Source organism: Helianthus annuus, chromosome 9 (genome assembly GCF_002127325.2).
Source record: "Helianthus annuus cultivar XRQ/B chromosome 9, HanXRQr2.0-SUNRISE, whole genome shotgun sequence".
NCBI lineage: Eukaryota > Viridiplantae > Streptophyta > Magnoliopsida > Asterales > Asteraceae > Helianthus > Helianthus annuus.
In genome coordinates this window covers 23,362,060-23,434,148 of record NC_035441.2, presented here as the reverse complement: position 1 = coordinate 23,434,148, position 72,089 = coordinate 23,362,060, and the positions used below count along the sequence as shown (strand labels likewise).

General features: G+C 39.4%; 1 protein-coding gene and 1 non-coding gene across 2 annotated transcripts; one reads left to right on the top strand and one right to left on the bottom strand.

Annotated features, from left to right (window-relative positions):
- Positions 1-46,510: 46,510 nt before the first annotated feature.
- LOC118482512 lies at positions 46,511-46,616 on the top strand. The gene has a single exon (XR_004868546.1). It is a non-coding gene; the product is annotated as a small nucleolar RNA R71 (small nucleolar RNA).
- Positions 46,617-63,191: 16,575 nt separating this feature from the next.
- LOC110875466 lies at positions 63,192-64,586 on the bottom strand. The gene has a single exon (XM_022123664.1). The coding sequence runs from the start codon at positions 64,584-64,586 to the stop codon at positions 63,192-63,194; it is 1,395 nt and encodes a 464-aa protein (XP_021979356.1).
- Between the last annotated feature and the right edge of the window lie 7,503 nt (positions 64,587-72,089).

The following is a 72,089-nucleotide window of genomic DNA, read 5'->3' as shown; positions in this document are numbered from 1 at the left end:
GGCAGATAGGGGGCAGGGGTTGTGACAAAAGGTGGTATCAGAGCTAAGCCACTGATTCAGCCACAAAAGTGTTCTGCTGACACCAAAATTCAATCTTTTAGGAAATAAATTACGGAACTACGTGCATAATTGGATTTTATTGTTATGTGTTATTTGACTATTTGTTAGTTTACAGTATGAGCGACCAAGGACCATCTGACGCGTACCGTCAATTGTCTGGTTCGCCTAGAAGCGAAGGCGCCTCTTCTCAGCCTGCCCTCTCGGGGTACTCTGCTGATAATGAAGAAGGAATATTCGTGTTTAAGGCTCAGTCTGAAGAGCCATTCCCTCAGAAAAAGAGAGGATGGTCCAGGAGGGGAGCACATGAGCGTAGGAAGTGAATAAAAAAGTTACAAGAGCAGCGAGTGCTAGCAGCAGCTAAAAGAGAGAGTGTTGCCCATGCCCAGGACATGATTAATAGGGGTTTAGCTAATTTCCATATCTTAGCAACCACTGCAGCCGACCCTAACCTGGAACAAATGATAGCACCCCAACCATAACCACCATTTCCCGACCAACCAATGGAAATAGAAAACCCTGAAAATCAAGTAGAAATGCATGATTTTAACCCGGAAGAGATACCTAGGGTACCAGCACCTAATCCCTTAGACCCAAATTACGACCCATGGTGGGATGACAATAGGGACTATATGCAACGTTACCACATGCCAGAAGACGTGCCTATGCCAAATCTAGGAGCATACCCAGGTTTGGACACTCTAGATCCCTATTACGATAACGATGTATACATTAGGGAGATTTTAGAGAATCCTTACCCATTTCAGGCACCTACACCCCCATACCAGGAACCCGCACCCCAGATTCCGAACCCAGTCCTAGAACCTTCACCCCCAACTGTAACACCCACCCCGTAACCCGGGTGATTGTGCACAATTGATACACTTACAGCGGAAACAAACTAAACTTTCATTAAAACTTATAATAGTCTGAGTAAAACACTTTATTTATTTATAATCTTTTGGCAACTAAGAACTCCTTAATCTTCTAAAACTCCACAACTATCAAGTAGTTCCTATAGCTTTCCTTATGACTCACCTGAGATAAGTATACTCAAAACGACGTCAGATATATACTGGTGAGCTCATACTATACAATTTTTATAAAGACAGACCACAGTTTACATTATATGCATACACAATATGGGCATGTGACCACATTGAAATTTATAGGTCACATTTGACTTGTCACAAACCACCGTACATGAGACATACTAGTCCTCCAGCTGTGTCCCCCTACGGCCGTCACATAGGTATGAGTGTGTGTCGCTGGACCTTATAAGCACGAAGTTCCTGTGGGTACAATACCTTATTACCCTTCCCAGTGTGACACACCTCATTAAGCATAATAGGATCCCATATACCCCTACTGACACATGCATACTGAAGCATTCTCATTATTACAAGTTATGGACGAGTATACTATCACAATTTAAAAGACAAGTATGATGACTCACCTGATTAGCAATTGCTTAACTGCCGCTAGTACGACTGGGTTATGTCTCAAGGTCCTGACACAATTGCATAATCCTAGGTTAGGTAATGGTACACCTAACTAGTCATTATCATAGTTGGATATTGGTTAGCGCTGCCTTGTTTAAGCATGGTTGATTAGTCTATGCCTAACTAAGGCTAGGCTACCCAATACCCGCCCCTGACAATAACCCTAGTACCTAAAAATAATACTAACATTACTACTACTAATAATAATATTACTACTACTAATAATAATAATACTCCTATTAACTACTAAAATTAAATAATAAATAACTAAACATAAACGTAAACAAGAGCATACCTTAAAACTATCTACGGTACGTTGATGTAGAGTTTCCCTACTCCTGCTCCTACTCGCTCTCAAAAAACGACTATTAACAACACCCAACGGGGTATCGTATACTCGGGATTCTCTATACTCTAAGAATGAGGCAGGACATGAACAACACCTGAGAGCAGTCCTTGAATTGCTCAAGAAAGAAAAACTCTATGCAACGTTCTCTAAGTGTGAATTTTGGATACGTGAGGTGCAATTCCTAGGCCACGTGATAAATGAACATGGAATACAAGTTGACCCTGCAGAGATCGAGGCATCAAGAAATGGGAAATACCAAAGAATCCCACTAAAATCAGAAGATTTATAGGGTTAGCAGGATACTATTGAAGGTTTATTCAAGAGTTCTCCAAGATTGCAACACCATTAACCACGCTAACCCAGAAAGCCTCTAAGTTTAATTGGGGACCTAAACAAGAAGAAGCCTTTAACACGTTAAAGCATAATTTATGTAGCGCCCCAATACTGTCACTTCCTGAAGGAACGAAAGATTTTGCCGTCCACTGTGATGCATCTCACTATGGTATGGGATGTGTACTCATGCAAAGAGGCAAAGTGATTGCCTACGCCTCTCGACAGTTGAAGATTCATGAGCGGAACTACATAACCCATGATTTGGAACTTGGTGCCATAGTGTTCGCATTGAAAATTTGGAGGCACTATCTTTACGGTACAAAGTGCACTATCTATAGTGACCATAAAAGTTTAAAACATATATTTGAGTAGAAGGAGCTCAATATGCGCCCGAGACGATGGATGGAGTTATTAAGTGATTACGACTATGAGATCCAATACCATCCAGGTAAGGCAAACATAGTAGCAGATGCTCTAAGTAGAAAAGAGAAACCTCAACCAATAAGAATTCGTGCAACCAGAATAGAGGTTAAAACTAGTCTCTTAGATCAACTTAAGAATATACAACAAGAATCCTTAAAAAAGAATCATATTGTAAAAGAAAGAATGATTGGGAGACTTAAGCTACTGACAATGGGAAATGATAATATCCTTAGGTTCAACAATAGGATATGGGTTCCTAATTTTGAAGGACTGCATGATACAATCTTAGAGGAAGCTCATAAGTCTAAGTATTCCATTCACCCTGGCAGTGACAAGATGTATATGGATTTAAGGAGAGATTATTGGTGGCCAGGAATGAAGCGATCTGTTGCCCATTATGTGGAAAAGTGCCTTACATGCCTTAAGGTGAAGGCAGAACATCAAAAACCCTCTGAATACTTGCAACAACCAGAGATTCCAAAATGGAAATGGGAGAAAATCACCATGGATTTTATCACGAAGCTCCCAAGGTCAAGTCACGGTTATGATACTATTTGGGTAATAGTGGACAGACTGACCAAGTCTGCATACTTCATGCCAATTCGTGAGGACTATAAGATGAGCAAGCTAGCTCAAATTTACATCAAAGAAATACTCTCACGACATGGGGTACCTGTATCAATCGTATCAGACAGAGATAGTCGTTTCACATCTAAATTCTGGCAAAGTTTCCAACAAGAGTTGAGAACCAAGCTTAATCTAAGCACTGCATATCATCCTCAGACGGATGGGCAGAGTGAACGGACTATTCAGACATTAGAAGATATGCTTCGGGCTTGTGTAATTGATTTTGGTGGAAGTTGGGACATTCATCTACCACTCATCCAAATCGCCTACAATAATAGCTATCACGCCAGCATCAAAGATGCACCTTATGAAGCTTTATACGGACGAAAGTGCCGAACTCCTATATGTTGGACGGAAGTAGGGGAGAGTCAACTAGCTGGACCAGAAATCATTGTGGAGACCACAGAAAAGATCCAACAAATAAAAGAAAGGATGAAAAGTGCTCAAGATCGACAAAAGAGTTATGCAGATCAGAGGCGTAAACCCCTAGAGTTCCAACTAGGGGATAAAGTAATAGGATCCCATATACCCCTACTGACACATGCATAATGAAGCATTCTCATTATTATGAGTTATGGACGAGTATACTATCACAGTTTAAAAGGCAAGTATGATGACTCACCTGATTAGCAATTGCTAGCCGCTAGTACGACTGGGTTATGTCTCAAGTTCCTGACACAACTGCATAATCCTATGTTAGGTAATGGTACACCTAACTAGTCATTATCATAGTTGGATATTGGTTAGCGCTGCCTTGTTTAAGCATGGTAGATCAGTCTATGCCTAACTAAGGCTAGGCTACCCAATACCCGCCCCTGATAATAACCCTAGTACCTAAAAATAATACTAACATTATTACTACTAATAATAATATTACTACTAATAATAATACTTCTATTAACTACTAAAATTAAATAATAAATAACTAAACATAAAAGTAAACAAGAGCATACCTTAAAACTATCTACGGTACGTTGATGTAGAGTTTCCCTACTCCTGCTCCTACTCGCTCTCAAAAAACGACTATTAACAACACCCAACGGGGTATCGTATACTCGGGATTCTCTATACTAGAGCGTTTCTGTTAAAGAAACTGGTACCTAAACTAACTACTGAGACTCTTGTTTAAATGAAGCAAGCAGGCACCTCAAATTATTTCTAAGACGATGTGGGATCAAGTGACGTGCCTACCTGCCTGCTTGACCTGCTAGCTTGCTTGCTTATATATATTAATTCAGCTGCTTCATTCGCTTTTCTCGTATAACCTTTAAAATATGACGTTTTATAAAACGACGAATATGTCATTTGAATGAGCATATTTTTATCTATGTTTTAACCTAAGTTTCATTAAAAACGGAGTAAGGTCAAAAATAATATATTTAATTATTAATATTAAACGGTCTCCTATTTTAGCCAAGGTTTGTCAAGATATTTCACCTTTCACACACTCATCTTACTCGTTTAACAATATATGAAATATAAATCACATAATTCATACGTTTATAACCAGTACATTAAGGTTCGGGGTATTACACCAATGAGTGCAGAAAATGTACAAGAACTCAGGACATTTAGTGAGGAAATCTTAGAGAGTAGTGAAAGGACGAGACAGGTGGGAGAGCGACTCGTCTAGAAGTACGACGAGTGCAATATGGATTTCTGGATGAATCCATATCCATGAATGTGATGGTAGAGATGGTGATAATAATAGTAATAATAATAATAATAATAATAATAATAATAATAATAATAATAATAATATAAAAATAATAATAAATTATGTGTGTATATGTATGAAAAAAACTATGGATGCCTACTATTAGTGGTGTAATTTTTATTTCGGTTGTATTGTAATTTTAATTGTCAGTTCTGGCTTGTACTAGATGCTTACTATATAAAAACAGAGTAAGTCGCAATGATAGACGCTTTTGACCAAAATGCGTGTCATGTGATTGGCTATATTAAATATTATTTTGTGATATTAATATGTGGTAAATGTTTAAAAAATTCAGATGGACAACGAAGTGAATCAGGAAAACCAGAATGAAAACAGCCAGAATGACAACAATCCGAATAATGAGAATCCGAACAACAATAACAATGGAAACCAAGTGGATAATAGTGCCATCCAACACATAGTGGCACAAGGAATAATAGATGTGATGCCTTTTATTATCCAAACTTTTAAGGAAGCTGATAATAAAAGTAAACATAGCAGTAAGCGACCAACTGAACCTGGACATAGCGTGAACAATGGACCTGTACTTCAAGCGCTCATCCCCAAAAGAAGAAGAACCATGCCTTATGGTTGTTCTTATAAAGAATTCTGGTCTTGTAAACCAATAGAATTCTCGGGCAATGAAGGACCCATTGCAACTCTACGCTGGATAGAAAAGACTGAGGCTGTTTTAAAAATAAGCAAATGTGTGGAAGAGGATAAGATAATGCTTGCTTCTAATCTATTTAAGAACTCAGCCTTAGAATGGTGGAACACTATCCTCCAGTCTAGAGGAAGTGATAGGATTTACAACATGGAATGGGAGGAATTTAAGAATATGGTAGAAAGGAAATTACGCCCTCCCAATGAAAATGAACAGATAGCGAATAAGTTTCTGAACCTTAGGATGACTGGGGTAGATAGTAAAGGTTATACTACCACATTCTTTAAATATGCTAGAATAGTACCAACCCTTGCATCACCTGAACCAGTATTAATCTCCTGTTACATCTGTGGATTAATCGGGGAAATTAGGCACGAAGTCAAGGCAGCTAGACCTCAAACCATAGAAGAAGCTGTAGAACTAGTAAATACCTTGACAGATGAGTTAGTGCGTACACGGGAAGAAGATCAAAGGAGGAACCTAGCTCAAAGGCTTACCCAGGAATTCCATTATGGAAACACCAACCGTGGGAAAAATGTAGGTTCTACCTCTGCACCTTATTGCAAGTATTGCAAAAGGAAGCATTCTGGAAGATGCTCCATATATTGCAATTTTTGCAAAATATCCGGACACAAAGAAGAAGACTACAGGAAGAAAGCTAACAAAAGAATATGCTACAACTGTGGAGAACAAGGTCATATCAAGCCAAACTGTCCAAAATTAGCTCCAGCTACGAACAACAAGAACACCAAAAATGCTAGAGCATTTGTTCTGACAGCAGATGAAGCCAAAATGATTCCGGACGTGATAGCCGGTACGTTTTTGGTTAATGACGTTTTTGCTAAAGTATTATTTGACTCTGTTGCAAACCAAAGTTTTATTAATACTTCATTTTGCAAATTTCTAAATCAACCATTAACTAAATTCTCACAAGAATGTCTAGTAGAGACAGCCAATGGGGAAACCGTTAGGATTTCTGAAATCTTGCAGGGAGCAAGAATAGAAATTTTAAATCAGAAGTTTATGGTAATCCTATACCCAATGAACCTGGCTGGATTTGATGTTGTATTAGGAATGGACTGGTTAATAGCCAATAAAGCCAATATTTTATGTGATCAAAAGTCAATCCAAGTGAATTCACCAAGAGGTGAAAAGATCACAATTAAAGAAGATAAGCCATCTAGATCCACTAAATTCATCTCTGTGATGAAAACAACAAGTTATATAAGAAAAGGATCTATAGTGTATTTGATTTCTATAATCACTAACACTAAAGGAAAAGAACTAAAGGATATTCTAGTAGTATCTCAATTTTCAGACGTATTCGCAGAAGAATTACCAGTACTACCGCCGGACAGGGAAGTCGAATTTAGAATCCATCTACTACCAGGAATGGCACCGATTGCCAAAGCACTTTACCGTTTGGCACCCGCAGAAATGCAAGAACTGAAGAAACAATTAGACGAATTGTTGGAGAAAGGATTCATACAGCCAAGCTCATCGCCATGGGGAGCACCGATTTTATTCGTTAAAAAGAAAGACGGATCGATGCGTATGTGCATTGATTACCGTGAACTGAACAAGGTCACGATTAAGAATCGGTATCCATTACCAAGAATCGATGATCTGTTCGATCAATTGCAAGGAGCTCGATTTTTCTCCAAAATCGATTTAAGGTCAGGATATCATCAATTAAAGGTACATGTTGAGGACATTCCTAAGACTGCATTTAGAACAAGGTATGGACATTATGAATTTACTTTCATGCCATTTGGTTTAACCAATGCCCCAGCCGCATTTATGGACATGATGATCCGAATATGTAAGCCATATTTGGATAAATTCATAATTGTTTTTATTGATGATATTTTCATTTACTCTAAGTGTAAAGAGGATCATGCAAAGCATTTGCACGCACTTTTAAGTCTATTAAGGAAAGAAAAACTTTATGCAAAGTTTTCAAAGTGCGAGTTTTGGTTAGAACAGGTACAATTTCTTGTACACTTAGTCAATCATGAAGGAATTCATGTGGATCCCACAAAGATCGAGGCGATTACCAAATGGAAAACCCTTGAGTCACCAACCGAGGTTAGAAGTTTCTTAGGATTGGCCGGTTATTATTGAAAATTTATTCGAGATTTTTCTAGAATAGCCATTCCCTTAACTAAGTTAACCTGTAAATCCATTAAGTTTGAATGGGGACCAAAACAGGAAGAATCCTTTAGAATTCTTAAATAAAGATTAACCAATGCACCCATATTAGCGTTACAAGAAGGATCTGAAGACTTTGTAGTCTATTGTGACGCTTCTAAATTAGGTTATGAATGTGTGTTAATGCAACGTCAAAAAGTTATAGCTTATGCATCTAGACAGCTTAAGAACCATGAAGAGAATTATTCAACTCATGATTTAGAATTAGGAGCCATAATTTTTGCCCTGAAAATTTGGAGACATTACCTTTATGGTAGTAAGTTTACCATTTTTACTGATCATAAGAGTTTAAGATATGTTTTCGGGCAAAAAGAGTTGAATATGAGGCAAAGACGCTGGATGGAAATTCTTAGTGACTATGATTGCAATATCCAGTATCATGCAGGAAAGGCAAATGTAGTGGCTGATGCTTTAAGTCGAAAGTATCACAAAAAGCCAAAAAGGGTACATTCTCTTAAATTAAATCTACAAGAAGATTTAAATGAACAGATTAGAAAAGCACAAGAATCAGTAATCAAGGAAGATAATGAAAAAAATAAAAGGAATGATTAAGGAATTAGAACAAGGAACATGTGGAATTTGGAGATTCCATAAGAAAAGAATGTCGATACCTAAATTAGGGAACTTACATCATCATATATTAGAAGAAGCAATAAGTCCAAGTATACGATGCATCCAGGAAGTGATAAAATGTACCAGGATTTAAGAAAGAATTTCTGGTGGATATAGCAACTTACGTTTCTAAGTGTTTAACTTGTTCACAAGTTAAAGCGGAACACCAGAAACCCTCAGGTTTGTTACAACAACTAGAGATGCCAATGTGGAAATGGGAATTGATAACAATGGATTTTGTTACCAAATTACGCAAAACCAAGAAAGGTAATGATACAATCTGGGTGATTGTAGATAGGCTAACCAAGTCAGCTCATTTCCTACCAATGAAGGAAACTTTCAGTATGGTACAGTTAGCTAAATTATATGTAAATGAAATAGTTTCATTATTAGGAATTCCTTTATCAATTGTTTCTGATAGGGATAGCCATTTTACCTCTCATTTTTGGACAAGTTTCCAAAAAGCAATGGGAACCAAGTTGAATCTAAGCACAAATTTTCATCCTCAAACGGACGGACAAAGCGAAAGGACAATTCAGACCATGGAAGATATGCTTAGAGCTTGTGTAATTGATTTCGGAGATAATTGGGACGATCACTTACCATTAATAGAATTTTCTTATAATAACAGTTATCACACAAGTATCAATGCTGCACCATTCGAAGCACTTTATGGACGAAAGTGCCGAACCCCATTCTGTTGGGCAGAAATTGGGGAAAAGCAACTATCTAGACCTGAAATAGTGTAGGAGACAACCGACAAGATCATTCAGGTCAAGGAACGGCTGAAAGCAACACGTGATCGACAGAAAAGCTATGCTGACAACAGGCAAAAACCGTTGGAATTTCAAGTAGGAGATAAGGTATTATTAAAAGTCTCTACTTGGAAAGGAATGGTAAGATTCATCAAAAGGGGAAAGCTAAGTCCCAGGTATGTTGGACATTTTGAGATTATTAGAAGAATAGAACCTGTAGCCTATCAGCTACAACTTCCATAAGAAATGGCAGGAATACATGATGTATTTCATGTATCTAATCTCAAAAAATGCTTAGCTGATAAATCACTTGTAGTACCTCTTAAGGATATAGAGGTAAATGAACAACTTAAGTTTGTAGAAAGACCACTATAAATTGAGGATAGGAAAGTCAAAAACCTCAAGCATAAGAGATTAATTCTGGTCAAAGTGAAATGGGACTCCAAAAGAGGACCAGAATATACATGGGAGTTTGAATCAGAAATGCAAAGGAAATACCCACGCCTATTCCAGTAGATCTCGAGGACGAGCTCTAAAACAAGGTGGGGAGGATATAACAACTCTCCTGAAAATTTTCCAACACCCTAAAAATATTAAAATATCCCAATATGTCCTAAAATATACCCCATACGCAAAAACAGGGCCCGAATACCTTTAATATTATAAAAATTAATTAAAAACTAGAAAAATAGGGTCCTCGCGGGGTGCGTAGCCTTTGGCTACTGCCTACGCAGGCCGCGACAGCATGGGATTAGGACGACACCCGGTGCTGCCACATGTCGGGTCACGTGTGGAGTCTACGGTCCGACTCAGCAACCCTAGGGCCTACCCTAGGGAGTGTCGCGTGCCGTGAAGGACTTGGCCTGAGTTTACGCGGGGTGCGACAAACACAAAGATTAGCCTTATAAATTGCACGTAACGGCCTTCAGTCCAGATCGTCCAAATTTCTTTTCTTTCTCTAAATTTCCGAAGTGTAGGCATAATCTCGGGTATAATACCCCCTAAATAACGAAGTTCTACTCTGTTGTAAGTATCATAACCTCTGGATACGTATTAGATACGCTGCCCGATTGATCTAGGGTTCCGTAACGGCTGTCGTGGTTCTCCCCGACGTAGTCGTTGGAATGCCATCCGGGGAGGATATTACTAATGTTAAAATGGGTTATTATACTAAGACAGCAATGTGAGTAATCTCCTTTTTGTAAACAGTTTTTACAAAACCTTAAACATTTTACAATGCAATTTTTGTGACAACTCGTATTTTGAACCTATCTTTGTGTAACATTATATGATTATGTGAACTATTATGATTAATTGAATGTTATGATTGTATGCTTTGTGGTATTAAATGTTTGTGTTAATCGAGCCCAACTCCCGCACAACTCCCACACGATCGCACAAGCCCATTCGGGCCTTATTCTTTGCACACGGATCAACGGGCAGCCCAAGAGAGGGTTCGGCCCACTTCTCTTTTACGCAAACAAGCACCCATGTTGTGGGGTTGCTTCTCATTTGTTACAAAACGCAAGTTACACCAAACCCTAAACTTCCCCTCTTTCTCTGTCGTTTTGTTTTGGAACCCGACGGCCATCACCTCGCATCTCTCGAAGATATTCCCTTGTTCGGATCACCTATCTCTACTTTCATCCAGTTAGTGTTTTATTATTAGTTGATTTATGTTATGTGATTACACATGTCCTAGATGATACATGATTGTTAATATGTTGGATTGCATGTTTTACATAATGATTTCATTGATGATGTGTGTTTAATCATAATGTAAATCAATGAGTTTAGTGTTCATAAAATCGGCTTGTATGTGTGTATTGGAATATGTTCTTGTTAATTGGATGTAATGCCATAGATCTAGATTCGGGTATTAGAACTGATCGGCTATGAGGTTGTTATGTTATAGGGTTTGATCCGATTGATTATTGATGAGTAAGTTGTTGTTCATGAATGGTTTGATTAGGGTTCATGAGAAATCGATTGAATTATGCTTGTTTGATCGATTTAGGGTTGTAGATGGAAACTGTTAAATGGAAACCTTGTGATAAAATTAATTGTTGATTAATTGGAAACAATGTAACTGATTTCGTGGATTAATGAATGTAACCGATTGCTTGACTTATGGAATGTTTAAACTGATCGCACATGTCCAGCTCGATCGCATAAGGTCAGGTCATGTAAGGCCTGATCCAATCGCACAAGCCGGACACACGAGATGTGTAGTTTTGCATGATCGCACAACATCTTGTGGATCGCACAAGATGGTGCCGATCGCACAAGATGTTGGGCCACACACTTACATTGAATCATGATACGCTATTGGGCCGAGCAGCCCAAATCACCATCGCACAACCCATCCGGGTCGTACAAGGTTACCCGGATCGCACAAGTCCTTTATATGTTAATTAATTGGGTCGATATGTTGTTGGACTGTTAGTTTTGGGCTGCAACAGGTTGGGTCGGTTTGCTAATGGGCCGGGCATAAGGCTGATCGCACAACCAATTATGGATCGCACAAGTTGTGCTGATCGCACAATCGGTTGGGCCGACTATATTTTGGGCGTAGACTTTTAAATCGCACAAGTTGAATGTATTGTTTGACTGTTAAAATGTTGCCATGATCTATACGTGCTCGTGACGTGTTAGTTATGTGTAAACCTATGTGCTATGCTTGAGTCAAAACCTGACTTGTATGGTAACCCTGTTAGGACGTGATTGACCCCTCTTAGTTCAAGAAAACCTTTTGTGTATCTGCCGAGCAAACCAAGGTGAGTTCACACAGCCAAGGCATGGGAATCCCGGGTGGGAATTGGGTTAGAAGATTTGAATTGGATAATTACTCGTACTTACGCTATTGCTAGACTATAGACCATCGTCCTCAGGTTAGTCAGGACACTTACGTAAAACCTACGTAAACTAGTATCTACCATTGTCTCCCGGGTCGGGAGGACACTTACGTAAAACCTACGTAAACTCATACCTACTACTGTCTTCCGGGTCGGAAGGACATTTACGTAAAACCTACGTAAACCCCACGCGTACCACTGTCCTCGGAGAAGGGCACTCACGTAAATCCTACGTGACCTTGTACGTATTCCTGTTCTCGGATTAAGAAGAACACATGGTTGCGAATAGTCTAGTAAGTACAAATATGGGAAGCCCCCATTAGTAAGGATAAACATGGGAATCCCCCACTAGTAATAAATATGATCATGGGAAACCCCCACTATTAGTACATACATACATGGGAAGCCCCCACTAAATGAACATACGATAGACATTAATGCACTAACAATCTCCCCCTTGGATATTGCCGCAGTCAATCTCGTAGCGTCTTGTCTTTCTCTTTTTCGAACAGAATCCCTGTGGATCTGTCTTCGAGCTTCCATTGCTCTTCCTATCGATCAGACTTCTTCTCTTCAGGCTCCCCCTTTCGTCAAGCTTCCGTTCTTTTAGGATTGACGCCTGGCTTTCCGTAGCAACAGAATCAGAAACCTACACATCTCAAACACTCTATGACCAATCAACAATGTTGTGATTCAACTTAATGAATCAACTAAACATTTGAGAATCTTTCACATTTAAAATTTAACAAAATTTGAAACATTCCAAATTCTGATTCAACATTTCAAACCAATTAACCAATCCAATTGTTCATCTTGTTTAGCCTTTGAGATTTTGAATATCAACTTTCCAACATCAGTTGTTGAAAATATTTTTGAATTTTTCAAATATGAAACATAAATGCAATAACAGAAATTAAATGCAGAAATGAAATATGTACAAACATATTTTTGTGAGTTTGTGCAAGAGGATCATATCAGTTTTTGAGACATATCACCAACACCGTTAAGCTTTTAAACATTTCAAGTTTTAAACAATTTACCTAGATTGTCAGTATATTGGTCCACTTTAAATTTTCACCCAAATTTCAATTGATCGAGATACGATATTAATGTTTTAGAAACTTGAACATAAATATGTATCACTCAACTTGAATATACTCCCGTATCCAGATCCCAATGTTCAGTCTTACAGGTGAGTATACCACAGATGATATGTGTTAAGGGGTAAATTGCGAGGGCCGTGAGAGCTCAGGTCGATACTTCCGTATACGCAGAGAGATGATGGCTTCGACTTTCGGTGGGTCCCCTTTAGTGGATCTTTTGTTACAACAGCAGTGACTATCAATTTTAATTTCAATTTTTCAAAATTCTTATTTTCATCATCCGATTTCTCATCACAATCTTCAACGTCAAAGTTTGTGACATTGTCACTTATTGGAACAGAATTGATCGGTTTTGGACATGGAATATTCAAATACTCTGAAGAAGTCACAAAACCTTTCAATTTCGTTTCAAGCTTGTTGATTTTCTTTCGAGCTTGCTCACCTTCTTTTTCAAGTTGAATAATCTTCTGAAGATGAGAATTTATCATTTTTTGCTTTTCGATGTTGTTTTTGCTAAGCACATCTCTCCCATCTTCAAGAATTTTTATTTAACTTTGAAATTCTTTTTCCATTTTTAATTTTTCATTTTCTAAATTTTGTTTTTGATTTTTCAAAACATTTTCTGTTTTTTTAAGATTTTCATTTTCTAATGACAAACTCTCTAAATCCCTCAAGAGTTTGGCTTTTTCAGATTTCAGATTTTCACAATTTAAGCACTTCTCAGTCATCTTTTCATCTTCAGCTTTCTTCTCAACCTTGATAGCTGAAATATCTTTAACCTGCTCCTCTACCTCATGAACAATTTCTTCAGATTTGAATTTTACTTCAACAGTTGCTACTTCATGATTCTTCTCTCCTGAATCAGACTTCAATTTTCTAATCTTTTGAAATTCAAGTTCTTGAGCTTGAATCTTCTCGACGAAATTGCTCAAATTGAAACTATAATATTCTCCGCTCTTCTTCCAGGCTAACAAATATGTTCCCCACACATCAATTTGTAAAGCATTCGCCAACTTATCAACCCACGTCTTATCCATTTTGCTAATGTTCAAATGCCTCATCTCTAAATACAACTTGACATACCTTTCGATCAACTCTTCAATTGATTCTCCCTTAATACCTGTAAAATTATCAAACTTGTTCAGTGTAGTATAAAACTCAGAATCCATATTTCGGTATCAAAAATACACAACAACAAATTTTCAAACAATTTCAAAATTTCACACAAACAAATGATTATCCGATTGAGTATCAAAGATTAGGCAACAGTGGATCGAGTGAAGATTTGCTTGGACGGGTATCCAATGCTTGACAAATCACCTGAAACACGGACAAATGAAACTGATTAGGATCGGGTGGCAACTTGTTTGGATTGCCACTCGATTTGATGCACTTTAAACTCGAACAACTTTCAATGAATAGGAACCACCACTTGATTAATAACACTACACAACAAAAATGATTTGATCAACTGTCAACAATTTAAATCAACAATTTTTGTGATTGGACCGATCTTTCTAATGCTTTGTGTAACAGGGCCCTTTTATTTCACATGCAATAACTGTGACAACTCGAATTTCCAAGATTCGATTTCATATGTATTACACGATCATGTATTGACTAGTTGTTTATTTGCACATTTGGTTGCCATGAAATTTTATACGTTTTGATTGTTTGACTGTACATAGTTGTTTGTTTGTTACATTGTGAAACTTGTAAATGTGTAAACTAGTTAGTGTGAAACACATTACATCACACAAACAACCTTCGAAGGATGTCCAACCTTCGAAGGATGTCCACGAAACATGGCTCAAGGATCGAAGGATCACGAAACATATCCTTCGATCCGAAAGATCAACTTTCGACTTGAAGGGTCTCGAAACATATCCTTCGACCAAGGATTTTATCCTTCGACATCTTTCGGCCCAGCCTTTCTAATGGGCTTGGCCCATTCCTGTGATACGTTTATAAACGTGAATTCATGCAAACCGGCAGTTACTTCCAAAAACCCTAGTTTCCATTGTGTGTGTGTGACGGCATATAGCAGACCTACTCTCTGTTCGAAGGATTTCATTCTGTAATCCAGATTTCCGGTTAGTGTGAGACGTTGTTTATGATGCTTTGATTTCATGTTTAATAAATTGTCTTGCAATATATTGTTAGCATGTTAATCGGATCTGTTTTTGATGATGTTCAATGATGATGTCTTGTGGATTGGCTATGATAACCGGATATGTAGGTTAGTATTGCAATATGCTGTTTGTATGTTAACCGGATATGTATGATAATCGGATATATGTTAATCGAATTGGTCACATTGTAATCGGACATGTTTATGTAATCGGCACCTATGTGTAAATCGGATAGTTTGAATGATTTTGTTATTCAGATTAAGGGTTCTTGATAAACATGGGAATCATGCTTGTTTGATCGTGTGGATGTTAACTGATTTGTGAAATTGGTGTTAATTGATAATCACGGTTAAACTTGGAAACTCTGTGTGAACGTAACTGATATTGACCGAAAGATATTAGTTGTTCGAAACGTAGTGGAGACCGAAAGATACATGTCCTTCGAACCATAGTAACATTGACCGAAGGATAGCATTGACCGAAGGATAGCTTTGACCGAAACATAATTAGGTTGACCGAAAGATAACAGTTAGATTCGAAAGATACTAGGGATTTATGAACCTACTTTGAAAGATGGAATTATATGCTTGATTTATTTGGCATGCCATGCTTGATGAACGTTAACATTCGTATACGTGCAATAATACGTGCCGACATGCAAACTGACTGCTATGTGAACATTAAATTGCATGCGTATCATTGTGAACATGAACTGATTTGTTATACGTGCATACAATAGGACGTGATTAAATTCTTGTGAGTGCATAACCTAGCATACCGAGCAAACCAAGGTGAGTTCACACTCTTACCAAGGCATGGGATTCCCGGGGTGTTGGGAATGGGATTGAAAGGTTGATTAGATACTCTATTGACACTATGACTAGACTACCACTTTACTATCCTCGGTTGTGAAGGATACCTATAGTTACGAGTAGTCTAGTGGTTATACAACGTGGAACACCACCACCAGTAACGTGGAACACCACCACCAGTAACGTGGAACACCACCACCAGTAACGTGGAACACCACCACCAGTAACGTGGAACACCACCACCAGTAACGTGGAATACCACCACCAATAGAACATACAATCGGCCCAGTAGAGCCACCTGTTACAAACGAACTTACTATTACGCATTTACTTTCTGTGAACTCGCTCAACTAGTTTGTTGATCATTCTGTTACATGCCTTGCAGATCGTTAGGTACTTGGAGCTTGCACACGGAGGAGCTGGTCGTTGTGGGGCTTGGATCTTGATCATCTTGTTAAACACTTTTGATATTTGATACTTATTTGCTATGGGTTTTACAATAATACGCTTCCGCTAAACAATGACAACTTACTTATGTTTTGGAAATACCTTTCATATGGAATTGGTTTGGTTTATAATGCATTTACTTTTACTTTTTACAATGTTCTGTATGATTGGTGGCTTGATCCTGGTCAGTCACGCTCCCAAGCGGTGATACTCCGCAGGTGGATTTGGGGGTGTGACAGATTGGTATCAGAGCCATTGGTTATAGAGAACTCGGTTTTAATATGGGAAAACGTTTTTATTAAAACCAGACTATAACCAGAACAGTGCTCTCAACGATCCACAACGACGCTTCGCTCCACGTGCAAGACTCAACTTCTTAGGTAATAAGGTTTATGTTTATTGCCTACATGCTAGAATTTGCATAGAACTTTGCTCGTAGTATGCTTACATTACCTTGCTCACAACTTGTCATTGCATGAGAATACTTATGTGCTTACACTCTTCTGTCATCGCACTATTCGCGAACCTTTCTCACTTATGTTGCCTTTGATGTGAAGATCAATGGCCGCACGAATTACCATGACTCAAGCCCAGCTAGAGGCTCTCGTTGCTGCGGCAGTTGCAGCCGCCCAAGCAGGTCAACCCGCTCAGCAACAACCTGGGTGCACATTCAAGAATTTCATGGACTGTCGTCCTAGCTCGTTCAGTGGCACGGAGGGGGCAGTTGGACTCCTCCACTGGTTTGAAAAGCTCGAGTCGGTTTTCGAAATGTGTGAATGCCCTGAGGCTCGCAGGGTGAAGTTCGCCACTGGCACACTTGAAGGGATTGCGCTCACTTGGTGGAACGCACAAGTGCAGATCTTAGGGTTGGCAGCTGCTAACGCCACACCCTGGAATGAATTCAAAGAACTGATCAAGAGGGAATACTGCACTAGAGAAGACATTCACAAGTTGGAGGACGAGTTGTATAACTTGAAAATGGTTGGTTCGGAAATCGAAGCTTACACCAAGAGATCGAATGAGTTGGCTGTGTTATGTCCAACTATGGTGGACCCTCCATACAAGCGTATTGAGTTGTATCTCAAAGGTTTGGCGCCAGAAATACAGAGCCATGTTACCTCGGCTAATCTCAACAACATCCAGGAAATCCAGCGTCTCGCTCATCGCATCACCGATCAGGCAGTGGATCAGAACAAACTGCCAAAGCGTATCAGTGCTACTGCTACCGCTACTGCTTCTACTACACTTGCTACTCCCAGTGAAAGTAAGAGAAAATGGGATGGGGATTCTAGCAAGGGGTCAGCTTCAGTACAGTCACAAGCTCAGCAGCGAAAGACAGACAGTTACCAGAGTCCCAGTCAGCACTCCTCAGGCAGCCACAGACAGGGAGGGTACCGAGGAAATCTCCCAAAGTGTAACACCTGCAACAAACATCACAGTGGCCAGTGTAATAAGGTTCGTTGTCAAAGATGCCTCAAGATGGGTCATGAGGCCAAAGATTGTAGAAGCGCTCGACCTGCAAACCAGAATCAGCAGCAACCTCAAGCACAGCAGAATCAACAGCAGGGTAACAAAGGGTGTTTTCATTGCGGTGCAGAGGGTCACTTCAAAAGGCAATGCCCTCAGTTGAACAGGAACCAGAACAACAACAATCACAACAACAATCAGGGCAACGGGAACAATAACAACAACAACGGGGGAAACAACAACAACAACGGCAATGAAGCTCGTGGTCGTGCTTTTGTGTTGGGTCGAGGAGATGCAGTGAATGATCCCAATGTGGTTATGGGTAAGTTTCTTCTCGATGATATTTATGTTACTGTCTTATTTGATTCGGGTGCTGATACAAGCTATATGTCATTGAAAATGAGTAAATTATTAAAACGTACACCAACACCTCTAGACACCAAACACGTCGTAGAACTAGCCAATGGTAAAAGTGTAGAAGCCGCACAGGTAGTCAAGGGTTGTAGTATTGTTCTAGCGGGTCAGACTTTCTCGATTGATCTCATACCCATAGTTTTGGGTAGTTTCGACGTCGTCATCGGTATGGATTGGCTATCCCAACATCATGCGGAGATCTTATGCAAAGAAAAAGTTATTCGTATTCCTCGCTCCAGTCAAGAACCTCTCGAAGTACAAGTTGACAAGAGTGGTGCTGTGGTTGGCATCATCTCTTGCCTAAAGGCGCAGAAATGTTTACGAAAGGGACATACTGCCATTTTGGCACTTGTCACTGACGCATCAGCAAAGGAAAAGAAGCTGGAGGATATACCAGTTGTGCGTGATTTTCCTCAAGTGTTTCCTGAAGATTTACCTGGTTTACCCCCTCATCGTCAAGTCGAGTTTCAGATTGAGTTAGCTCCTGGAGCAGCACCAATAGCCCGCGCACCGTATCGTTTAGCTCCAACCGAACTAGAGGAACTGTCGAAGCAGCTACAAGAGCTCTTGGAAAAGGGCTTTATTCGTCCAAGCTCTTCGCCTTGGGGAGCTCCAGTGTTATTTGTAAAGAAGAAAGACGGTACGTTCAGGATGTGCATCGACTACCGCGAACTCAATAAGGTGACGGTGAAGAACCGTTATCCTCTTCCGCGCATAGATGACTTATTCGATCAGTTGCAAGGGTCGTGTTACTATTCCAAGATTGATTTAAGGTCAGGGTATCATCAGCTGAGAGTCCGGGATGAGGACGTCTCCAAAACCGCTTTCAGAACTCGCTACGGTCATTACGAGTTTCTTGTCATGCCATTCGGGCTTACGAACGCGCCAGCAGTCTTCATGGATCTTATGAACAGGGTGTGTAAACCCTATCTAGACAAGTTCGTCATTGTCTTCATCGACGACATTTTGATTTACTCCAAGAGTCAGGAGGAGCACGAGCAGCACTTACGTCTTATCTTGGAACTTCTTCGAAAAGAGCAATTGTACGCAAAGTTTTCAAAATGCGACTTCTGGCTTCGTGAAGTCCACTTCTTAGGCCATGTGGTGAACGAGGATGGGATTCATGTCGATCCATCCAAGGTTGATTCGATCAGAAACTGGCCAGCACCACGTACACCGACAGAAATACGCCAATTCTTGGGTTTGGCGGGTTACTACCGGCGATTTATTAAAGACTTCTCAAAGATCGCGCAACCACTTACTATGCTAACACAGAAAGGTGTCGTTTACAGATGGGGTAATACGCAAGAGACCGCTTTTCAGTACTTAAAAGATAGGCTTTGCAGCGCACCTATTCTCTCATTGCCAGAGGGCACAGATGACTTCGTGGTATACTGTGATGCATCCATCCAGGGTCTTGGATGTGTGTTGATGCAACGTGATAAAGTGATAGCCTACGCGTCTCGGCAACTCAAGGTTCATGAACGAAACTACACGACGCACGATTTAGAGCTGGGAGCTGTTGTTTTCGCGCTTAAGATATGGCGACACTACCTGTACGGTACCAGGTGCACGATTTACACCGATCACAGGAGTCTCGAGCATATTCTTAAGCAAAAGGATTTGAATATGCGTCAACGGAGATGGGTTGAACTTCTGAACGACTACGAATGCGCCATCAAGTATCATCCAGGCAAGGCCAATGTTGTGGCTGATGCCCTCAGTCGGAAAGACACTCTACCTAAGCGCGTGCGAGCGCTACAGCTTACTATTCAGTCCAGTCTTCCTGCACAGATACGAGCTGCTCAGTTAGAAGCACTGAAACCCGAAAACGTCAAAGCTGAAGCCTTACGCGGCTCAAGGCAACGCATGGAACAAAGGGAAGACGGCGCCTACTACGTAACGGGGCGTATTTGGGTCCCACTTTATGGCGGTTTACGCGAACTTGTAATGGATGAAGCTCACAAGTCTCGCTATTCGGTACATCCAGGGTCGGATAAAATGTACCACGACATCAGTACTACTTATTGGTGGCCTAGTATGAAGGCCCACATCGCCACCTATGTTGGCAAATGCTTAACCTGTGCGAGAGTCAAGGTTGAATATCAGAAACCAGCTGGTCTACTTCAGCAGCCCAAGATACCGCAGTGGAAATGGGAAGAAATTTCCATGGATTTCGTTACGGGCTTACCAAGATCCCAGCGTGGGAATGACACTATTTGGGTAATCGTTGATCGACTCACAAAGTCTGCTCACTTCTTGGCTATCAAAGAAACGGATAAGTTTTCTACCCTAGCAGACGTCTATCTTAAAGAAGTTGTCTCGAGGCACGGGGTGCCCACTTCCATTATCTCGGATCGCGATGCACGATTCACGTCAGAGCTTTGGCAAGCGATGCACAAATCCTTCGGCTCACGATTAGACATGAGCACAGCCTATCACCCTCAGACGGATGGGCAGTCTGAGCGCACGATTCAAACTCTAGAAGACATGCTTCGGGCATGCGTTATAGACTTCGGCAACGGCTGGGAAAAACACCTCCCTTTGGTGGAGTTCTCGTACAATAACAGTTACCATACCAGCATTCAAGCCGCTCCATTCGAGGCATTGTACGGACGTAAATGCCGGTCACCTCTCTGTTGGGCAGAGGTGGGGGATAGTCAAATTACGGGTCCAGAGATTGTTGTGGACGCCACAGAAAAGATTGCACAGATACGACAACGCATGGCGGCAGCGCGCGACCGTCAGAAAGCCTACGCGGACAAGCGTAGAAAGCCATTGGAATTTGAGGTCGGGGACCGGGTTTTATTGAAAGTTTCACCCTGGAAGGGTGTGGTTCGATTTGGCAAACGAGGCAAACTGAATCCGCGGTACGTCGGACCATTCGAAATCTTAGAAAAGATTGGCAAAGTAGCCTACAGATTAAAACTACCAGCTGAACTCGGTGCAGTTCACAATGTATTTCACGTGTCGAATCTGAAGAAATGCCTATCAGATGAGACCCTTATAGTTCCTTTTAAGGAACTCACTATCGACGAGCGGTTGCAGTTCGTCGAGGAACCTGTTGAAATCACGGACCGGGATGTTAAGGTCCTCAAACACAAGAGAATCCCTCTTGTTCGAGTTCGTTGGAACTCCCAGCGTGGCCCAGAGTATACCTGGGAACGCGAAGACCAGATGAAAGAAAAGTACCCCCAGCTATTCGAAACCAATGCATCCACTTCTGAGACTGAAGCTACTTCTACTGAATTTCGGGACGAAATTCCAAATCAACGGGGGGATGATGTGACACCCCAGGAAAACCAGTGAATGATGTAACTTACCTAGCTTTCTCAGTGAGTGCGTACCAAATTTCGGGACGAAATTTCTTTCAAGTTGGGGATAATGTGACAACTCGAATTTCCAAGATTCGATTTCATATGTATTACACGATCATGTATTGACTAGTTGTTTATTTGCACATTTGGTTGCCATGAAATTTTATACGTTTTGATTGTTTGACTGTACATAGTTGTTTGTTTGTTACATTGTGAAACTTGTAAATGTGTAAACTAGTTAGTGTGAAACACATTACATCACACAAACAACCTTCGAAGGATGTCCAACCTTCGAAGGATGTCCACGAAACATGGCTCAAGGATCGAAGGATCACGAAACATATCCTTCGATCCGAAAGATCAACTTTCGACTTGAAGGGTCTCGAAACATATCCTTCGACCAAGGATTTTATCCTTCGACATCTTTCGGCCCAGCCTTTCTAATGGGCTTGGCCCATTCCTGTGATACGTTTATAAACGTGAATTCATGCAAACCGGCAGTTACTTCCAAAAACCCTAGTTTCCATTGTGTGTGTGTGACGGCATATAGCAGACCTACTCTCTGTTCGAAGGATTTCATTCTGTAATCCAGATTTCCGGTTAGTGTGAGACGTTGTTTATGATGCTTTGATTTCATGTTTAATAAATTGTCTTGCAATATATTGTTAGCATGTTAATCGGATCTGTTTTTGATGATGTTCAATGATGATGTCTTGTGGATTGGCTATGATAACCGGATATGTAGGTTAGTATTGCAATATGCTGTTTGTATGTTAACCGGATATGTATGATAATCGGATATATGTTAATCGAATTGGTCACATTGTAATCGGACATGTTTATGTAATCGGCACCTATGTGTAAATCGGATAGTTTGAATGATTTTGTTATTCAGATTAAGGGTTCTTGATAAACATGGGAATCATGCTTGTTTGATCGTGTGGATGTTAACTGATTTGTGAAATTGGTGTTAATTGATAATCACGGTTAAACTTGGAAACTCTGTGTGAACGTAACTGATATTGACCGAAAGATATTAGTTGTTCGAAACGTAGTGGAGACCGAAAGATACATGTCCTTCGAACCATAGTAACATTGACCGAAGGATAGCATTGACCGAAGGATAGCTTTGACCGAAACATAATTAGGTTGACCGAAAGATAACAGTTAGATTTGAAAGATACTAGGGATTTATGAACCTACTTTGAAAGATGGAATTATATGCTTGATTTATTTGGCATGCCATGCTTGATGAACGTTAACATTCGTATACGTGCAATAATACGTGCCGACATGCAAACTGACTGCTATGTGAACATTAAATTGCATGCGTATCATTGTGAACATGAACTGATTTGTTATACGTGCATACAATAGGACGTGATTAAATTCTTGTGAGTGCATAACCTAGCATACCGAGCAAACCAAGGTGAGTTCACACTCTTACCAAGGCATGGGATTCCCGGGGTGTTGGGAATGGGATTGAAAGGTTGATTAGATACTCTATTGACACTATGACTAGACTACCACTTTACTATCCTCGGTTGTGAAGGATACCTATAGTTACGAGTAGTCTAGTGGTTATACAACGTGGAACACCACCACCAGTAACGTGGAACACCACCACCAGTAACGTGGAACACCACCACCAGTAACGTGGAACACCACCACCAGTAACGTGGAACACCACCACCAGTAACGTGGAACACCACCACCAATAGAACATACAATCGGCCCAGTAGAGCCACCTGTTACAAACGAACTTACTATTACGCATTTACTTTCTGTGAACTCGCTCAACTAGTTTGTTGATCATTCTGTTACATGCCTTGCAGATCGTTAGGTACTTGGAGCTTGCACACGGAGGAGCTGGTCGTTGTGGGGCTTGGATCTTGATCATCTTGTTAAACACTTTTGATATTTGATACTTATTTGCTATGGGTTTTACAATAATACGCTTCCGCTAAACAATGACAACTTACTTATGTTTTGGAAATACCTTTCATATGGAATTGGTTTGGTTTATAATGCATTTACTTTTACTTTTTACAATGTTCTGTATGATTGGTGGCTTGATCCTGGTCAGTCACGCTCCCAAGCGGTGATACTCCGCAGGTGGATTTGGGGGTGTGACAATAACCATCAATGATTGGGCCTTTTGTTTAAAGTTTATGATTGGGCCAACCTCTAAAACAAATGATATTATGTAAACAATTGGCCTGCCAATCTCAATTAAGGAGCCGACAAATCTAGATGTTCACTTTGATTGGGCCGTTCAAATTAACTGTGAACAAAGTGATTGGGCCGAACAACCCATTAAAGCTGACAACTTCGATTAATGTATATCACATGCAATTCTTATCACACATTGATTGGATCAATTAGTACAAGTGGGCTGATGACTTATGCTTTTACTAATATCACCGACAATTGTAATGATAAAACAATGTGTACACTTAGACTGATAACAATGAACTGACTGCACCACAACCCTTTATCACGTGATCCTTATCAATTCACATGCAACACTTGAATTCTCAATTGATCTCGATTTGACCAACCACAATATGTCCGACAATTTACAATCACCAGAGACTTTAATTTGGCCACCCAATCCGCTTAACCAACAACATGAGTGTGCCGACAACTGTTACACAACCTGATTGGACCGTAACAATTTCTGAGTTTCTCACTTGTATCAAGATTCAAATTAATGTGTTGGTTCAAATGATATACTCAACATCTAATTGTGCCGCTATACCTAGTGAGTCGATTCTAATATTCTCATTGGACCTTATTAACCATTTAGCCGACAACTTCATTAAATGTATATCACACACTCAGTTAATCAAAAATTCACATGGCCGACAACTGTTTAATTGTTTAAACAATACGACGACAGTTCAAGCGTGATAAGCGAAACCATTATTGGTTCATATAAGTAGAACCAAGAATATGACGGATAAGTGAAACTAAGTATTGTAACCTACGAGCGGAACCTACGAGCGGAACCTACGAGCGGAACCACAAATATTGATCAACAAACCGGAACCTTAAGGTTCATACAAGCGAAATCTGAACGTGAAATCGGACCGAAAAACTACGATTACTCCTAAACGGCTAGGAGTTTTGATCTGAAACTTGGTAGGGTTATAGATCAGGTATTTTCGCACAATATATCAAAAATTCAGCCGATTCGGACCGTAAAAACCCCTTCAATTTGACGAATTTCAGTAAAAAATGTGATAAAAGTAAAAAAATGAAGAAATTGATGAAAATCGGATCTGAAATCGCTGAAATCTGGTACGAATCAATGCGTTTGATCAAAGAAATCGAGCTCCTAGCTCTGATACCACTTGTAGGACCGGTTTTGACGCCGTTCGATTGCGTAACGAACGTTCGACGTGCGGAATCCGTGAACGTGCGTGACCAAACACACAATAACGTACTAGAACCGTGATTTTATTGAAGATATGACGTGTACAAGCAACGAGAATCACGTGGAGAGACTTTCTCTCTCTAGACTTTCTCTCTCTAAACTTGAATCTCTAAAATCACCAAATGGAGCAAAAGTCTTTAAACTAACACTATTACTCCATATTTATAGGCTAGGGCTTTTAATGAAACTTTTCATTAATTACAAGATTGCCACCTTGCCTTTTGACTAGATATAGCACTATAAAAACTTGATTTCTTCGGTTTCTCGCTACGGCTCAGATTGACGAAGGCGATAGACATTAATGCACTAACATTTTCTAAATCTGGGTAGCCGGCGTGCATGTAAGTGTTAGACAATGACTACGGCGCGGCTATCAGGCCTGTTTCTTGAAAGGTCTTGTTTAGTTGCACTTGGTGTTTAATCCTGTTATTTGGCTTCTTGTTCATGAGAGCTGGCGCACATGATCATTGATTAATGATGCATGCGGTGCAACTCTTGCTGTCTTCATCATGAAGTTTCTTTTAAAATTCCGCGGGAAACTCCTCGAAATTTGAATCCTAACAAGTTGGTGCTAATGTCGTTGATAGCGACCCTTGAGTTGACTGCTGACACGACGATCATCATGTTGTCACTGTGGTGGTTCTTCTGCTGTCAGGCGAGTGAGGCCCACGCGCGCGTGATAACCGTCACCCTGGAAATCCCGCCTTACGTGGCGGTCTCTGAATGGGTACGCGCGCGATGCGTTCGACATGGTTAGCCATCGCATTAAATGTGATGGGTATATATATTCGAAGATAGAGTGAGAATTCACAACCGCTTCTTCGAACTCTCTTTCCTATCTCTCTGATCTTCTTTCAATCTTGAAATCTAATGCCTATTTATACTAATCGAAAGGTTGTGTCTGGAACCGTCGTGTCTCTTGATGAATCGACATGTCTGATGTTTGGCACCTCTTCTGAATTGATGTGCCTCCTCGATACGTCGTATGCTTTCAGATGTAGGATATAGACTTTCAATTTGCTACTTCCAGTCCTCGAACATATCTATCTAATCTAATTACAATACAAACTATGTATTAACTATTTACCGAACAACCCTTTAACTTAGGATGTGAAGGGATTAGTAACTTCATTCACCCTCTAATCTCAAACATCCTAGACTTATTGTAGATCTTGAACTTTGATCAATCACATCTTCCTGAAACTCCTCGGTATTCAACACGTCACATGGATCTTCTTATTCACAAACCTTGCTCCTCACGAACATGCTTCACACGAACATTTTGCTTCACACTTGTCTTGACCACACTTAATTTGTATCACACAAACCTCTTCTTATGTAGTTTTCTTCTTATGATGTAGTTGTCCACCATCATATCACATGAATTAAATACATCTCGCATAGATTTTTAGATAATCTGACTCACTCAAATCTCTCTTGCGGTTGTATCACACAACAATCCTTATTCTGACCCAGTCACTAGATTATTTGTATCATTCTCCTTGATCAATCACAGATTTAATATCCTCTCCTGATTGTTTCTCACTACGGGTTCTTCATCATTGCTTCTCTCATAGATTCTTCACTTTTACCTGAACACTCACTGGATTGTTTTATTGCACCTTTCACAGGAAATCTCCGCATCACACAGTTCTTCGTTCCTTCAACTCCTCACAAATTGACTACACTCTTCCACATGGGTCCAACACTGTTTCAATAACTTCAATTTTTTTTTTTTTTTGCATTCACTGCACTTTTTTTTCCTTTTATGCATTTGTTGCATCACCGTGTTCCTTTGCATTTTCTACCTCTTCTTTTTTTATTCTGCATAGCACTTTGTTTCTGATTGAAAAAACCTTCGTAATAGCCTTCACTTGGTAACTGGATTCCTACCGCTTTCATATGGGAAAAATTATCCAAAATAATTATCACCGACTTCGTGATTCTTCGCACAACACAATTCTTTATTCACTGGCGTCTTCTTTACGATTGACTCACTCAATCTTCTTCCTCCTAATTGACTCACTCAATTTTCTTTTTCTGTACTATGACTATCATTATGAATACAAAATTCGATTACCTTAAACACATCTTCCATGAAGTCACAGATCCGACAATAGGCCCACGGATCTTATGCCCCACCTGAGACCGACCTCTGGATTACACGTTCTTCAGAATCAATTCAGGTCACGTGTTGAATGATAATATTAAAAACCGACCATCTTTCACCAAGAAGGATAACGTAAACAAGTTCTCCAAAGATTGTGCAAATGAAATCTTGAAATCTACTTCATCAATAATCGAGAGAAACTTCTTCGATCTAACTGCCGATATCTCATCCTTCATATCTATTTCACAATCAAATCAAATCAAATCAAGTCATCCACCAATTTAAGTGGGGTGTTCCGATCAACGTTTATCGACATTGTTACAGGTGATGAAGAAACCCTAAAATTGTCTAGAGAAGCGCTTTCATGTGTCTTATGGTAACAACTACCAAGATGATATGAAAGTTATTGATACTGACTCTTGATAATATCACTATATTATTGATACAGACTCTTATAATATCACTATATCAACAAAAGTCAACACATTTTCATTCATTACAATCCAAATTTCAGTACATTATAGCTACAAAACATAGTCTACAAAAGCATGTTCATTGACTGAATAGAAATACATAGACAACAAACAATATCCAGCTGCAAATCAGGTAATACTTCTAAGTTCTTGTTTTTTCTTCAAGTGTTCTTCTTTGTTCTCGACTTATCTTTAACTTATCTTCATACTTGTTCTTGCACTTCAACAGAAACTTATCGCGATAGTTGTTTAGTGTTAGTATAATATTGTTTTTTATAAATTTAAAACTTGACTAATGCGTAAAATGGGCTTAAAATATTAATAAAATCATATCACGCTTAACGCACACCAAAGGTTACAAACACTCAGAAAATCACCAAAATGTTGAAATTTGTGAGCCTTCAAATTATTTTGGGAAACATGAAAGAAGACCACCTCATGAAACGAGGTTTCATAATCATGGGAATTGAAGAAATTTGATCTTGGGAGAGATCGAAGATTTGGGTACAACTTCAAGTTATGAAGATCACTATGCAGTAGTTGATCTTGATGTTAGTGCACTACATCTGTTGATTCCGTCTAGGTGTCTAGGATCAAGTCTTACATCATATTGTATAGCATAGGGCACGAAATATGAGAAAACAAGAGTCTGTATAGGGTTTATTGCCTAGGATCGCTCATAGGGTCATAGAGTTCTTGGACCGCTTTTATGGACATGTCTGGAACCGCTTTTATGGACATGTCTGGAACCGCTTTTATGGACATGTCTGGAACCGCTTTTATGGACATGTGTCACATGAGCGGACCAGAACGCCTATATATAGTTGTCATTAGGGCGATCCTCACAACGTGTATGTGAAATTCCACGCCGAAGCTCTACCGGTGTGACGATCGAGCTGTAAAACGTTTGATATCAATAAAACAAGCAGTTAGAAAGGAGAACAAGCTACTTCTACTTGTATTTCTTATTATTCCGCATCTAAAACGCAAGAGTTAACCTCTGAACGACTCGTTCGGGTCAGCAAACGATCCTACAAGTGGTATCAGAGCTTGGGAGGAGGTTTTCTGCAGATTGTAGCTGTTTTTCATCATTTCTTCTCACTTCTACACCTTCTTTTTCTGATTCGGGAAGATTTCACGGTCGGAATTCACTCAATTTTTCACAGATTGTGCGCAATAGTATCGAGATAAATCCTGGAAAGTTTGAAGCCAAAATTCAAAGTTTTTATGGGTCAAATCATGTTCGTAATGTGGACCGCTCGAAGTGACGTCATCGTGAACCGCTCTTAGATCACGTTTTGGACCGCTCATTCGAACAATCTTGGACCGCTCATTCGAACAATCTTGGACCGCTCATTCGAACAATCTTGGACCGCTCATTCGAACAATTTTGGACCGCTCATTCGAACAATCTTGGACCACTCAATCGAACAATCTTGGACCGCTCGAACGAACAATCTTGGACCGCTCGAACGAACAATCTTGGACCGCTCGAACGAACAATCTTGGACCACTCGTACGAACAATCTTGGACCGCTCGAAAGGACATTGTTGCTGGACCACTCCAAAAGATAATTCCGTTCGGTCATTTGATCAGTTGGTTTTTAGGTTCGCTCCAAAGTACTTTTTTGTCCTTGTGAACAACTGGTTCGCTTATTTGTTCAGTGTTGGATCGCTTTTCTGTCATCTTTTTGTACGCTTGTAAATCAGTATGGATTCCGAGTTTTACAACGCTTTTGCTACATCGACTACTCCAGCCGCAATTGCTCAAGCAATGAATTTAGAAAACGAGACGGGAACAACTCAAAAGCCCCCGAAATTGATGAGCATTGAGGAGTATTATGGGTGGAAGGATCGGTTTGAAAACTGGGTTCAGGCAAATCATCTCAGATCGTGGGAATGCATATTGGAAAAGTACACATTGCCTCGAACAGAATTGCAAGTTGTTAAACAAATTTCCGAATTCTCAGAACAAGAACGTGCGATGTACAGAGCAGAGAAAATGATGAGCAGTCTGTTACAGCAGGCAATTAAAGAAGATATATTCATTTTGCTACAACATGACAAAACTGCAAAATCAATTTGGGATGCTCTTAAGGTTAAATTCGAGGGTAGTGAAAGTATGATCAAAAGCAAGAAGGCATTGCTTAAGAAAGAATTTGACTTGTTCTGTAGTTTGCCGGGAGAGGACACTAAGAAGTTGATCGAGAGATACTGTCATTTAGTGCGATCATTGTCAATGTTGGGTGTTGATAAAGCTCGTGAAGAATATGTTGATAAGTTGGCTGATGCGTTACCTCAGAAAGAGTGGGGAACGTATTTGATGATACTGAAAAACACAGGTGTTTATGACAGATTGACAATCGGACAGTTTATTGAGAAGCTAGAGGGACAGGATCTGGAACAACAGAAGATAGCCAGGATGAATAACCCGAGTGGTCAACAGGATGTTAAAATGTACTATAAAGGTAGTATTCCAGTTTCCGAAGCTGAAAGAAGTCCAAAGATTCAAACCGCTTTCAGTGCTGGAGATTCATCGGAAAAAGTTGATCAGGGTTCAAACAAGAGCAGCAGCGGGTTTTCATCATTTCCGAGTGTGAATCCGAAAGAGACTAACACGAGCTTTCAGTCTCGGAGTACAAAGACTGGAAACGGATACGTGATTCAATGCAACATAGCTCTCAACCTTCCAGATGGTCAAAGCTTCTCTGAAGACACTGCAAAAGACCATATGGCACTTCTCGGTTCAGTTCTGTTATCTTATGAAGGTCTTGTTGCTGGTCGGATCGGAAATCCTATGCTTACCAAAGAGGATTACGATCAGATAGACGCCGAAGAGATGGAACTCATGGATATCAAATGGTGTCTTGCTAGTGTTCTTCGATGAGCTGAGAAATTCAAAACTATTACCGGGAGAAATGACTTTCTAGATGCTCATGTATCTACTTTAGGTTTTGATAAATCTAAAGTTACTTGTTTTCGATCCAGGGAAAAAGGCCATTTCAAGCGGGAGTGCAAAGGAAGAGAAGCTAGCGGAGCACAGAATCCATTCGGGAAAGATGATTACTACCACAAAGCTATCTATCAGCAAGTTGGTCAATCCCAAGAACCACAGACAGCTCACGGGAGAAAGATTGAAGACTCCAAAAGAGCATGTGTTGTGGATTTTAGCTGGAATGACTTTATATCATCTGAAGCCATAGCTGCACGCATTATCGATCAAGATGATGAGAGACTACCAGAGGGTTTCAGTTGGGATATGTTTGTGGATGAAAAGGGAGAATTTAAAGCGTTCATTGCCAAGATTGTCCGAGAGCCAGATTTGTTTACTACTTGGATGAAATCGATTGGAGTGAATATGTCTAGTGAGGATGAACAGTCTGTGTCATCTGATGAAATTTCAGACAGAACTGATAAACTTTCAGAACATTCTGGGGAAGTTTTGGAAAGTTCAGATGAAGATTTACAGAGTTCTGATAAGAGTGTACAGAATGAGATTGTTTCAGAAAAGACAGTTGTTTTTGATAAAACACCGACTATTTCTGATGTCTCTGATGCTGAGTCTGATAAATCAGTTCAGTTTGATCAGTCACCTGATCACAGCAGCAGTGATGATGAGGAAGAAAAACATATAAATATTGCTAAATCTCATCTTTCTCCTGAAAGTTTTCATTTCTATTTTGCAGAACGGATGGAGAAACTAAAAGAAAAAAGAGCTGCTAGAGAACAACAGAAAGAATCTGATGGTGATATTCAAAATGCTGAAAGTGATGCTGAGAAGATTACCGAAGTTGAGAAAGAGAAAGAAGAAGAAAAGGTGACCGAAGCTGAAAAGGTGATTGAAGTTGTAAAAACAATCGAAGTTGAGAAGATTGTTGAAGTTGTCAAGCCGTGTGAAAAGTGCTTGGAGGCTTGCAAAGAGTGTGCAGCAAAAGATGACATCATAGCTGAGTACAAGAAAAAGAAGGAGCAGTTACTGTTCAACCTCAATTATGTGAAGGAATCGTACGACGTGTTGAACAAAACAGTAACTGGTCTCCAAACAACAAACTCAGAAAGAGAACAGGCGCTGACAATGATGAATGCAACTTTAATGTCAAAGCAAAAAGCTATAAATTTCTACATTGAAGAGAGTGCCAACTGGAAGCAAGAGTTGGAAACGGAAAAAATTGAAAATGAGAGAATTAGGCGGTTATTGTTAAGCTATACTACTTCTGATTATCTCATTGACCGTATTTACCCAACTGTTGCAGGTATGGAAGCTTTCAAAGATGAGAAGCTGAAAGAGAAGAAAGACTGTGGTAAGAAATCGACTGTTAGTTACAACAAATGTCCGCCTCCGATTTGGGATGGTTATTCACCTAGGAGACCAAATGAGGAGCAATTGAAAAAAGCAGTCAATATAAAGCTAAAAACCGACACAACTGACGTTTTACCAGATAACATTGATGTCACGTTTACCTCGTCCGATACCGATCATGAGTCTGAGTTAATTAAAAAGGTGGTCGATCAGGTGTTGGATACTGATGAGGAGTCTGAGTCGAAATCTGGGTCTGGAAAGTCAAAGTCGTCAGTCAACAGCCAAAATTCATCGGTTAAACGGTCTTATAGTAAAGAATTTTTATTGTCAAAGGCAGATTTGAGTGATGAAACATTCGAAGTTGTGTATACTTTGAATGGTTCGGACAAATTATATTACAATAAAGAGTTTCCAATAAGAAGTGTTCGCTTTGACATGATCAAAAAGGTTTTCAAAATGACAGAAATTACTATTTCTGAGATAAAAGATTTGAATCTTACTGAAAAACCTAAAAAATACACTTCAAGAGTTCAACAACGTCTAAACAAGAAAAAGGGCAACAATCCTAGTTTTGGTTTTCAAAAGAAACCTAACCAAAATTGTAGCTACAAAAAGAAAGGTCTTGGTTTTGTTCCACCAGAAAATGGTAAAAATATGAAAAATTCTAAAACAAAATCTGAATTTGTGACAGGTGGAAGCGCTGAGGAGGAACAGAAGAAACCGTTCTGGAGACAGTCAAACCAGGAGTTTCTTGCTGAGAAAAAGAAGAATGGAGTTGATGTTTGTTATCCAAGAGAGACTCGAACCTGTTACAGATGCAATGAAGTCGGTCACATTGTATGGAACTGTACACAGAATGCCAAAACAAAACAGGGAGTTTCTCAGAAAATGAAAGAGAAAGTTGTTGATGTTGAATCACCGACTGAAAAACTTAGAATTTTTTAGATTTCAAAATTCGAGGTTGGTGAATGTTCACAAAAGAACAAGTATGAGAAGAAAGGAAAAGACAACCAGGTGTGGGTTGCGAAGAAAGGTGAAGTGAATGTCAGCGATGAATCTGGTTCCACAAAGCCAGAAGAGCCACAGGTTGAGAAGAAGATCTCAGTGAATGATGAGGAGTTTCCATCATTGAAGTTTGAGGAAGTAAAGAAGAAAGTGGAAAAAACTGAGATTTCTAATCAGTTTTATAAAGAAAAGGATGAATTTGATGTCGAGAAAACATTCAACGGGAATGTTAAGAAGATATTTGGGAAGATGTTGAGTGGGAGAGCTAAAGGGGTTAAAGATTTTTATGCTACTAAAAAGGCAACATACAACCCTACAGCTCAAGAACTGAAAGCCATCAAGTCTGAGAAGACTTGGATGGAAGTCTGTTTCCCATGATAGTCAAAGGACTATGCCGGAGATCCCAAGTTTATATCGTGGATCAGGAATCGACATCTTTCTAGTGTTTAAAAAGTTTGTTTGAAAGATTTTGAATAGTGTTTGAATGTTTACAGGTGAAAGGACTACGCCGGAGCTTCCAGGTGGTTAATTGTGAAGCAGGAATCGGCATTCTTGTTTGGTAAAATGGTGATGTAGACGTAACATTCCTACAATTGATAGTTTTTGGATATCTACAAGTGGTAATCTTGATCCCACAAGTGGTGATCTTGATCCCACAAGTGGTATTTGTGGTTAAATTTTGAGATGTTTGGATACTTTGAAGTAATTACATTTACAAGTGATACAGAAGGTTATTAAATGCAAATGGTAAATCAGGGACATTAAATTGTACTTGATTTACTATTCATGGCAAAAGATAGACAAGATGGTGAACCACATCCCCGGTCTTAAAATTGATAATCCTACAAGTGGTTGTTATCAACACAAATTCATTTTCCAGAAAAATCATTTTGATTAAAACAAACTTAAGTGTTTTGAAATCTAAATGAGAAAATGGTTTGTGATAGGGGGAGTTCAGATTGTTTATGCCTAGTGAATGGCGATTTGATGTGATTCAATGTCAGTTGTCAAGTTTTTTTTTACAGGTTGTTTTGCATTTTATGTTTCTAGTGGGTCAAGAGTCTAGAAGTTTTTAGATAAAAACATTTGAAAATTTGAAAAAGCCAAAAACATGATAAAATTCAAAAATGAGTTTTGTTGCGAAAAAGAGGAAATGATAGTACATCAGTGGACTATCACGGCACGCTAAAGAATTGAAAACTCTAAAAAGTGTTAAACAATCTTACTGCGGATATGTCAGTAGATTTTCGCACATTTAGTAAATTGAAACGAGATATAAACCTAATTCAAACTTGCTTGATTCGTGGGTAACTATTCTTGAATATATGGGTAACCCCCGAAATCTTGTTTGAAAGGTCCCATATTCTGAGATACTAGGTCTTTTGTGCTCAGTGATATCTGGGGTATTATCCCGGGACTTCTGTTGTATGGAAGTACTGACCTAGTCCCCGGATAATACTTTCTGCAAAAGCTTGAAAAAGCACAGCCCTCAGCATGCTGATGAAACAATAAAATTGATAGTCGCTGCTGTTGAAATGCAAAAGATCCTCTAAAGGGGACCCACCAAAAGTCGAGCCGTCATCTCTCTGCTGAACGGAAGTTCTGACCTGAGCTCTCACGGTTTCGCATCTAACCCCTTTACAGATATCAGCTGTGGTATACTCACCTGTAAGACTGAATATTTGGGATCTGGATACAGGAGTATATTCAAGTGGAGTGATACACAATTTAGTTTAAGTCTCTAAAACATTAATATCGTATCTCGAATCGATTGAAATTTGTGTTGAGAATTTAAGAGGACAAACATACTGACAATCTAGGTAAATTGTTTAAAGCTTAAAATGAAATCAAGTTTAACGGTGTTGGTGATTTGTCTCATAAACTGATATGATCCTCTTACACGAACTCACAAAAATATTGATTGTAAATATTACATTTCTGTATGTTTTTGTGTTTACTAGGAGTGTCAGGTAATATCTCTCAGGAAATCCAAAAAGATTTTGTGTGTGTTTTAGCATAATTTTTTGAAAAAGTCAAAAAGATTTTCGACAACTGATGTTGAAAAACTGATTTTCAAAATTCCGAGTGCTAAACATGATGAACAGCATTTGAGGGGGAGTGTTTGTGTAAATCTAACTGTTTTCGTTAATTCTAACCTTCTTCAAGTGGTTCATCATAGATTGGTGAGAGAGAGTCCTGTGTTGGTGCACAGGTTTTTGATATGTGATGAATCTAGAAAATTTATTTCTGGGTTAAGATTGTGCAGGTAACCAGGTTTCGATTTCTAAAGATTTCTGTTGAAGGAGAGTCTAGTTTCAATCCTAGAAATCAATTCAGAAGATCTCTGTTAGAGTCAGGCTGATTGATTCTGAAAGCCTGTGAAGATCAGACAACGATCCTGAAGATGTTACTGAAGAACAAAAGAATGCCAGTAAATCGAGAGGGGGAGTCTGAAGATAGAGAAAAAAGAGAAAGCCCAGAGACTGATCTAGATTGAAGATGTGAAGACACAGTTTTGCAGTCAGAGTGTATAAGCGACTCCATCAACATCTGAGGGGGAGTCTGTTAGTGCACTACATCTGTTGATTCCGTCTAGGTGTCTAGGATCAAGTCTTACATCATATTGTATAGCATAGGGCACGAAATATGAGAAAACAAGAGTCTGTATAGGGTTTATTGCCTAGGATCGCTCATAGGGTCATAGAGTTCTTGGACCGCTTTTATGGACATGTCTGGAACCGCTTTTATGGACATGTCTGGAACCGCTTTTATGGACATGTCTGGAACCGCTTTTATGGACATGTCTGGAACCGCTTTTATGGACATGTCTGGAACCGCTTTTATGGACATGTGTCACATGAGCGGACCAGAACGCCTATATATAGTTGTCATTAGGGCGATCCTCACAACGTGTATGTGAAATTCCACGCCGAAGCTCTGCCGGTGTGACGATCGAGCTGTAAAACGTTTGATATCAATAAAACAAGCAGTTAGAAAGGAGAACAAGCTACTTCTACTTGTATTTCTTATTATTCCGCATCTGAAACGCAAGAGTTAACCTCTGAACGACTCGTTCGGGTCAGCAAACGATCCTACACTTGACGACTTTAATAAAATGGAACATAATCCCAGATTATCTAGAGAAGTGCTTTTATCATGTGCATATGTTGGACGAAATATAGTTCAACTAGTGGAGTTCTGCCATGTGGATATCGCTGTGTTTACATGCAGTGTAGAGTGTTCTAATATCACCGTATTACTTCTATCATTTTAAGGATGCATTCCACGGTAAACGATTGGCCTGATATTCTATGGTAACAACTACCAAGGCAGCAATTATTCAACTATGGTAACAACTACCAAGGCGGCAATTATTCAACGGTCATTAGTTCTTAATGAACTTGGATTCAGGAAATGATGAGTAATGTTAGGAGAAGCATTAGAAAGATGACCGAATAGAGATCTGAACCAACCGAAATCCACAAATTCCATGGGTTTGTGTCCAATGCAAGGATTTGATCATTTCCCATTTTGGGAAAATGGTTTTGAAAGATGATAACCCAATAGTGGAGGATCTCATCTACAGCTCCGATCATCATTCTTTTCAGCAGAGTTTGAACAAGTGGCCAAAACACTGACAGAATGCAAAGAACACATTAAAGATGAGTATTTGAAGCTAAAAACGAAGGATGAAGAGGAAAAAGATGCAATCTTTAAGGAGAATCTGAAGCTTCATGATTAGTTGAAGAAGAAAGAAGAAGAGTCGATGCAATTAGGAAGTTGATTGATGAGTATGAGAGAAAAGTAAGGGTTTTTTAGAACAAATTTGATGATAAGGGTTTGGGATTAGAGAAAAAAGCTAAAGAATCAATGGGTTCTTCTTTGAATCAATGGCGTCTCCCAAACTTGCAACATCTGTTGTTATCAGATTGTAAATATTTATTTTCTCAAAATTGTGCTCAAACATCATCAAATTCTCTACTAAAAGAAGCATCAACAAATTCAGATGAAAAGTGTGCTGAGTTGGACAGCGTTATCTCAACGAAATGAATTCTAAAAAGGAAAAGAGACACAACTCATGTAGCTGCAAAAACATAATCACAATCCTTTTCCTTCAAAAATGAAATTTGTGAACCTTCAAATTATTTTGGGAAACATGAAAGAAGACCACCTCACGAAACGAGGTTTCATAATCATGGGAAACGAAGAAATTTGATCTTGGAACGAAGATTTTGGTACAATACGTCACCTTACGACAGTTCTAGGTGCGTTTTTGAATTAAAGTGGCTAAATATGTCACCTTACGACAGTTGTAGGTGCGTGAATATCAAGGTCCTATTTGCAATCGTTCAAAAGTTATACAGTATTCTCCACAGTGATAATGCACACAAACAATTGGTCTTTTCCCCTACAAAACCCACAAAATTCCCCCATTTTAATCGAAAACATGCAGTCATCGGAACCAGATATTTCAACAACCCTAACAAACCCTTTGAAGAGAAACATTGAAACCATGATAAATAACCCCCAACAATCCACACAGTAAGTGTCTCAAGTTTGTTGAATTTATAAAGAAAAATGTGGGTGATGTTTGATCTTATTGTGTGTTTAAATTTAATTATGTTTTTGGTTGATTAAATGTAATTGTAAATTAATATCTGATATGAGTAAAACGCAATATATAAATTGTATCAAATAAGGTATAAAAACAACCCTTTTTGGGTACTAATGTTGGAAAAAGTATGTTTCTTTGTTTCTTTTTAATTTACAGGGTCAAAAGAGCTTAAATGCACAAAAAAGCAAACTAACGGAAAAAACGAACATTAGTACAAAAGAAGAGAAGTTGACACTTCATACTGACCCTCCAACCTTCACCCCAAGACTAAAAACAACAATTCAGAAGGCTGACATGGGGTTGTGTCAGTTCATCATGGAGCTGTGCCAGCTCAGCACGGGGCGGTGCCTGTCACACCCCCAAAAACCACATGCGGAAACCCTGCAGGAAGTGCGACGTACCAGGATCCAACCACCAATCACATTGAACTATAACAAAATATTAAATAAAAGTTTCCATTTACTACTTAAAGTATTCCCAAAACATAACATAAAACCAATACGTTCAGCGGAAGCATAAAGTAAATTGTTTTCAAGACCAATGTAAGAAACCAATAAACATGTCGTGTGTAACCAAGAGACTCGACCCATGACCACTCCAGCACTCCGAGATAGCAAGTTCCAAGTCCATGAACCTAACGTCCTGCAAGCATGCAGACAAATGTATCAGCAAAACGCTGGCGAGTTCACAGTTTGTTAAAACGTTTAATCACCCAATACAGGTTTAATGCATTTCAAAAATACAAAGTTGTTAATAACTCGAGTACCCAAAGATAGCTCCAGATTGTTTGCCCTTCCCCAATGCTCTATCAAACATTGGTCGAGTGGTTAAGGTAATAAGTTCACGCCCGTCCACCACGGTACGGTGTGAGGTTGCCAAACCTAATAGCGCTATCAATTAATAACCCTGTCGCCTCCCCGGCAACTAATTCGGTATATGATGGGACTTAAGTGATAGATATGAGTGTATTAACCAACATCCCAAGTTTAACATTCCAGTTAAACCCATTTACCCAATATTCCTTCCTAGAATATTTACCAGATATCCCTCCCCAGGACGCATGCTAGAAAAAAAGCAGTGAACTCACCTTCGATTTGCTCGATAAGACAAATTACACGTTTAAGTTAATCAATCAGAGCCTATAACGTTTACACATACTCAATCAGTTTGTATGCAAATTACTTATCCACGCACGTATTCTAGCATTTTACACCAAGTATACATGATTCACATTCCATACACGTATAAACGAACATTATTCCGATCGCACACTCCCTACGGTGTCATCCCGTAACATATAATCCAATTCAACACTGTACAGCCCATTTGATATATCAGGGCCCACGTAACATGAGGCCCAATGGACTTGTGCGATCAGACCCTGATCCGCGGCCCAAAACCATCAGGCCCAATGCACTTGTGCGATTCCTCTACAGTTTTGCGATCCAGAATCACTTGTGCGATTCAGAACCACTTGTGCGATTAGGTTTGGGTTGTGCATATGGTGTGCGGCCCAAGCAACTTCATGGCCAAGTTCAGGTGTGGCCCAGTTATGTTGTGTGATTGGGGTGGACTTGTGCGATCACACACACTTGTGCGATCCTAGTTCTGTTGTGCGACCAACTCGTGTGGTTGGACCAGTCAGCTGTTTTCCCTTGATTTTAGCAAACATAATTCCCCATTCATCCCACCCCAAACATGGATCAAAACAGTTACACAACTCAAAAATTATACAAACCCTAATCGCACCTTCTATGATTAACAACAATAATTAACCCAATCATCATCATCATCATCGCACAATAGCAAACAAAACATTCATAATGTACCACCCTAGACATCGATTAACAACAATTTACACACCCACACATTAACAGATTACCTCTAATCTGTTACAAACAAACATCAATCCTTGTGAAATCCTAGTTCATGATCATCATCAATTAGTCATTATATTCACAACACCCTACATCGCTGTAATTCAATCCTCATGTACACCAGTTATCGATTTAAATCATGCTATCCATCAATTTCTAATAGTGCAATTACCATGATGATTCATGTAAATCCAAAACGATTGAAACACAATCACACAACCCGACAAGGAATTGAATTAACACATAAGAAACACACTAAGCAGATTACAAGATGTTGAGGAGGGTGTTCGGCCAAGAGGGAGAGCTTCGATCGCAGTGGATGGGGCTGCCGTCAACTTCCAGAGAACAAGGATAGTGCTAGGGTTTTTCAAAAGTTTGGAAAAAGGATGATATGCATCTCTATATGCATATACGCATGCCACAAGGGGTGGTTTTGGGCTCGGTTTGGGTTTAAGGGCTTTTGGGCTCAAGGAAGCCCACATGGTTTAGAGGGTTGTGCGATCGGTGAATGGGTATGTGACTCGGGAACAATGTGCGATCCAATTTAACACATACATATACACAAACTTATAACATTCATGCAATGCAGAACTCATCATCATTCACATTTAATCAAACACTTCAGATAGCGTACACGTAAATTACATCAAAGCACCACACATATGAAAAGAAACCAGTACAAAGAAAGACTCTTGAAATTTCGGGTTGTCACATCGTCCCCAACTTGAAAGAAATTTCCTCCCGAAATTTGGATGGCAGCCGCATAGGAGTGAAGTGATAGGTCAGGATGACTGTGGATTTTCCTCAGGTGCCACATCATCCCCAACTTGAAAGGGAATTTCCTCTCGAAATTCACCAGTCGTATTAGGATATAGTTCAGCAGTTTTGAACAGTTGAGGATACCTGAGCTTCATCTGATCTTCGCGTTCCCACGTAAACTCCGGTCCACGTTTTGAGTTCCAACGAACTCTCACGATTGGGATTCGACTGTGCTTACGAACCTTAACTTCCCGATCCATGATTTCAATAGGTTCTTCAACGAACTGCAACTTGTCGTCAATCTTTAGTTCTTGTAATGGCACAACAAGTGTTTCATCAGACAAACACTTTTTCAAGTTCGAGATATGAAAAACGTCATGAACGTTACCTAACTAATCAGGTAACTCAAGCCGATAGGCAACCTTGCCCATTCTTTCCAAGATTTTAAATGGACCAATGTATCGTGGATGCAGTTTGCCGCGCTTCCAAAAGCGCACCACACCCTTCCAGGGTGAAACTTTCAGCATAACACGATCGCCTACAGCGAATTCCAAAGGTTTTCTACGCTTATCAGCGTAGATTTTCTGACGGTCACGTGCTGCCGTCATACGATTTCTTATCTAGACAATCTTTTCAGATGTTTCAAGTACAAGTTCTGGACCCGTGATCTGGCTGTCACCCACCTCAGCCCAGCAAAGAGGAGACCGACATTTCCGTCCGTACAACGCCTCTAACGGAGCTGCCTAGATACTGGAATGGTAACTGTTGTTTTAGGAGAACTATACCAGGGGCAAGTGTCTCTCCCAACCTTTACCGAAATGAATCACACATGCTCGCAGCATGTCTTCAAGTGTCTGGATGGTTCGTTCGCTTTGACCATCCGTCTGTGGGTGATAAGCAGTGCTCATGTCAAGACGTGAGCCAAATGATTTGTGCATCACTTGCCACAAATCGGATATGAAATGCGGATCACGATCAGAGATGATAGAGATTGGCACCCCGTGCCTAGAAACCACCTCTTTCAAATATCTTCCAGCAAGTTGTGAGAACTTATCAGTTGCCTTGATTACGAGGAAATGCGATGATTTCATGAGACGGTCGATGATGACCCAAATGGTATCGTTCCCGCTTTGAGTCCTAGGTATCCCAGTGACAAAATCCATGGCCATTTGTTCCCATTTCCACGTGGGTATTTCTGGTTGCTGAAGCAAACCAGAGGGTTTTTGATATTCCACCTTGACTTTCACGCAAGTCAAACAGTTACTCACATACATCACGATGTGGGCTTTCATCTTCGGCCACCAGTACAAGACTTTTAGATCCTGATACATCTTATCAGAACCCGGGTGAACAGAGTAGCGAGACTTGTGTGCTTATCCATCACAAGTTCTCTAAGGTTACCATACAGAGGGACCCATATCCGTTCAATGAAGTAGCGAATACCGTCAGATCTTTCCACATGTTTCTTCTCCAAGCCTCGCATCTCTTCAGCTTTAAGGTTCTCGTCTTTCAACGCATCAGTTTGGGCCGAACAAATCTGACCAGGTAGATTAGAATGGATGGTGAGCTGCAGAGCGCAGACACGATTGGGTTTCGTTTCCTTTCGACTAAGGGCATCAGCTACCACGTTAGCTTTACCTGGATGATACTTGATTTCACAATCGTAGTCGTTTAAGAGTTCTACCCAGTGACAGTGTCGCATATTCAATTCCTTCTAATCAAAGATGTGCTGAAGGCTCTTGTGGTCGGTATAAATAGTGCATTTAGTACCGTACAAGTAATGCATCCAGATTTTTAACGCAAAAACCAGGGCCCTAAACTCCAAGTCGTGAGTCGTGTAATTCTTCTCATGAATCTTCAATTGTTGGGAAGCGTAGGCTATCACCTTCTCGCGTTGCATTAGCACGCAACCGAGGCCCTGGATAGAAGCATCACAGTACACTACGAAATCTTCGGTACCCTCATGTAAGGACGGAATTGGTGCACTGCAGAGCTTTTGTTTTAATAGTTGGAAATCATCTTCCTGCTTTGTTCCCCAAGAATATACGACGCCTTTCTGTGTTAATGCAGTGAGAGGTGACGTGATGTCGTGGTCACCATCAAATTTAATCCAAATACTACTAATAGATAGTGGTAAGTGGGAATCGAACACAGGGAGTTTGTGGAATGTGTGTTATTTAGAAGTTTATCTAAGTTAACTAGAACTAAACTAATTGCAATAAAATTAAATTCAAGAGTTGGAGTGATTGATTGAGTTTTAAAAACTAAAATTACTATTCTAATTGCAAAATAAAAATTTGGTTTGTAGACAATTTAGAGACAAATGACAATCTTTAGTTTCCGGTTTGCTTCGACGTGAGGTTGTTACCCGATGACCAATTAACCCTTACCCAATCCTAATTCTACCCATGATATCTCGATTGCCAACGACACCAAGAACGTATGGTTTCAAATTAGATTGACATAAGAATCAACAATTTACAAACAATCAATCACACACCATAACAAAAAATCATAAAGACAAAGTTTGTTATTCTAGAAATTAGGAAATCAAGCATAAAGTCTAATACAAACCTTCAACCAAAGATAGTCCTCAAGAGTTTAGCCACTCATGGCTTGAATCATCATCCTCACACAAGTTTCAATGTTCATAACAATTAAAAACACAAACCGAACGATTGTAAATTGTCTTCAAGCACCATGAACACTATAAATCGCCCCTAGATTTGTGTGTAACCGAATGGGAATGATTAGAGGTGAAAAGGCATCATAAATCCACATTAAAAGGAAATTACACATTTACGCAGGTCAGCGCCGTAAGCTACGTTGGCCACCGTAGCTTACGGTGGCTTGGAATGGCTTACGTGGCTTTAAACTGTCATACGGTGACAATTTATGTCAGGGACCACCGTATGCTACGCCCTCCACCGTAGGCTACGGTGCGCTTTAGCATGAAATTTTGTTTTCAGCATAACATTTTTGTTTCAACTTCGTTTTCTTCGCCGTTTTCGCCCACGTTCTCGTAATTTCATCCTCTATCATGTGACATTCTTAGTTCTTCCATTCCAATATTCTATTTTTTATTGATGCTCCAAATTCCTTCCCTTTTAAGCTCCATTTATACCTAAAACACAAACAACCGTAGTTACCTAATTCTAGACAATTACATGGATAAATGCGGGGTTAAATTATCATTTATAACACTTAAGGGTTGTCCTACGGACTACCCGTCACATCCCCACACTTAACCGTTGCTTGTCCCAAGCAACCTGTTCAACAAAACACAATTTATTCAAGCGATCAAGTACAAACCAAGCAACAATTGTCCTCATTTACTAACTTTTTCTTAAAACCGCACATAACACACCCCTCACAATAACTCTCATCTCGGTGGCAAGTAATTACTAGCAAAGATACGCTAGATCATACTCAAGGCAAACGGGTAGTTGAACAATAATATGCTTGTACTCAAATCGGTCCTTCGCCTAAATAATTTGTTAAACATGTACATGAATCAAAGGGACTTAGAGGTTGTAACGTGGCTAGGCAAATGGGTAGGAAATGAAAATATATATGCAAAGTAGCTAACAATTTAACCCTGTCTTTTATTTCTAACTAAGCAAAAACATAAACATCTATGTACAACATATCTCATTCATTTTTTTTTCATTTTTCATTACTTTTACTTTTTTTTCTTTTTCCTTTCATATCTCTTTTTTCTATATTTTTTTTTCTTTTCAAACATACCAAGATAAACATACTAATACGAGATACAACACTAATAGACCGGGTCAAATACGGGTTAAATTTAGAGGAACTAGGCACGGGTTACAAATGATCGGCTTCAAGCTCAAATGGGCTACTAAAGTCCAAACCCCCGCTCCTCTCGCTACCATGCTCATATATATAATTTATGAGGTCCAATCCCCCAAATCCCACACTCGCACTCACCATGACGAGGCTACCTAAATGCCCTTATCATGTTCACATTCATGCAAAGCTAAGGCCTCAAATCGCATCTAAGCACAAGTTCTAATGTACCCCCACCCATTGCCACTCTCATCAAAGAAAAATATTTCTAATAAATTCAAAGAGATGGCTCAACTCTCACCAAGAAAGAACAAGGGAATATGGGATGCCGGTGTATCATGTGGTTTTGTATTCAAATGTTCAATTCGGTCCATTGTCACTTGATTTTTAAAAATTTACAATTTTCAGAAACTTTTCAAAATTTCCCCTCATCCCCACACTTGGGATACATTGTCCCCAATGTATGGTTTTGAAGGGAAGATCGCTTAAACACCAAAAACATCAACTTTGTTTTTTTTTTTATAAACAAAAGCAAACTAATAAACTAACAATATTTCAAAGCTAAAGAACATGACAAGTCTAAGGAAAAAGTACATTGACCTGGTGAAGTTTAACACAACAGATATTGTAAATGATCCAATTTCCTATCACCACCTTCACACAAATATCCGCACATCTTCCCCACACTTGAGTGTTGCCATGGCCCTGAAACATACAAAACTAAAGAAATAACAAGATCAGTGAAAAACCTCGGGTTGCCTCCCGAGCAGCGCTAAGTTTTCAGGTATTCAGCCGGACCGTGCTACCCCCATTTAAGGTGGCTCAAAGAAGCAGTTCCTGCCATCTCCATCACTTCCTCGTGCCATTGAGCAAAATGCATCCATCTCATTTCGACTTGGTGGGTAATCAAATACACTCTTGCTTGAACCCATATGCTTTTCTTCACGATCCGGTAGGTGATTTCTTCTCGTTCTTTGAAACACCTTTTCACTAAACCCGCTATCATTCGCCTCAATAAAATCGTAACTAATCATCTTAGTCTGAACATCAAATGACAACTTACAGTTCTTTTTTGTCATAATAATGATCCCGTCTCTACAATTGATTTGAGCATTTGCTGTATAGAGAAACGGTCGACCTAAAATCACCCTTTGTTGCGATGCCATCTCGGTAGTAGCATAATCTAAGACCAGAAAATCCACCGGGTATTCGAATTCTCCCAACCGAATCATAACATTCTTAACAATTCCTCGTGGACGCCTACAACTTTCATCCGCCAAACTCACCATGGTGTCTACATCCTGAAGCGGACCAAAATCATACATGTCATATAGATCACCTGGTAACACACTCATGCTCACCCCATAATCCAATAATGCATGAGGAATTTTTAGTTTCCCCACTCGGATTGGCACGATTGGCGCTCCATACTCTTTATCATTCTCGACTTCGGCATCTTTTTCCAAACCTGCATTCACTTGATACGAAGAAGTTAGCAATGTTTCATTAAATTTAATATTTGGAACAGTGCTTACGACATTGATGTTAATGCTTTTTGTGTTCTTGGGATTTATCACAGTGTCACTTGGTGATTGACCTTTTGCTTTCTTCAATAATGCCCCATCACTTGCAAGTTAACCCATTTGAGTGGTCAACGACTGAATCGCTTTGTCACGGATTTCATCTTTTTGCATGCGAACATCATCAAGTTGATTCCTTCTTTGCATATCTTGTTGCATCAACCGGAGCATATCCATAACTTCATTCCCACTTGATGAAGTTTAACCCGAAGAACCACTTTGACCACCCGATTGTTGTAATTGACCTTGGTTGTATTGTTGACGAGGTATGAAATTTCCTTGAGCTCCTTGGAAATTTGGGTTAGCTTGGTTCGCCGGGTTCCCATAACGAAAATTCGGGTGGTTTCGTAACCCGGGGTGGTAAGTATTTGAATTCATATTGTAATTTCTACCACCCCTGCCGTGACCTTGCAATGCATTCACCTCCTCATATTGCCCTTCCACTCCTTGGCAATTTTCAGCCGCATGCTCCAACTCATTACAAAGCGCACAAACATCATAAATTTGATTCGAAGTTTGAACATTACCATCATCTACCGCATGCACTTAAGTTCGGGTAATGGTCAGTCGTGCTCTCCTTGATGATTGAGCTTTTCTTTTTGATGTGACCGCCATTTGTTCCAAGAATTCCCAATCATCATGCTCGTAATTTGTGCCAAAAGTGCAATTCGTGATAGACATTAAGTCACGAGCATCTTCGGAACATAACCCCTCATGAAATGCATTCATCAACTCCCATAGCTCTATCCCATGATGAGGGCGATTCTTTATCATCATGTTAAACCTCTCAAATGCTTCATTAAACATTTCACCCGTTTGTTGTTGAAAACTTCTCAAACTTTTTCTAGCATCATTTGTCTTTTGTGCGGTGAAGAATTCATCCAAGAAGATATGTTGCATTTCTGCCCATGTATAAATAGATGCCGAAGGTAAGGTATAGAACCACTTTTTCGCCTTGTCTTCTATGGAAAACTGGAATAGCACCAATTTGACATCATCGGCTGAAAATCCTTAACCCCCAATAGTGTTACAAATCGAATCGTAAGCCTCCAAATGAAAATAAGGCTCCTCCGTTGCTAGACCCTTATACTTTGGCAAACTTTGTAACGAATTCGTTCGCACTTCGAACGTCCTCCCTTGATCATTATGAGGGATAACTACTGGTGAAGGATTATGAGTGATCACCGGTCTAAAATGTGCTTCTATGCCTCTTGCGTGTTCTCGAATATGTCTTCTTGGTACACCCAACCAGATCCTTGGACATATACGACCCATTGGTCTTTGAACTTGCATTCGTGGAGGCCCAAATTGTTGTTGAGGTGGCTGAAATCTCAGCCCCACATGAGGTTGTTGTCGAACATGTCTTTGAATCGGTGGACCTTGTGGTGGCAACTGTTGAGGTATAATTTGGTGTTGAGGAATCCCACCAACACTTGACATTCTTTGATTTTGACCTTGTACGTAAGTAAACTCCCCTTGATCTCCATCATCCCCATACACGTATCCTTCTTCTTCATAACCCCCAAAATTGTCATCATACCCATCGTCGAACCCATCTTGTCTTACTCCCGAAGTATGTTGAAATTGCACTCCCGGTTGGAATGGAGTAGAATGTATAATTGATGGACCGGTTTGGTATAAGTTAGGTGGTGGTATTTGTGATGATGATGGTTGGCCAGATGTTGGGAAAAAGGATGAATAAGCTGGAACGGTGAATGATGTAGCTTGATAGCTAAAAGAGTGTTCAGGTTGAGTGTTTTGTTAATGTAGTGATGGTTGGTTTGATTTCTGGTGTGGTTATAGGAATGGTGGTATTTGGTGAAGGTTGTGTTGAAGATGGTGTAAAGGATGGTGTAGGTTGACCCGTAGTGGGTGGTGGTTGTGGTGGTGGTGGTGGATCCATGTATCTAATTTGTGTAATTGGTGTAATTGGTGTAGTAGGTGTTGTTGGTGAACCGCTGATTTTGTTTTCTCGGAGCAAAATTCTGTTTCTTCTCAAAGTTCGTTCAATTTCTGGATCAAATGCCAAAGGTGATAGCTTGTGAGAGCACCTAGTACGCATGCACCAAATACCTGTACACTAACACACCCAGCGTAAACCAGAAAAATAACAAACTTAAAAAGATAAAAAATAACACACGGTGCGCACTACTCCCCGGCAACGGCGCCAAAATTTGACGTGATGTCGTGGTCACAATCACATTTAATCCAAATACTACTAATAGATAGCGGTAAGTGGGTATTGAACACAGGGAGTTTGTGGAATGTGTGTTGTTTAGAAGTTTATCTAAGTTAACTAGAATTAAACTAACTGCAATAAAATTAAATTCAAGAGTTGGATTGATTGATTGAGTTTTAAAAACTAAAATTACTATTCTAATTGCAAAATGAAATTTGGCTTGTAGACAATTTAGAGACAAATGAGCATCTTTAGTTTCTGGTTTACTTCGACGTTTATGCTATCATTCCACTAGAAAGAACTACATGTGTGATTACTTGTTGTGATAAAAGGGAACTAAGTACTCAGATTCCTAGAACGTGAGGTTGTTACCCGATGACCAATTAACCCTTACCCAATCCTAATTCTACCCATGATATCTCGATTCCCAACGGCACCAAGAACGTATGGTTTCAAATTAGATTAACATAAGAATCAACAATTTACAGACAATCAATCACACACCATAACAAACAATCATAAAGACAAAGTTTGTTATTCTAAAAATTAGGAAATCAAGCATAAAGTCTAATACGAACCTTCAACCAAAGATAGTCATCAAGAGTTTAGCCACTCATGGCTTGAATCATCATCCTCACACAAGTTTCGGGTTGTCACAGTGCCAGCTCAGCACGGGGCCGTGCCTAACTCCAGATTCCGTGAAGATAAAGACACACAGAAGCAGACTGTTAACACGGGGCCGTGTCAAATGGACACGGGGCCGTGGTCAACTCCCAGATTCAAAGAATCTTGGATAGTACCGCAAGTACAAGCAAGTACAATGGGCACGGGGCCGTGCGGTTGACACACAGGGCCGTGCCGTTGACACACGGGGCCGTGTTAGTACAAGAACTGACACTGTAGTTAATGAAGAAGAGAGAGAATGACCAACACGAGGCAGTGTCAGGTGGGCACGGGGCGGTGTTGAGGTTCTAAATTCAGCTATAAATAGGGGTGCTTGGTTTCATTCCAACCTATCCTTTGGCAAACCACTTCTCTCTCACTTGCCACCACTCCACCACCATTATAACACCATCATCCACCACCATCATCCACCACCATCATCCATCTTCCATCATTTAGAGTGTGTGTAGTAGTCTCGGGATCCAAGATCGATAGTAAGAGTCTTTGTCAAACAAAGGCCATGCTTGGCTAAAGTCTTACATCACTTGGTGAAGACAAATCTTTTATGTATTTCTTTTATGATTTCCAATCTTTGGCAACTTTTTAATTGAGTATGTATTAATGACTTTAATAACTAGTTTTTTATATTGAAGGCAAATTTATCTAATCATTCTTAATATGTTGTCGATTCACATATTCGTGTCTTTACAGTCTATATAAAGCGCATTAATTTCCTGGAAGGGGGTTAAAAGGGTGGTTGGATAAATTTTATGTCTCGTTTAGTGTATAGATCCTGCGAGAACTTGGTTCAAGCTTAGTAACACTTCACGAGTAGGACGGGCTCTACCCACCATACGGGAGAAGTGTCAAACGCTTGAATCCCTTATTTATAAACTATTATTAAAACATTAAACCAACCCTGCGAGGACTATGTCCCTGCTGACTCAGACCAAAGGGTTGAGGGTGAGCGCTGCCTGGAAGGGGGCCCACCACTTTTTGCATTAATAACTTACTTAATTATCGTTCAATAATCCTCCCTAGTGGGACTATATCCCTACTGAATCAGACCACTAGGTTGAGGGTAACGTCGCCTTCACAAGAGGGGCCTACTACTATAACTAATATAATCTCTTAAAATGCCCAAAGTGTGGAAATCATCAAAGGATACATGAAAAAGGAGTCGGAACCAAGTGATTCCTTCTTGTCTATCTATTTTTTCCTTTATTTTATTTTCTGTTTTATTTTATCTTTTCACAACTTAAAAATCTTTTCTTCAAAGTTTGGTTCTATTAGACGTTGACGATAAGCCGGTATTAAAAGCTATTGTGTCCTTGGACGACCTCGGTATTTTGCCATTACTATACTACATCCATGACGGGTGCACTTGCCCTAACGTGTGTGTAGAGTAATAGTAGAATATCGTGTTTTATAAATTTATAACTTAAATTGGCGAGTAAAAAGAGATAAAAATAATAATAAAAAATATATACACACCCGCACACGTCAAGTTTTTGGCGCCGTTGCTGGGGACACAAGGATTTTACGAAAGCTTAACATTAGCCACTTAATCAAATTCTAACATTTTTTTTTTCAAAACTGCGCACTCGTTTTTAAAATTTTTCTATTTACAGTAGGTTTAATACGGGGCCGTGTTACTGGGACACGCCCCCGTGCTGCAAATTTTTCTTAAAAACTTTTTAAACGCCCAGATACAGAACTGCCCACGGCTCGTGCCAGTTCAGCACGTGGCCGTGGTCAATCGTCTGTTAAATTTTTAACTTCTGTTTTCTTATCCCGAGGCTCGTTATTCTTCTGGTTATTTTACAATACAATGGATTACTACTTAGAAGACTACATCTACTATATTGAGGATGATTATGAGGAACCTTATTGTACCATTTGCGGAGAATCCCCTTCGATACAACATTGTTACCTTATCAAACCATCAACCTCACACACCACACCAAGTTCTTCATACACTACTTATGAGGAGCCAAGGTTTGAACTCCCAAAGTCAAACTTTGATTAGGATGCCAATCCGTTTGAAACCTATGACACACCACCAACAATCACTCCCGAAGCCGAAAGAGTCATACAAGGTCTCAAAAATCTAGAACTCTTAATTAAGAGATCTCGTGAAAAAGAAGAGGCTATTTGTAGTAAAGAGGTAATAATCGAAGAGGTAATAATTAAAGAGGTAAAAATAGAAGAACAAAATGAAAAACTCACGCATGAACCAAACCAAGAGGAAGGTAAGTCAAAAACTAACCATTCTAAACTAGATCAAACTTTTTAAAAAAAATACGTTTTACAACCTTCTTTTGAAAATCATTGTTTGGTATCTCCTCATGCTAAGATTTTAAAAGAGTTAAACACTTCTACTAAAATGGAAGAATTAGTAAGCATCAGGTTAACAAATGATCAAACTTCACTAATAAAAGATGAATACCATGAAATAAACATAAAACCGGTACCATGTTCTTTTTCAAAATATCTTTGTTAGTAACGTGCTAATTAATAAAGATCTTTGTGTTAACATAATGCCAAACTATATTTTCGAAAAATTAGATAATAGTTATTTTTCTCCTCTTCAATTCATATTTTTCTCTCTAACAGAAAAACGATTAATGCCACGGGAACGGTTGAGGATGTCTTAATTCAAACAAGCCAGTCGGATGTCCCAACCGACTTTGTCACTCAGATGATACCCCCCTCATGTTGGGACAACCATTTCTAAAATCCCATCAAACTTTTACATGACGTCGTGCCCCATGGGCACACTCCACGTGTTTGCTATCTCGAAAAATTTGGTACTGACACTTTTAACACGGGGTCGTGGCTCCCACACATGGGGTCGTGTCAAGTGTCTGTTTTTCAAAAACTTTGTTGTTTTTTTAACACACATCTTACACATTTAATCAAACACCCCAAATATTTTTCAAATTTTTTCTTTGTTTTGTCTACTTTATAGTTTAAGTTAGAAACCAAGTTCTAAAAATTTCAAGTTTTTATAAAGTTTACAACCGATAGCGTCGTGATAAAAAGAAACACACAAGAAAAATTTATAAAAATGCCATGGCAATTCTTTGTAAAATTTGATTGTATATATAATTTCACACTTATACCCCTTTTCCCACAAAAATGTGAGTTTTGAGCCTTTACCGAGCATTCAATCATATATCTTTACTAAATGCTCATCTTTCGTTTCTTGTGCGAATAGCCGTACGGTTCTTACGAATCTAGAACTTGACAAGACAATACATTCCCAGACCTTACCGACGAATCCAACTAAGTAAATGATGGATGCATTAGGATTTTAAACCCTCTTTTTCATCTTCTCTTTATCTCCCCAACATAAACAAAAAAAAACAATTTTTATTTTCACGCCCCTTGTTTTTAGTAAAATGCGGTTCTTTTGAAAATCATATAAAAAGACGTGACATAGTTTTATATCAAAAAAAAAGAAAAAAAAATCTCTCTAGCTATTTGAAATAAATAATCAGAAAATATTGCTTATAAATATGTAGCCTATAACTAAGTCACAAACAAATAAATTATGTTAAAAAGGGGTGTGAAAATAAAACTATCCTACCCTTAGCCAAAACCTACCCTTTTAAAGTCCTCTTGATATTAACAAAGATTATGTTAAAAAAGAGGAAGTTTGATTACTTGTCGAGTATATGGTAGGAGTAAGTTCCATACTAGTATCGAGCGTTTCACCTAAACATCTTCGGCCGAGTGTTGAGTGGTCACTTGTGAGGTGTGTGAATTTGTATATAACTAAATGAAATTTTATAAAGGCATGTTATGCCCAAAAATATTTATTTTTCTTAAAAAAGGTTTAAAATGTCAAATACGATTGTAAAAAATATAAAAACAAGAATAAAGAACTTGGATTCCCGACAGTCTACAAACAAGACCCGAAAACTTCTTCTCTACCAATTCCATTTGGGTGTATAAGAAACATTAAAGAGTTTTGCTTGAGTACAAGCAAAGATTCAAGTGTGGGGGTATTAAATATCTGATATGAGTAAAAAGCAACATATAAATTGTATCAAATAAGGTATAAAACAACCCTTTTCGGTACTAATGTTGGAAAAAACATGTTTCTTTTTTTCTTTTTAATTTACAGAGTCAAAAGAGCATAAACGCTCAAAAGAACAAAATAACGGCAAAAACCAACATAAATACAAAAGAAGAGAAGTTGGCACTTCATACCGACCCTCCAAGCTTCACCCCAAGACCAAAAACAGCAATTCAAAATGCTGACATGGGGCTGTGCCAGTTCAGAATGGGGTTGTGCCAACACAGCACGGGGCCATGCTAGCTCAGCATGGGGCTGTGCCCAACTCTAGATTACATGAAGAGAAAGACATGCAGAAGCAGAGTGTCAACACGGGGCCGTGGTCAACTCCCAGATTCCCAGAATCTTGGATAGTACAGCAAGTACAATAAGCACGGGGTCATGCCATTGATACACGTGGCCGTGTTAGTACAAGACCTAACACTGTAGTTAATGAAGAAGAGAGAAAATGACCAACACGGGGCCATGTTGAGGTTTTGATTTCAGCTATAAATAGGGGTGATTGGTTTCATTCCAACCTATCCCTTGACATACCACTTCTCTCTCACTTGCCACTGTTAGTGCATACGTCTGCTGACTTCGTCTTGTATCGAGTCTTGCATTGCTCAGAGCACGTAGTTCGAGAAATCATGATAGAAAGCTAATTCCGCTTGTAGATAATAATTCCGCTTGAAAGTATCCATATGTAATTTCGCACGGAATTACAATGTAATTTTGTGTGAGTGTGTTAATTCCGTGTGACATGATAAGTCCGTTTCTGTGTAATTTCGTTTGTGTATGTTTTGTGCGGAATTAGTGAGTCTATATATAGATGTAGATCTGTTTCATTTGGAACGGAATTAGAACAGTGTTTTCCGACGGCGAAGCTCTGTCGAAGTGTCTACAGATCTGTAATCGTATCAGAATCAATATAAAAGACAGTTAAAGTGAACATCTTGCCGTATCACACACGATATATCTGTTTCCGGCTTTCATATTGTGTAGAACGCCTTTGATTGACTCATTTCGGGTCCGCACATGATCCTACAAGTGGTATCAGAGCTCAGTTGGAGGAGTTCTGCCGATTTCAGCTTGATTTCATCTCTTTTTCTCATTTCTACACCTTCTTTTATCAATTGAACTAGTTTTAACGGTCAAAATGATCTGAATTTCACGTATCATAAGCGAAACAGTGTTTTAACAAAGCCTTGAGAGAATTGAACTTTAATTCGATCTAAAACTGAAAAATTTTGTAATTTCGCTTGAAAATAAGTTCGAACCAAATGACATTAGCCTAATTTCGTTTGAAATTTCATCTATTTCCTCACAGAATTATAATTCCGTTTGAGTTTGTTCGAACGAAATTATAATTTCGTTTCAAATTCGTAATTCTGTTTGAAAACTGAGAAATTCCGCACGAAATTACCTGATGTCATGTGAAAGTTTTAATTTCGTTTGAAGTTTGTTTGTGCAGGTTAATCTCGTTTGAAAGTAATCTCGCTTGAAGGTAATCTCACTTGGAAGTAATTTCATTTGAAAGATCTGATTTCGCTTGAACAGTGATTGTCTTGATAAACGTGTTACCGAATCATGGACGAAGAGTTCTACAACACGTTTGGTACATCCCCGACTACTCCAACTGCTATGGTGAAAAACATGAACTTGGAAAACGAAACTGGAACACTACAAAAACCACCGAAACTAATGGGAATTGAAGAGTACTATGGTTGGAAAGATCGTTTCAAAAACTGGGTCCAGGCAAATCACTTGATGTCTTGGGAATGCATTGAGAAAAAGTATGTGAAACCGCGTAGGGATTTAAAAGTTATCAAAAAAATTTCTGAACTAACTAATAAAGAGAAGGAAATGTATAAAGCCGAAACAATGATGATCAGTTTACTACAACAAGCTATAAAAGAAGATATCTTTATTTTGCTTCAACATGATGGCACTTCAAAATCAATCTGGGATGCGCTTAAACTTAAAGTTGCAGGAAGTGATAAGATGATCAAAAGCAAGAAAGCATTGCTTAAAAAAGAGTTTGATTTGTTTACAGGACTGCCGGGTGAATCTTCAAAGAAACTGATTGAAAGATATTGTCACTTAGTGAGAACTATGTCTTTGTTGGAAATTGAAAAACCTCAAGATGAATGGGTCAACAAATTAGCTGATGCTTTACCTCAGAAAGAGCGGGGTACATTTTTTATTATCTTAAAGAACACCGGAGAATATGATGGTTTAACGATTTCTCAGTTCATCGAGAAGATTGAGGGTCAAGATCTTGAACAACAAAAGATTGCGAGGATGAATAATCCGAGTAGTCAACAAGATGTGAAAATGTATTACAAAGGCAAGGTTCAAGAGGCTGAAATGAGTCCGAAAATCCAAACTGCTTTTAGTGCTGAAAACTCGTCTGGAACTGTTGAACAAAGTCCAAATAGCAGCAGTGGTTTTTCTTCATACCCGAATGTTAATCCAAATGTTTCAGCTTCAAGTTATCAGTCTCAAGGATCAAAGAATGGAAGTGGATATGTAATACAACGCAACATTGCTTTGAATCTTCCAGGAGGTCAAAGTTTTTCTGAAGAAGTTGCCAAAGATCACATGGCATTACTTGCTACTGTGCTACAATCCTATGAAGGTTTGTTTGCAGGGAGGATCGGAAATCCTATGCTGACGAAAGAGGATTACGATCAGATAGATGCTGAAGAGATGGAGCTCATGGACATCAAATGGTGCTTAGCTAGTGTCCTAAGGAGAGCAGAAAAGTTTAAAATGATTAAAGGAAGAAATGATTTTTTGGATGCTCATGTTTCAACTTTGGGTTTTGATAAATCTAAAGTGACTTGTTTTCGATGCAGGGAGAAAGGTCATTTCAAAAGAGAATGCAAAAATTAGGAAACTAGTGGAGCAAAGAATCCTTTTGGAAAAGATGATTACTATCGAAAAGCCATATATCAACAGGTTTCTCATCAACCGCATCAACAAAAGGAATCACAAACTGCACATGGGAAAATGATCGAAGATGCAAATAAGAATCTTACTATGGCATCATTGATCAAGATGATGAAAAAGTGGCAGAAGGCTTCAGCTGGGATAAATACATTCCACCTGATTAAAAAACAGTAGCACTTATTGCACAGATAGTTCAAAAGCCTGATTTGTTTACAGAATGGATGAAAGTGTTTGCTAGAAATGATTCGAGCCAAGAAGAAGAGTCTATTTCATCCGATGAAAGTTCAGAAAGAATAATGGTTTTTAATCAAACACGATCTGAATCTAGTTTTTCAGATGACAGTTCAGAAAAGACAATAAGTTTTGATCAAACTCCAACTGATGACAGTAGTGATGATGAGGAGGAAAAGCATATTAATGTTGCAAAAACTCAACTATCTCCTGATAGTTTTCAATTTTATTTTGTAGATCGCTTAGAAAAGTTGAAGAAGAAACGAGCAGCAAAAGAGTTGAAAAAGGTGAAAGTTGAAGATGTTGAAGAGACAAAGAAAAATGAAAAATGTGAAGAAGTTAAAGTTGTTGAAGTTGAAAAGGTTATCGAAGTTGAAAAGATTGTGGAAGTCATCAAGCCTTGCTTAAAGTGTTTAGAATCTTGCAAGGAATGTGTAGTGAAAGATGAGAAGTTGGTTGAACAAGAAAAGATGAAAGAAAAGTTACTGTTTGATCTCAACTACGTGAAAGAATCTTACGATGTGTTGAACAGAACGATAACTGGTCTGCAAAAGACTAATTCTGAAAGAGAAGATGCATTGACAATGTTGAATGTTGTGTTAATGTCAAAGCAAAAAGCTATCAATTATTACATTGAAGAAAGTGCAAAGTGGAAGCAGGAGTTGGAGACAGAATAGATAGAGAATGAGAGAATCAGACGGTTATTACAGAGTTATTCTAGTTCTGATTATCTTATTGATCGAATTTATCCAACTGTTGCAGGTCTTGATGTTTTTCAAGATAAGAAGCCAAAAGAGAAGAAGGATACTGGTAAGAAACATAATGTTAGCTATAACAAGTGTCTGCCTCCAATTTGGGAAGGGTATTCTCTTAGAAAACCGAATGAGGAGCAAGTAGAAAAGGCAGTCAATATAAAGTTAAAGTCCAATATAACCGATGAATTACCAGAAAACATTGACGTCGTTTTTACATCGGCTGACACTGATCATGAGTCTGAGTTAATGAAAAAGGTGGTTGATCAGGTGTTGGATACAGATGAGGAGTCAGAGTCAAAGTCCGAGTCTGAAAATTCGAGTTCGTCTGTCAAAAGTTCTTCGTCGGTCAACAGTTCAAAGACGTCGGGAAAACGGGTTTACAATAAAGAATTCTTGTTATCAAAATCTAATTTGAATGATGAATTATTCAAAGTTGCATATACATTGAATGATTCAGACAAATTATATTCTGATGCGGAATTTCCAAAAAGAAGTGTTCAAATTGAAAAGATCAAAAGGGTTTTCAAAATGACAGAAATTAATATTTCTGAAATAAAAGATTTAAATCTTAAAGAAAAATCTAAAAAATATACTTCAAGAGTTCAACAACGGTTAAACAAGAAAAAGGGTTATGGTTCTGGTTCTGGTTTACCAAAGAAACCAAACCATAACGGTAATTTCAAAAAGAAAGGTCTTGGATTTATTCCACCTGAAAATCAAAAAGATGAGAAAATTTCTAAAACAATAGCAAAATTTGTTTCAGGAGGAAGCGCTGAGGAAGAACAGAAGAAACCATTCTGGAGATAATCAAACCAGGAGTTTGTTGCTGAAAAGAAGAAAAATGAAGCGTATCAGAAAAAAGAGACAAGAACCTGTTACAAATGCAATGAAGTGGGTCACATTGCATGGAACTGTTCACAAGCAACAAAAACAAAACAGGAAGTTGTTTCTAAACTTAAAGGAAAAGTTGTTGAAGAAAATGAACCACTAACTAAAAAATTTAAAATTTTCGAAAATTCTACATATGAAGTTGGTGAGTGTTCAAAGACACATTTTTATAAAAAGAGAGCTAAGAATGACAAGCAAATGTGGGTTGTTAAGAAGTTTCATGATATTGTTAAGAAATTTGATGTGAAGTCTGGCGATGAATCTAACTCCATAAAGTTAGATGAGCCACAGGTTGAGGTTAAAGAAGAAAACTCAGTTCCACCAGTGGATGATGAGAATTTTCCACCACTGAGAGCTGAGAATTTTAATTAAAAAATTGGAAAGGTTGAGATCTCAAATCAATTCTATTCTGAGAAGAAAGAATTTGAGGTTGAGAAAGCGTTCAATGGAAACGTGAAAAAGATTTTTGGAAAGATGATCGAGGGTAAAGTTCAAGGGGTTAAAGACTTTTATGCTACGAAGAAAGCAACTTATAACCCAACCGAAGAGGAGTTAAGATCACCCAAGGCTGGTCAGGCTTGGGTCGACATTTTCTTTACTTAAAAAACCTGACTTGCCGGAGGTCTCAAGTTTGTAATCGTGGAGTAGGAATCGACATCATTCTTAAAAATTGATTTTGTGAATGAATCTTAAAATTGTTAAATTTTTACAGGTTGTGGAATAGCCGGAACTCCCAGGTTGGTAAGTGAGGAGTAGGTATCGGCATATTTCTTGAAAAATTCATTTTTGGAATATTTGGATCTTCAAAGATTAATCAAGGACATTAAATTGTACTTGATTTATCTTTCCTACAAGTGATTGATAGTTTTTCTTATAAATGGCTATGTTAGATCCGCATTTTTCCTACTTTATAAAATTACTTACTAATGTAATTTAACAGACATCAAAATATAAAACTTGTTACATAACAAAAATTTTACAAAAATTGGGCATGACTCCTTCGAAACGCGAACAAGCCCCCTGTTTTATACTTAATACACCAAGTAACCTTCTACGAACCGTTGGACATAAAAACTACCAAAAACAAAGACAACAAGTTTTACACATGTACGTCTACTAATTAACTTAGACAAAATAACAAGTCATGGACCAAAAGATGCGAATGAGCTAGCGGAAGCGTTCGGTATAACAAGACGTAAACATGTGCTCGCTCCAAGCTCCAGACTGCCTAAAGTGAGGATTTACCTACATTCAACAACAAGGTTTTAAAAATTAGTCATTATACTTGTTAAACTACTACTCCTTCGTTTTAGTTCTATCCGTACGTGAGCTTTTATCTTTCTTACGCATTCGACTACCCAATACTTGGGTTTAGCATAAACACTCTCAATGAGAGTTAAGCATACATATCCAACTCGTTTAATCGGGTTGTTAGCTTTCGACATTACTTTTTCTTTTTATCCGCATGACGGATTAAGCTTCTAACATTTATCATAGCATTCAAAACCAACCGTTCAAAACGGATGGAAGCTTATTCTTGATCGACTTGTTCACTAGAACCGGTCGACTTGCATAGCTTAATATAACATTCATAACAACCAAATCCGCAAGGGATTTGCTAGCTACTTACTAATCACCATAACATTTTGACAATAGTTAATTAAGATGTTATAACAAAATTCTAAGTAAGGTTTATTTGTATGTAACGCACATACCTCGGTCTTGTAATCCTTCCGATTTCTTAGAATTCGAACCTTCTTCCTTCACACCTAGATCAACATATTCATTCATTCGTTTAGTACTCTAACTTTCATTCCACCACATTTCAATTTACACATAATTACTCTTTCAAGCATTTCATCAAACACCTAGTGGGCGTTACATTAATAAAGCATTGTGTACAAGCATCCAAAGCATGATTTGCTAATTCATCCTATATATGTCATCATTACTCAGTCTAATTCTTACAATTCCTTTAATCAATATCAATTTATCTAGCATTCGGATACTACAAACTGAATTACATGCCAAATTACATATATTCATCATTCCTATAATCTTCATATTCATAACACAAACTTCACATAGCGGGTTTTCACTACATTCTTTCATGCAACCTAAAATCACACATGATTCTTGTCCTAGGAAGCAATTCTAACTCAGATTTCCCACAATAGATACAAGAAATCGAATTTGGGTTTAAACCCTTACTCTAGAATTCATCTTTTCAAAAATTAAACTTACCACTTCACTATGTATGCATAGATAATCGATAAACTTGAGACATGCAACTGATTTAGACTTGAATTTCTTGATTAATTGAGTAGATTAGCATGAACGAGGGTTTTCACCCTTGTTTCTTCTGTTCGATCGCTCCCAGGTACGCACACAGGAGTGTATTTGTGGGTTTACCACTATAAAACCTTAATTATTAAAATCTTACACATTAACCCCCTTCTAAATTGATAAGTATTTAATTTAAGCATTAATTCAAATTTTTAGCTTATTTCTTATCATAACCCATTAACTTAGTTACTTTTTGTTCATTTTCATTTACTTTAATTAAATACCGGTTTTTGGGGCGTTACAAGTCTACCCCCCTTAAAAGAGGTTTCGTCCCCGAAACCTAGGCACATAACAAATTTTTAAGTGCACATACCAAACAGGAATGGATAGTGCTTCCTCATCTCATCTTCCGCTTCCCATGTGAGTTCCGACCCCTTTCGGTGTTGCCATTGAACCAACACTTGTTTAACGGCTTTGTTGCGGAGATTCTTCACCTTAACATCCTTAATGGCTATGGGTCTTTCGACATAATTTAACCCCTCTTTCAACTCGATGTCATCGAGAGGTACTAATGCTGTTTCGTCCGCAATACACCTCCTCAACTGCGACACGTGGAAGGTATTATGAATCCCGTCTAGAGTAGGCGGTAATTCTAATCGATATGCGACCCTTCCAACTCGAGCCAAGACTTTGAATGGTCCAATATATCGAGGACCTAATTTGCCCCGCTTGCGAAAACGGATTATACCCTTCCATGGGGAGACTTTCAACAGAACGAAATCTCCGACTTGAAATTCAATGGGTCGCCTTTTCTTGCTTGCGTAAGCTTTTTGCCGATCTTGGGCCGCTTTCAATCGAGCTCTTACCAATTTTATCTTTTCATTTGTTACTGCTATTAGATCACTTGGCGCAAGCTCTCTTTGCCCCACTTCACCCCAACATACGGGAGTTCTACATTTTCTTCCGTACAGGAGTTCATAAGGAGCCATTTTAAAGCCACTATGGTAACTATTATTATAAGAGAATTCCACTAGGGGTAGATGGTCAGCCCAGCTTCCCCCAAAGTCTAATGCGCACGCTCTTAGCATATCGATAAGCGTTTGAATGGTCCTTTCTGACTGGCCGTCAGTCTGAGGGTGGTAGGCGGTGCTTATGTGTAACCTCGTGCCCACACTCTCGTGAAACTTTTGCCAGTAACGAGAGGTAAATCTGGTATCCCGGTCCGAGACGATTGACACAGGCACCCCGTGTCGAGATATGATCTCATTCATATATATTTCTGCCATTACCTCGGAGGTGTAAGCCTCTTTGATAGGTAGAAAATGAGCGCTTTTCGTAAGCCGATCTACGATTACCCATATTGTATCGTGCCCCTTTTTCGTTCTAGGGAGCTTGGTTACCAAATCCATTGTTAGTTCCTCCCACTTCCATACCAGGATCTCTAAAGGTTGCAACTCCCCGTATGGTCTTTGGTGCTCTGCTTTCACCTGGGAACATGTTAAGCATTTCGCGACATATTTAACGATATCACGTTTCATGCCCGGCCACCAATAACTGGTCTTCAAATCCTGATACATCTTCGTAGCCCCGGGGTGAACCGAATATCGTGACTTATGAGCTTCTTCAAGTAACGTAGTCTTGACCTCGCAGAAACGAGGTATCCAAATTCGGCCAAATCTCGTTTTGAATCCGATCGAATTTTCTTCTAGCTTATCGGTTACACCTTTCAATCTTTCTTTCTTTACATCTTCCACTGCGAGTGATTTTATCTGGGAATCACGTATCGTCTTGAGTAATAGTGGTGTAACTATCATCTTCATGGATTTTACTCGAATGGGAGACGGATATTCCTTTCGGCTTAATGCGTCGGCTACTACATTCGCTTTTCCCGGGTGATAAAGGATATCACAATCGTAATCTTTGATAAGTTCTAACCACCTCCGTTGCCTCATATTCAAGTCTTTCTGCTCAAAGAAATATTTAAGGCTTTTATGATCCGAATAAATTGTGCACTTCACGCCATATAGATAATGCCTCCAAATTTTTAAGGCAAATACTACCGCTGCCAATTCCAAATTGTGTGTTGGGTAGTTTACCTCATGCAGCTTCAATTGTCGTGAAGCATAAGCGATAACCTTTCCCTTTTGCATCAATACGCAACCTAAACCCTGGTGTGACGCGTCTGAATAGACCACCAGGTCTTCAGTCCCATCCGGTAATGTCAAGACCGGTGGACATGATAACTTCTCTTTTAATACTCGAAAGGCTTCCTCCTGTTCTTTACCCCACACAAACTTCTCTTTCTTCCTTGTCAGCTTTGTTAAGGGCAAAGCTATCTTCAAAAAATCCTGTATGAACTTTCTGTAATATCCCGCGAGGCCTAGAAAACTTCTTATTTAAGTCGGGTTCTTCGGAGGAACCCATTTCATTACAGCATCGATCTTTGATGGATCTACTAAGATACCCTCCGAATTGATCACATGACCCAGAAACTGCACCTCTCTGAGCCAAAAGGCGCATTTTGAAAATTTCGCGTAAAGTTTCTCTTTACGGAGAACTTCAAGTACTTCACGCAAGTGTCTTGCATGTTCGGCCTTGCTTCGCGAGTAGATTAGAATATCATCTATGAACACGAGCACAGATTTATCTAACATGGGGCGACATACCCGGTTCATAAGATCCATAAACGCAGCCGGCGCATTCGTCAATCCGAAAGACATGACTAAAAATTCATAATGCCCATAACGGGTTCTGAACGCGGTTTTCGGAATATCTTCTTCCCGTACTCTAACTTGATGGTACCCCGAACGCAAATCTATCTTGGAGAACCAACTCACCCCTCGCAATTGATCAAAAAGATCGTCAATTCTTGGTAAAGGGTAGCGGTTCTTGATAGTTAGCTTGTTTAATTCTCTGTAGTCGATGCACATGCGCATTGTCGCGTCTTTCTTCTTAACAAATAAGACGGGCGCTCCCCAAGGTGACACACTCGGACGTATAAAGCCCTTGTCTAACAAGTCTTGTAATTGTGTCATTAGCTCCCGCATTTCAGTGGGAGCCAATCTATAAGGAGCCTTCGCAACTGGCTTCGCAACCGGATTCAGTTCGATGCGAAACTCTATTTCTCTTTCGGGGGGAAGTCCCGGCAATTCATCCGGAAATTCATTCACAATCTCTACATCTTCAAGCTTCGGGAAATCTCGTTGAGCATCTACCACGTAAGCTAGGTATGCCCTACCCCCGTTAAGTGTATACTTAGCGGCTTGAACGAGGGTACAAAGTTTCGCTTCTATCCTTCTCTCTCCTTGTATAGTTATTCGTTTTCCACTTGGAGATTGGACATGTACTGTTTTGGTTTCACAATTAATTCCCGCTTAGTGTCGGGTCATCCAATCCATACCCACTATCATTTTGAATTCCCCAAAACCATAGGTATAAGGTCGATATCAAATTCTTCATCTTCTATGGTAAATTTGCAATTTTTACAAATCTCGTGTAACATATAAATCTTACTATCGGCTATTTCTACTTCTAGAGGCATCGGCATTCTTTCGATCTTAAATGAAGGATGTTGTATGATTTCATTTGAAATAAACGACATAGTGGCTCCGGTATCAAACAAAACATAAACTGGTATGGAGTTTAATAGAAAGATACCTGAAACCACATTCGGGTGAGACTTAGCTTCTTCGGAGGTGATTTGGAACATCCTCCCTTTCGCTTTAGAGCTTTCTTCGTTCTTTCCTTCCTTCTTTGATCCTTGTTGGAGTTTTGGACACTCCGATTTAACATGCCCCTTTTCGAAACAGTTGAAACAAGTCTTCACGTTATTTGCGCATTGATAGGACGAATGTCCCTCCTTACCACATTTGTAGCACCCCTTCTTGCCTAACAGACACTCCCCAGTGTGAAGCTTTCCACAAGTCTTACAAGGAGTGATACCACCCTTCGACTTATCTTTCCTTCCTTGCTCTAGATACTTTCCCTTTTTGGATGGACTCGAACATGCACCTTTCTCGCTTGATCTCTTTTCCCCACGTTCTTCTTGCCTCTTAATCTCGATTTCTCTATCCCTTGCCAGATTGATGAGCTCATCAAGGGTATCACATTTCGAAGGAGTAATGAACTCCCTAAATTCCGCCTTTAACACCCCGTAGAAACGATTGATCTTCATCCTTTCAGTCTTCACAAAATCCCCACAGAACTTCATTTTATCCATGAAAGTATTTGATATTTCATTTATCGACTCGTTTTTCTGTCGGAGGCGCAAGAAATCTTCCTGAATCTTATCAATAGCCGACTGAGGGCAATGGTATCTCATAAAGGGATCCTTAAATTCTTGCCAAGTCATCACTTGGAGTCTATCCTCCCCTATTTCTTTACTGTGTGCGTCCCACCAATCCTTCGCTTGAAGAGTGAGTTGGCCAGTAGCGAACATCACCTTATCTTCGTTATCACAACGACTTCGGATAAATACTGCTTCTATATTTGACACCCATCTTTGGCATGCGATCGGGTCGATTTTACCATCGTACGTCGCGGGATTGCACGCCATAAAGTCTTTATACGTGCACCGTCGTTCTTTGCTTTTGTTTTTAGATCCCTCTATCCATTCTTTCAGTTCCTCAATCTTACTAGTTATCATGGCATCCACAACTCCCAACACCCGGCTTTCTACTTCTTGAGCTAATCGTGGAAGATTAGCTTGCATAACCCCTTCTGCCACTTCCGTGACTTTATTGTACATTGCTTCTTGACGAGCGGTATGATCGTCATCATTAGCGTTTCTTGCATCAGCCATCTACACAATATCATGCTTTTATTTAATGAAATTCACAACTTTTAGTATATCCTTATTCTTTAATCAGCATTTACTTAATCCCTATTGTGTCATTCGGTTCATCACTTATGATTCTTACAATTTATTCTTGTTGTAATCACTAATTGTTATTACATACACCTATTAACCCTTTTACGGCCTTCATATAATCATGAAATAAGTTTTCGGACAACCCGGAAACATAAAAGATGAAAACAAAAGAAATCAGCAAGTTGATCTTTGCGTAAGCCGTCGGCGACGGCTAGTATCCCGTCGGCGACGGGCTCTTAATAGTGGCCGTCGGACAGTTTACCCGTCGACAGTAGGTTAGGGCGTCGGACGAGACGATGCCGTCGGCGACGGGGGTTAACCCGTCGGCGACGGGCTTCCGTTTTGCAGAAACGCTGCAGGTCCATTTTTAAACATTCTCATTCGATTCTTTCCATTCCGTTTAGGTTCTACAGCTCCTGAACTTATCATTTGACCTTCTCATATATCTTTTTAATTATTTCCATCAAACTCATAAAAAAAACACACTTGCAACTTATTTATAACTTTAAAGTTACCTCTTGGGCGATCTTGGAGCGAGCAATCTTTCGAACGAGCCATCGGTTTGAGTTCAAGCACCGCGTTTAACGCTCGAATCCCTCAAACCTTGGCTCTGATACCAACTTGTTAGATCCGCATTTTTCCTACTTTATAAAATTACTTACTAATGTAATTTAACAGACATCAAAATATAAAACCTGTTACATAACAAAAATTTTACAAAAATTGGGCATGACCCGTTCGAAACGCGAACAAGCCCCCTGTTTTATACTTAATACACCAAGTAACCTTCTACGAACCGTTGGACATAAAAACTACCAAAAACAAAGACAACAAGTTTTACACATGTACGTCTACTAATTAGCTTAGACAAAATAACAAGTCATGGACCAAAAGATGCGAATGAGCTAGCGGAAGCGTTCGGTATAACAAGACGTAAACATGTGCTTGTAACATTTGTGCCTGTAATCATCATGAACAGTTCAATTATCAATAAAATAATGTAATTTGATCCCAATGTTTGTTTCATTGTGTTTTACATTTTTCATGTTTTGACTTTTATTCAATTCCAAACTCTACATCGCTTTCTGGAGCATTATACGCAAACTGGTGCGTAAACATACTCAGTTTAATGCGACAAATACTCCGGAACATCAACATCTACTCAACGTACCTTAAATAACCTTTACATAACTTAGAAATAAGTTTTGAAGGCTTTGGTATAGCAAAAACAAGTTAATTCGCTTACAGGGACTAAACTTGACAAACTGCGAAAGTATGCCAATTTGAACTGTAACGAACATTCCGGAACATGTCCATAAGTTAAACATACCATAAATATCCTTTACATAGCTTAGAAATAGGCTTTGAAGGGTTTTGGTATGCTAAAACAAACTTTTGGAACATTCAGGGACTAAAAGTGTCAAAAAGTGCATAAGTTTGCACTTTCGCGCATAACTTACGTTCTGAATACATCCGGACATCCAAAAATTTATGTAAGCACCCTTATATTATGCCTTAGTGGTTGGCATGAGAAAAATCCATTCGTCGCGTCATTTGGATCGTCTTTCACGCTTATGCGCATTCCGTCGTAATTAAGCGAACATCGCGATCGTACGGCCAAACGAACCGACATCCGACATATTTTTGGGCATGTTTCATGTCCACAATGTTTAGGCATCATTTTAGGGCCTTAAAGATGACTTTTCAGGTCTTAAAAGGGCTGGAAATGGCTTAAAAACGCAACAGGGGCCAAAAGTGTAAATTCTGCAAGTGGGCAGATCAGAGGACTTCAGGCGACCCGCGTAAGGATTGCCCAAACTTGAGGCGGGGCGCGTGAGACTGTCAGACAGAAGATTTTGCATTTAATGCAGAATCTAGCCTTTCGTTCGATCAAAGGGCGATGCCTTTTCACCCAAATGAAGGGCCAAGGGTCAAATACACTGAATCTAACCCCTGGACACGTGTACGCACGAGATCAAAGCACGTTATTCGATAAAACGATCCTAACGGTTCCACCTTTCCTATAAATACCCCCCCCCCTTTTTGTGTAAAAACCCACAAATCAGATCTAAATGCTCTAAGTTGATGCTTATGCTTCATACCTGAGCTATTGGATCTTGATTAGCACTCGGGGACCCTCCGTAAGTCTTCTTTCGCTCTTTTATTCGCTTTTCGAGTCCGAAAGTCAACGTTTTGTTGACTTTCTGCATTGACCAGCTTATGGTCGATGCGAAGTTCATGGAACTTCATAACGTGAGCGTGATCACGATGGTCATGGTCCGTAGTGACCATACCTACTGATCACCACGCTATCTAGGCTCGGTGACGAGTCGTAGTTTCGGCCAAAATGTGCATTCTTGCATATTTTGTAACCAAACTACTCGTGGGCATCAAAGCCGTTTGTTTTGATGTCAAACATGTTTCTAAACTTAGTTAAGCATGTTCTAACATGCTTAGCTCGTCACTTTTAGTTTAGTGCTTATATAGGGTCGTAAGGTAAGCGATCTAAACCATCGCTTATGCTTTCGAACCCGACCCATTTGGTCGGTCATTAGGACCTGACCAAACACATTAGGTGACCATAGCTATAACCTTCCGAGGTTATACCTTGTGGTCACGATGTTAGGCGTTCCAGACGCGTTCTACGCGAGCGACGCGTTAGAGTAGCGTAAGCTACCTAAACGGGTCGTGATGGACCGTAAGCACTTAGGTTAAGTTTCATTTTAGTATGTAGGCTTTGTTAAACCATATTACACGAGTCTCCATACTCGTTTGGTTTTCGAACCCGCGTACTGTCCGATCCTTCCGATTTGGTCCGGTATATTAACATAGCTACCAATTAGGTGCCGTTGATATTCCGTGACCTCTCGCATTACCTGGTTATTTCACAAGAACAACAAAGCAACCTCAGGTGAGTACATTGAACCCCTCTTTTACTGTTTTCCAAACTGTTTTGGGGTGAAACACATGTGCCTATCTGTTACTTTCATGCTTTCCATGTTTTCACATCGTATATCTGCTATGCTCATTAGTACATTATAGTACATGATTTTATTACATTTTATGCTATGTATGCCCATTGTGTGCGTACTTAGTACATTGATTTACATAACATTTTTTTTTTTTTGCTGCATATGTTTACTCAGCATATGGGCACATCGATTTACATGAACATTTCTGTTGCATATGTTTACTCAGCATATGGACACATTGATTTACATAAACATTTCTGTTGCATATGTTTACTCAGCATATGGACACATCGATTTACATGAACATTTCAGTTGCATATGTTTACTCAGCATATGGACACATTGATTTACATGAACATTTCTGCTTCGTATGTTTACTTAGCATACTTAGTACAATTGTTTACATCACATGCCTTCATTTTGTTATGACATTTGGTTTGTTTAACATGGGACAATACATTCATTAACATTAGCTACGCCGTTCGTTAGTAGGTAGTGGTACCATAGGAATTGACAACTCCCGTTCCTGAAGTCCTGGGTTTGATAGGACTGGAAGGAATGACCGAATTCGATATACATAACTTAGATAAACCTTTAATTTGTTTAAGGGTTTATCGCCGCAGTCTCAAGGCTTGGATGTATGCATAGTTTACAATACCACATAAATGTTAATATCAATAGAGCATGCATTTTCCGCAGAACATAACGTTGATTTAAACCACGTTTTACTTCAACGACTTGTTTTGTGCATATGGTTTAAGTTGATACATTTCGCTTACCATACATGATACATTTTGGGATGCACATTACATGATTTACATTGAACATAAACACGTTGACATTGACATACACATTGGTGGTTTACATTTGAACATAAACATTTGACATGGTTTACACAATAACACTTGACATTTGGTTTACACATGAACAATTTACATGATGGATTGGTTTGGGTAAATGATTTAACTAACGTGGCGTATGTAATATGATACAAACATGGTGGATACGCCGCTGGTACTTCCTATACATAAATGTTTGTATAATATTACATATCGTGACGTCATCTAAGTCATTTCAGTTTAGACACATTACATTTTACATAAATAACATATTCTCCACAAGACATTATTTTCACAAACAACTTATCTTATTCAACTCATTTTACTTGGTTATTCGTTTAACCTTGCACTTATCTATACATATCGTTTGATGTTATCGTTTTTCAAATGGTTTACAAAGCAAAACAAATTATAAGGTTCATGACTGACTGTTATTAAACATTTCTTTAAACACAAGTCATGAATTCCATTTTCACAAAACCTATGTATCTCACAGGCATTTTTATGCTGACGTACCTACTTTCACATGTGTTTTCAGGAGCTAATCCATAGGACGACGATCATGATTCTAGGGCGGACCTGTGCCTTAGAGCCTAAAAACGAAGCTAGACTAGTTTAATCATGTTATAAACTTTGTATTTTCCTGTTTTGAAACAATGGAACACTCTTGTCCATAAATAAAATACAACTTGTATGCCATGGTTATGAAACAATTTAATTCTGTCATCAACACTCCCCGGCGTTTCCGCCGCGGTTGCATGTTACACGCGGCCGGGGTGTGACAGAAGAGTTGGTATCAGAGCCATTGGTTATAGGGAATTAGGTTATTAGTAATGCTTTGACCTAGACTATAACTTTCTAGGACCCTAACACAAGTTATCTTGTGTTTAGAGTTTAAAACATGTACATCACCTATCCTTAGGTGATAACCACAACGGGAACCTCGGTTCCGAATCCGCTTTGAAAATTAATCATCTGTTCTAGGATGATTGATTACTAGGTTTTGAACCCTCTATTATAAGGTTTTGAACCCCTTTGGATTTTCAAAAATCCCGTCAAAGTGTTGGGTTAATAGTGTGAACACGTGCGAACTGGAAGGGTGAATGCCTGTACCCTGGGTTTTCTGTCTAAGGCTAGAGTGTTCGTACAAATCCACATAATCGGACCAGTCACTCTTACCTGGGAACTCTTGGGGTGAGTGTTCACTTATAGGCGAGCATGTCTTCGCGATACACTAATTCTGACCCATTTACTTTGACTAGACATTTCATGTCGCTTATTTGCTTTGCAATGCATAACCGCCATCTTTGCTTTTGATTGCTTTTGCTTCATCTCATTCTCTTCATCCAAACATCTCACTCGTTTCATTTCATGTTTTTCTCTTCTAGAATGCCTCCTCGACGCGACAACCAGATAGCTACTGCCGAGTTGGCAGAGATCATTGCGCAGCAGATGGCTGCTCAATTTCCGAATCTCTTTACTCAATGGAACCAGGCCAACAACAACAATGGTACATGCAAATACAAGGATTTTAACCAGGCTAAGCCACTCAAGTTTAGTGGTTCTGAAGGAGCAACTGGGCTTCTTCAGTGGTTCGAGAGCATCGAGAACACTTTTCGCCATGTGCAGTGTCCGGATAATCGCAAAGTCGAGTTTTCATCAAGCGTGTTTCAGAAGAGGGCTCTAACATGGTGGAATGGGGTTATGAGAGATCAAGGTGCAGAAGTTGCTTTAGCTCAGACATGGGCTCAACTGAGAGCTCTTATGATGAGGGAGTTTTGTCCTCGTCATGAGCAACGAGCATTGGAGAAGGAATTTGATGTGTTGAAGCAAGATAGTGGCGAGCACAGGGCTTATACAGATAGGTTTGAGGAGCTGAGTCTTCTTTGCCCGAATATGGTTACCCCACTCGATAAGGCCATCGAAAGATACATCGACGGCCTACCTGACTCAGTACAAGACATCCTTACTGGTAGCAACCCTACCACACTTCGTCAGGCGATCGAGTTATCAGCGACGTTGACTGAGTCGCAGATCCGAAAGAATAAACTACACAGGAAGGGTGACAAGGGCAAGAAGCAGTCGGCTGACAAGGAGGATAGTAAGAAAGATCAGAACAAGAAGGGAAAGGACTCTGGTTCCTCAAAGAGGTCAAGGAAGCGTAAGGCTTCCCAAAATTTTGCTGTGACTGCCCAAGCTAACCAGGCAGCTCCCAACCAGCCTCCAGCGAAGAAACCCTATTCAGGAAGTGCACCTTTGTGCAATCGATGCAACAGTCACCACCAGCCACAATATCAGTGCCGTTTCTGTACTAACTGTGGGAAGTCGGGTCATCTTGCCGATGTTTGTCGGTTTGCTCAGAATAACGCAGTCCAGAACCCTGCTCAACAGGTTGCTCAACAACAGGGTCAGGCTGCACGACCAAACTACCCACCAGGTGCATGTTATAATTGTGGGGATCTGACCCACTACAGAAATCGGTGTCCAAGACTAGTCAACCAGAACCAGAATGCGAACCAGAATCCGGCACCGGCTCGAGGTCGAGTCTTTAACATGAATGCACAAGAAGCACAAGCAGACAACGAGGTGGTGAACGGTACGTTCTTTATTAATAATCAGCCAGCATCTGTTCTTTTTGATTCGGGTGCCGACAAGAGTTTCGTGTCATTGTCTTTCGAGACAATGCTTCGCGTGTCTAGAACGAAACTAGGTAAACCTTTGACAGTAGAGGTTGCCAGTGGTGAACCCATTGTTCTAAATTCTGTTCTACGCAACTGCCAGCTGAATCTTAACGACCACATTTTTCCTATTGACCTCACGCCAATGCAACTTGGAAGCTTCGACGTTATTGTGGGAATGGATTGGTTATCTAAGCATCGCGCAGAGATAGTATGTTCTGAGAAGATTGTTCGTATACCGCTGTCGACAGGCGAGATCCTACAAGTTCGTGGTGAGAAGCCTGCCGGTGGTCTCAAAATCATGTCTTGTTTTAAAGCACGGAAGTATCTGCGAAAGCACTATGTGGCGTTCTTAGCACATGTTACAGCAGATAAGGGCAAGGGTAAGTCTATTTCAGATATTCCTGTCGTTCGGGATTATTCCGAAGTATTCCCTGAAGACTTACCTGGTCTACCTCCAGCACGCCAAGTCGAGTTCCGTATTGATCTCGTACCTGGTGCAAATCCCGTTGCCAGAGCTCCATATCGTCTTGCACCGTCCGAGATGCAAGAGTTGTCTAAACAGCTGCAGGAACTCTCCGACAAAGGTTTTATCCGTCCTAGCTTTTCACCTTGGGGTGCTCCCGTTCTTTTTGTAAAGAAGAAGGATGGATCTTTTAGGATGTGTATTGATTATCGTGAGCTTAACAAGCTTACCATCAAGAATCGATATCCCCTACCTCGCATTGATGATCTTTTTGATCAATTGCAAGGCGCTTCTTATTTTTCAAAGATCGATCTACGATCTGGATATCATCAGCTTCGTGTACATGAAGAAGACATTCCCAAGACAGCGTTCCGTACTCGTTATGGACATTACGAGTTCACAGTCATGCCATTGGGTTTGACTAATGCTCCTGTTGTTTTCATGGACTTAATGAATAGGGTCTGCAAGCCTTATTTAGA

Excerpts from the sequence above, each read along its gene's own strand:
- LOC110875466 (XM_022123664.1), bottom strand. The coding sequence starts at position 64,586 with ATGGCTGATGCAAGAAACGCTAATGATGACGATCATACCGCTCGTCAA.